This window comes from Scardinius erythrophthalmus, assembly GCF_964197995.2.
Source record: "Scardinius erythrophthalmus genome assembly, chromosome: 1".
Lineage (NCBI taxonomy): Eukaryota > Metazoa > Chordata > Actinopteri > Cypriniformes > Leuciscidae > Scardinius > Scardinius erythrophthalmus.
The window spans coordinates 44,836,527-44,907,442 of NC_138221.1; the positions used below are offsets into that span (position 1 = coordinate 44,836,527).

General features: G+C 37.7%; 6 protein-coding genes and 1 long non-coding RNA gene across 13 annotated transcripts in view; 6 read left to right on the forward strand and 1 right to left on the reverse strand.

Moving 5' to 3' along the window:
• LOC308688756 (uncharacterized protein) overlaps positions 1-1,885 on the forward strand; it is an 8,306-nt gene extending 6,421 nt beyond the window's left edge. Inside the window, exons 7-9 of the mRNA XM_081362089.1 lie at positions 231-551; positions 629-772; positions 889-1,885. Coding sequence (XP_081218215.1) covers positions 231-551; positions 629-772; positions 889-1,202 — 779 coding nt within the window. The 3' untranslated portion in view covers positions 1,203-1,885. The remainder of the gene's footprint in view (positions 1-230; positions 552-628; positions 773-888) is intronic.
• A 2,128-nt stretch (positions 1,886-4,013) lies between these two features.
• On the forward strand, positions 4,014-6,141 carry LOC308689150. The gene is made up of 4 exons (XR_014029960.1): positions 4,014-4,085; positions 4,565-4,605; positions 5,085-5,159; positions 5,250-6,141. It is a non-coding gene; the product is annotated as an uncharacterized lncRNA (long non-coding RNA).
• Positions 6,142-26,691: 20,550 nt separating this feature from the next.
• Positions 26,692-31,205, forward strand: LOC308689066 (uncharacterized protein). 2 transcript variants are annotated; one of them, XM_081362617.1, is made up of 5 exons: positions 26,692-26,962; positions 28,602-28,631; positions 29,289-29,597; positions 29,944-30,072; positions 30,175-31,205. In XM_081362617.1, the coding sequence occupies exons 1-5, from the start codon at positions 26,932-26,934 to the stop codon at positions 30,468-30,470; spliced, it is 795 nt and encodes a 264-aa protein (XP_081218743.1). In that variant the 5' UTR covers positions 26,692-26,931; the 3' UTR covers positions 30,471-31,205. The 2 variants fall into 2 exon arrangements, with proteins under 2 accessions (XP_081218743.1, XP_081218744.1); XM_081362618.1 differs by having other exon boundaries at positions 26,875-26,962; positions 30,181-31,205.
• Positions 31,206-32,474: 1,269 nt separating this feature from the next.
• On the forward strand, positions 32,475-38,478 carry LOC308688835 (uncharacterized protein). Its single transcript, XM_081362236.1, has 8 exons — positions 32,475-32,601; positions 33,533-33,556; positions 33,678-33,995; positions 34,252-34,560; positions 36,499-36,786; positions 37,035-37,355; positions 37,433-37,576; positions 37,678-38,478. The coding sequence occupies exons 1-8, from the start codon at positions 32,571-32,573 to the stop codon at positions 37,941-37,943; spliced, it is 1,701 nt and encodes a 566-aa protein (XP_081218362.1). The 5' UTR covers positions 32,475-32,570; the 3' UTR covers positions 37,944-38,478.
• Positions 38,479-39,034: 556 nt separating this feature from the next.
• On the forward strand, positions 39,035-43,350 carry LOC308688989 (caspase-6-like). 3 transcript variants are annotated; one of them, XM_081362492.1, is made up of 9 exons: positions 39,035-39,175; positions 39,446-39,484; positions 39,863-39,902; positions 39,994-40,143; positions 40,259-40,335; positions 40,844-41,019; positions 41,096-41,243; positions 41,343-41,498; positions 41,748-43,350. In XM_081362492.1, the coding sequence occupies exons 1-9, from the start codon at positions 39,145-39,147 to the stop codon at positions 41,942-41,944; spliced, it is 1,014 nt and encodes a 337-aa protein (XP_081218618.1). In that variant the 5' UTR covers positions 39,035-39,144; the 3' UTR covers positions 41,945-43,350. The 3 variants fall into 3 exon arrangements, with proteins under 3 accessions (XP_081218618.1, XP_081218619.1, XP_081218620.1); XM_081362494.1 differs by having other exon boundaries at positions 39,040-39,175; positions 41,343-41,521; positions 41,763-43,350; XM_081362493.1 differs by lacking the exon at positions 41,748-43,350 and having other exon boundaries at positions 39,038-39,175; positions 41,343-41,688.
• Positions 43,351-45,400: 2,050 nt separating this feature from the next.
• On the reverse strand, positions 45,401-56,786 carry nbr1b (NBR1 autophagy cargo receptor b). 4 transcript variants are annotated; one of them, XM_081362015.1, is made up of 21 exons: positions 56,559-56,756; positions 55,567-55,629; positions 55,393-55,411; positions 55,267-55,289; positions 54,654-54,842; positions 54,215-54,292; positions 53,495-53,691; positions 53,180-53,305; positions 52,887-53,090; positions 52,128-52,287; positions 51,772-52,041; positions 50,644-50,772; positions 50,439-50,514; positions 50,191-50,301; positions 49,931-50,086; positions 49,209-49,412; positions 48,645-49,065; positions 47,769-47,836; positions 47,594-47,663; positions 47,365-47,461; positions 45,401-46,995 (listed from the first exon to the last, which is right to left on the reverse strand). In XM_081362015.1, exons 1-21 carry the CDS (start codon positions 56,658-56,660, stop codon positions 46,822-46,824), a joined length of 2,937 nt encoding a protein of 978 aa, XP_081218141.1. In that variant the 5' UTR covers positions 56,661-56,756; the 3' UTR covers positions 45,401-46,821. The 4 variants fall into 4 exon arrangements, with proteins under 4 accessions (XP_081218141.1, XP_081218140.1, XP_081218143.1 ...); XM_081362014.1 differs by having other exon boundaries at positions 54,612-54,842; XM_081362017.1 differs by lacking the exon at positions 55,393-55,411 and having other exon boundaries at positions 55,553-55,629; positions 56,559-56,786.
• An 11,574-nt stretch (positions 56,787-68,360) lies between these two features.
• aoc2 (amine oxidase copper containing 2) overlaps positions 68,361-70,916 on the forward strand; it is a 5,659-nt gene continuing 3,103 nt past the window's right edge. The window contains exon 1 of the mRNA XM_081362078.1: positions 68,361-70,014. Within this exon, the coding sequence (XP_081218204.1) occupies positions 68,451-70,014 (1,564 nt within the window). The 5' untranslated portion in view covers positions 68,361-68,450. The remainder of the gene's footprint in view (positions 70,015-70,916) is intronic.

Consider the following 70,916-nt stretch of genomic DNA (forward strand, 5'->3'; position numbering starts at 1 on the left):
TAAACGGCGTGCTGAAAACAGAGCTGTTTTTGACCAGGTAAAATGAGTGTTTTCTTACAATACTAATGAGAATTTTTAATTAAAGTATATTACAAACTTTTAATTTAGGCCCTAAAGAATCATATTAGCTTGTACAAAAATGGCATTATATTACTCCTTTAACTCAAAACTGTGTGTCTGTCTCAGTCTCCCTCTGTAACTATATAAATATATTATTTTTTGTTTCCTAGTGCACTTGCAGCAGCCCAGCTTGCCCCGCATTGCTCCTGATGGGCGGTTTGACGTGGGGCCTCAGGGGCCAGTGATCACCTGGGGCCACAGTTTCACTATCATCTGTTCCACTGAATCTCAGCATCCTGGAGGCTCCTTCTACCTGTTTAGGGAATCAGATATGACCAGGAGTCAGTCAGCTGTCAATCTCTCTGCCTCCTTCTCCTTTCCTGAGGCAGATTATTCCCATGAAGGAAACTACAGCTGTGTTTATGAAGTCAGTTTGTCCTCACGCACCTTCCGTTCGTCTGCCTCTGAACTTCTGGTCATCACTATCAAAGGTATTAATGTGTAAGAGCCTAAAAACAGTCTGGACTGCTGGTACTGAAAGTTTAACTCTAAACCGTGTCTGTCTCAGCCTCCCTGCTTCCTGTCATTGGTGCTGCGGTGTCAGCTGTGCTGCTCTTACTGTGCTGTTCTGTCCTCGCAATCATCCTCCTGGTCAAGAGAAGACAAAAGCAAAGGAAAAAGGAAACTCATTTTAAGTGCTCTTTTAAAAAAGGTAGCGTAGCATTTCATAAAAACTATTAGATGTCTTTATTTATTATTTCCATCGACACTGTCTTTATTAGCAATTCCTTTAATAATTATGTCCCTTCATCTCTGCAATGTCTCTAGGTCCAGCTAATACGTATGCAGGTGGATCCCATGACAACAAAAATGAAGATGATGATGATGAGGCTGATTATGAAAATGTACAACTTGATGAAAACATGGATCATGATGATTCTGATCAAGACTATATTAATATAGACACTTATCATTCTGAAGAGGACCATGTCAATGTGGACACGGATGACTCTGAAGAAGACTATGTCAATGTGGACACGGATGACTCTGAAGAAGACTATGTCAACATGAATATAACAGAGAATAAAAGTGTGGTAGACAAATCTGATGATAACATTTATGAAAGCTGTTGTGATGAATAATGAGTAAACCCAAAAATACTATTATTAATGAGGCTCCAAAGAGATTATTTTAATAAAAAAGAGCTTTAGAATGCGATGAACCGAGTGACAACAGATGACTACAATCTTGCAAAGCTTTTGTGCTAAATATGAGTGATGCTAATAGAGTGCATTTATTTTAGGCCTGCTGCACATGATCCAACTTATATATTTTGTTTATTGTATCCAGTAAGGCAAGTGATATCCAAGTGATATCAAACTGTCTCTTGATCACATCTAGTAACAGGTGAAAGGGAGCTTAATGAATAAGGATTGTTTTGAAATTAAAATATTAGCAAAAACTTGCTTACCCTTTTAATTGTAAGCTTAAAATAAGTTTAACATTTACAATTAGAAGATGTAAGGAGTACTGTATTGTGGGTATAGGCAAACAATTTTATGGCATATATCGGTCAAATATTGGAAAAATAAACTCAACAGGGTGTCGTTTAATACTACTAGTAGTAGGAATATTAAGTGCTCTTCAAGTCTTCAGTTTTCAACCTGTACTCAAAACCCCCCAGTGGGTCTAGGAGGTACTGCAGGAGGAGTGTAAATAATGATTTAAAATGATTGTACAGGTTAAAAGTTTAATGTTGAAATATAAAGATCATGATATGGCTACTGTTAAAAAAAAGTGAATAAAACTGCCTTTTTAAAATCTTATTGTGTGTCGTGAATGTAAGGCCTAGTTTAGGTTGTGAGCCTACACTTGTCAAGTCAAGTCACATTTATTTATTTAGCGCTTTTTACAATACAGATTGTTTCAAACTAAAGAAACAATTTAGATTATGGACATATTTTTGAAACTGATGGAAAGTAAAAGTGGATAACTAATTTGTGGAAAACTTAATAATAGCATAAAACATAAAACATATTTTAAAATAATAATAATAAAATCCAGTTCCATTCGTCTCATGGACACGCCCAAACACAGGAATAATGAAATTCATGCATGAACCGACCAGTAAAAATATTTCTCAGAAACGTCTAGGTTACTAATGTAACCCCGTTCCCCGGAGGGAATGGGGATGTTTTGTCAGTGACTGACGAATTGGGATCGTGCCTGAGAGCCCAATCACCTTCAAGTGGTCCAGAACAAGCCAATGGACATTGGTGAGTGAGATTTGCATCCCGAACCACTCCCCTTGCCACGGCTATAAGGAGGCGTGTAGGACTCACTCAAGCCAGTGCTTGGTCACTTAGTGGTGAACACTGGGATTGTGGCGACGGGATGTAACGTCTCCATTCCCTCCTTCAGGTAATGGGGGTTACTTTAGTAACCTAGATGTTCCCTATCAGTCAGTCACGTTCAACGTTACGTCAGTGACTGATGAATTGGGATCCCTAAGAAAAACACCACAATGGCTGCGCCTTCCAGTGCCTCATGTACAGCCAGGTTCAGCCAGAGATGGTGCTCCTGGACCACAAGTGTGGACATCGTTTGCCCAAGTGACAACACAGTGATTTTTGATGCCCAGAGGGTGAGGTCCGTTGCTGGCCCGCGGCCATGCATCAACCCTGGGTCAGAATTACCCTTGTGCAGATCTTTGAGTGACTTGACCTGGACTTGCAGGAGGGCCATGCAGGGCGGATGCAGCCTGTCCAGTGATTAGCCAAATTAGCTCTCCGCTGAGCAGAGGAACTAGATTAGGGGATAGCAGAGGGGACCCCACCTCTTTTAAGGCACTGGAGTCTTGCATCAATGGTCATCTTCCTGCAGTGGTTTCATGACTCATCCACGAATGCTGTCTCAGCGTGCTCACCGCCCGGACACGTGAGACAGTGATCATGACTGTCATCCGGGGCCAGGTAACGACCGCATCCAGAAACACATGGGTGGAATGGCATCTTGAAAAAGATGCAACGTCACACCCACACTGTAAAAACTAAAGGAGCCTCAAGTATCCTGTTGGATCCTCAAGGAACTTCAAAATGTAATTTTGGTGCCTCAAAGCTCTTTTTCCTATAGTAGGGTTACTGGAGGAGCATTGACAATCTTTGAGGTTCTTGCTGGAACTTACGGGATCCTTTAAGCACTTTGTATTTACTTCAGAGGTTCTGGAGTCACCTTTTCATTACCATGAGACCTCGAAGTGCTTTGGGGGAAAATAGAGGAACTTAAATGCGATAAAAGGGTTATTGGAAGATCTTTTAACATTTAAGTGGTTCCTGGAAGATCTCTAATGTTAAAGCCAGCATCTGGAGGAACCCAATGGTTCAGTGAGGCCAGAATTAGATTATTATTCTATTATTATAATTATTATCCTATTATTATTATTATTATTATTATTATTATAGGCTACTTAAGTTTGATTCAGTATACATACCCAGGTGAAAAAGACGTACTATTAAATGTATTAAAAATGTACTTCAGTGTGTTTTTAGTAGACCTACAATACAAATATACTTTAATGCATTTTTATTATTATTATTATAGGCAAGTTTGATTCAGTATACATACCCAGGTGAAAAAGATGTACTATTAAATGTATTAAAAATGTACTTCAGTGTGTTTTTAGTAGACCTACAATACAAATATACTTTAATGCATTTTTGATACATTTAACAGTAACCTAGTCTTTTTCACTTGGGTAGCTTACATATATTTAGTATAGGCCTATTTTATTAAGTAATTTAAACCTTAAACAACAACACTAAATAATAATAATATTATATGAAGAAGAAGAAGCAGGAGGAGAAAGGTGTTATTCTGTCACGAAACTGCTGCTATTCCTCTGCTGTCGTCGCTTCAGTGATGCTCGAGTCGCGCGCAACAAAGCTCAGCTGATCGACGTCATCGGTTTGAAAGTAACGGCTCCTCTCATCAAAGCTTCCGCCGTTTATTCGGCTCTCCATTACAAGGTTTGTAAACTCGCCAAATAAATATAAATACAGAGTCTACTCACTATATATTTAAACACACATATAAATAAACTAAATTTATTATACATTACTACGTTTTTACAGTGTTTACCACTCGTTTATTGCACAGTATATCTGGTATGAAGGTTTTAGCCGCGATGCTAACTACGTTGATCTTATGAACAAATGGAAATGATTGACTTATTGTCTTAGATTGATTTAGTCATTCAATTCAACATATTTTGTACAACTGTGTCTTCAAATTGCTGATATAGCCTAACTAATTTAGAAAATTCTCTGATTCTTGGCGTTTGTTATGAATAACAAAAACAGGTTATAGTTTGCTCTGTTTTTGTTTAGCCTAACTTAACTTTACTTACTACAGGTGCCCTCATTCTCTCAAATACCATTTTAAAGCCATTTACTGGTCAATAAATATTATGTTGTGAATAATCAGCTTTGTTCTTTTGTTTCCCCAGAACAAATAATCTGAACATTTCAGTGGCAACATTGAATTACAGTAAGTTACCTGCACCACATGCAGTACTTTATTACTATGAACTTTCTCTGTGTGAAATTGTATTGTTTGACTGTGTATTTGTGTTTTTTAAATCAGTTATTCTCTGAAAATCTTTTCTCATGATCTCAAATCTCATTCATGTAAAATATCCCAGGTTTGGTTCACAAATAATGCTATGCATTTTTTCTTATATCTTTATCATTTGCATTTGAATATAAGACATTTTAACTCTGAATTATAACTTCAAGTTTAGTCTTTCGACAAAAAAAAAAAGGAAAAAGCTATTAGGCTTCAGAAGACTTACAACACAACCCATAACACATTTGAACTCATTGATTATTTTTAGTATCTTTTCTGGGACATTTTTGGAGCTTAACCATTTTTACATAAATTGTTGCATTGAATTGAACTAGACAAGAGTACATAAAATGGTTTCATGAATGATTTACACATTTGTTTTCTGCTTGTGTTTCATGCAGTGTAAGCGACCGGTGACTGGGGTTGCATTATGACTGAGATCTGCTTTTGGGGTCCACAGACAGAAAGTCAAACAGGTTTGGAACGTCACAAGGCTGAGGAAATTATTTAAGTTTCACAACTATCACTTTAATAACATTACTAACAGTAAATTTTGTACTTTGCAGGGATCTCGGTAAGCTGAAATACAAGTTTGAACAAGAATAAAAATCCTCCTGTAGACCTGAAAATCATTGAAGTGCCTGGACCATCCACCAGAAAAGAGGAAAAACAAACGGAAAACGATGCTGTACCTTTTCACTTTTCTAACTCATTAAGTACCTCACACCAACTTGGTCCCATAGTGACATTTTTGACCACAAACGAAATTGCTGATCGTGAATTCATATTGAAATGACTGAATTCACCAGTGAACATTCACAGAACAACAGATCATTTTACTGCACCTTAATACTGTTTCCAGGTCGAAGCCTCTACTTCCTCTATCTTGTTTCATGAGAATACTCAACAACCATTTATGAACACTGTTGATTCAAGTCACACATTTAAGCTTTTCAAAAGCCACAGTGTACATTACAGTCTCCAGTCTAACGGCATCCCAGACTTAAACATTTTATGATTCAAAATAGCTGAATAACTAACCATCAGAGATTTCAGTATAGAGATTAAGGTTACAGCACAATCAGTGTATATTAGCACTGTTGTTTGTTTTTGGCATCTGATAGAGCTTTTGGACTTGGTAACAGTGATGTCAGACTAACCATCGTACTGAAACACAAATGTTTTAAAGTTAAGTATGATGGACATTTTTTAATTAGTTCAAATGTAATTTTTTTACATTGATTTATTTCATGGAACATATGTGTTTCCATGCATTTTGTTGAGATGTCTTTTCTTGTTTATCTATTGTATATACATGGTTGATTATGTTGCTTATGTATTATACTATTTTTTTGTGTATTCATTGATATTAAGCTATAGTTAGCTTTTTTCCCCATGTGCATGGAAGTGTATGTATAAAAATGAATATCAAATATGTAATAAACAATTCTTATTTTGTATTTGGTTCAATTTGTTTATTATAATAGAAGTCAAAGGTAACCATAGTAACAACATGAAATTAAATATAAAAAAAAATGAAATTTGGTTCCTGGAGGCACCCAAAGTGGTTCCACACAGAGCCTAATATAAGAGTTCCTCAGGAAACCTGTGTGGTTCCTCAGAGAACCGCCCCTTTTTAAAGGGTGCCTAGAGGATCTACAGACGGTTCCGCCGGTGTGGCAAAGTGAAGAACCCCAAAAGGTTCCTCCAGGCACCTTTTATTTTTACAGTGCATGTTTACTTTTTCAGGGAAAAAAGCTATTTTGTGCCGAAGTGCACTGGGAAAGGGTCTCCTGCTCGGTGTGAAAAATGCTCTCTCAGAGGAATCTACAGCATGCAGAGTTCTCCAGGAAGGAGACCACCGCTGACACACCGCCACACTACCATGTGCAGAACTTCTTCCTGGTTCTCTATACCACCACGAAAGATGAAAGCAGAGCAGAAACTTCTCCAGAAACACTTGACTACAAAGCTTAATTAGTGAATCCTGCATGATTCATTATATACCCGTGGCACCGGGAGTGGTTCGTAATGCAAATCTCACATGCCAATGTCCATTGGCATGTTCTGTACCACTCGAAAGTGATTGGGCTCTCAGGCGCAATCCCAATTCATCAGTAACTGACGTAATGTCGAACATGACTGACTGATAGGGAACTGAATTTACACCTGTTAACAACTGTTCAGTGTGTGATGTTGTAAAAATATCTCAGAAATTCATTACTCAGAAAGTCGCGTCATAATCGACAAAACTGGTAAGAATTTATTTGATAATAAGAAAAAGTGAATGATGTTCATGAGAGACCACAGGTTTCATTTCCTTATTTCAGCACATTAAGTAGGTGGTGTTTTTCTAAACATGAAAAACACTGTATTCGTGATTATACACTTGAATATGGTTTACAAAATGATTTGGGCTACTCCTTCTGATTATTTAAATTTAAAATGACCACGCCCGTTCTTACGTTCAAAAGTGAGTGGAAAGAGAAGAAAAATCAAATAATATCATTGGGTCTAGTCTTTGCATCTGTTTGTTTTAGGTTTAATCAGGAGAAGAATTGGCTAGGTGGTGCTATCACAAAAAATAGGCTCATAGAAATGAGGTCTTACTACTAGAACTGCGGTCCTGAAACTGCATCCTCTGGTATTGCAGGAATGTAGTATTGTAATAAACACGTAAGTATTTGACTGCAATTCCAGAACTGTCAACATACTGACTATCTAGTGCTGTGAATGTTTATATCGTTGTCAATTAATTGGACGTGAAATAGAATTTTGGCTTTAATAAGATTTTCCCAATAAATGGGCAAGAATAAACCTGGTATTCTCCATCATTCCTGTTCCTTCCGACAACAAGCACTTGAATGAGACGAGCTCCATCAACACTCGTAATCACAACTTCAGAAGTGGGAAGTAGGAAATTTCCAATAGCACGTGAATGCAGCATGACCAATGGTTTCCACTTTTGATGTAAGTTCTAGCGAGAAATTAGTATTGTAGTAATTAAATATTTGATTAGTTATCACCAAAGCTCTCTCTATTTTGTTGTAGATCATTAAACTATTATGCTGCCTCAGAAGCCTGTCTGAAATCTGTTTTGTGAGGTGTGAGGCATAATGTCAATAACACTACTATAAATGACTTACAGTTTCTTTATAGTTATTGAGGTAAACATGCCTAAAGTACCAAAAAAGGTATCGTTCACTGTTAAAAATTTGCTGTAGTTTTGCAGCTGTTTGCCAGTAACTTACTGTAGATTTAAATTTATGTTATTTACTGGCAACAGTTTGTTCAAAGTTAAATGAACATTAAACATTAACAAGTCTTTGTCTTTAAAGAATAAAATTATAAAATAACAATCTAATGCAAAGCATTCTGGGAACCAGAAATCTTCATCATCCTTTTTCTGTTTTTTTCCTTCAGATTTTGGTTCCCAGAATGCTTTGCATGAGGATGTTATTTTAGTTTTATTCTGTAAAGATAAAGACTTGTTAATGTTTAATGTTCATTTAATTTTGAACAAATTGTTGCCAGTAAATAACATAATTTTAAATCTACAGTAAGTTACTGGCAAGTAGCTGCCAGTAATACTGTAATTTCTACAGATTTTTCTAACAGTGTTGGGTATCGGTACCAGTTAAAATGTGAACAGTACAGTAGGATTGAAAATAATCCAAGATATTTGAAAATGAACAAAGACATTTACTGTTTTCAACTCCCTCTTTCTTACCCCAAGGACCCTTTGGAATTCCTAAAGACAAAGAGGTGTTGATAGTGCTCAAGGCCTGTAGGCCAAGATATGTGGACATTGGGTTTCTTCTAATTGTCACACCTTTAGTACGGTGGGGGGAGTTGTAATTATCTGATTGGTCAGTTTGAAAGTTTCACATATGGGTTTCGGTCACATGGTCAAGGAAGGGATAAAAGAAGATTGTAACGGTCTCTTTTTATTCTCTGGCTCTTCTTTGTGCTGGCTCTTTCTTTGCCTTTTTACTTTCTCTCTTATTCTCTACACTCTCTCTCTCCCTCTCTTTTTATCTATTAGGTAACATTTTACATATATGCTGGGTACAATTGATGGTATAAGTTTTTATCATCTCATTCAACTATTTTCAGTGTAACCATAACTTCAACTTCTTCAACTTCAACTTTTATTTATTTATATATAGGGTTGGGTATTGGTTGGGTTTTATCCGATACCAGTACCTACTCTGTATTTTTCAAACGGTCCCGGTGCTTAAACGGTTCTTGAAACGGTACTTAAGAAAACTAAACCGCACACACTTTATCAAAAAAATAATACCTGTGTGTGTGTGTGTGTGTGTGTGTGTGTGTGTGTGTGTGTGTGTGTGTGTGTGTGTGTGTGTGTGTGTGTGTGTGTGTGTGTGTGTGTGTGTGTGTGTGTGTGTGTGTGTGTGTGTGTGTGTGTGTGTGTGTGTGTGTGTGTGTGTGTGTGTGTGTGATTTTCTGAAAAAGATTTTCTGATTTCTGATTAAACGAAAAATTGTGCCGTTTAAAAGGCTACTGATGTAGCCGAAAACACTTGAGTTAAGATCAAAATTTTGTCTTCTCATATTATGACTTTTACAAAACAGAGACACTGAGCAGAAATATTTAACACACACAGTATAGCCTCATATAAATATACTTGATATTGATATACTTCATACTTGATATGCAAGATTTGCAGTTGGCATTAAAACACTAGACTTACCCGAAGAGGAACACTGGCAGCTGAACTTGAACTTTAGTCAAGCGTGTCAGAGGTTTTGGGTTCTAATCCGCATTCGTAGTTTTTTTTTTTTTTTTCAAAACCGATTATGCTCATCAGTGGTTGTATATCAAGCAGGGACACTTTGTGTCCATTATATTTTGTGATTTCACCAGAATGAATAGATATGAGGCGCCGTCTAGGGCTTAAAGGGATACTCCATTTTAAAATGAAAATTCTGTCATCATATACTCACCCTCATGTTGTTTCAAACCTGTATGAAGTCAATGAGACCAGAAACTGTCTGGTTACTGATATTCTTCTAAATATCTTCCTTTCTGTTCAGCAGAATAAAGAAATTCATAAAGAATTGAAACAACATGAGGGTGAGTATATGATGACAGAATTTTCATTTTAAAGTGGAGTAGGCTATCCCTTTAAATCAAACTTCATTCACGCACATATGAAACCCTTGCATGCACATATACTAAGTAGTCACCCATACATGTATACTGCTGAATGCTCAAACTAATACATATGAAATGCACAACGTCACATCTAAAGTCGCTCACGCACACACACGCAAACTCTACACACACGAGACGCACGGAACTCTCAGACACGAGCACACACACACACACACACACAAAAACTCTCCGCGCACATACTCATCTGAGACGCGAGCACACACACACACAAACTCTACGCGCACATAATCATATAGACGGCGCCTCATAAACAGATCGATCTCCGCAACGTATTGAAGCGCGCGTCCGAGTGAAGACAGTGCGGTGTGCGCGAGCCACAAGAGAAAACGTCTCGGGTTACGACTGTAACCCTTGTTCCCCGAGAAGGGAACGAGACACTGCGTCGTCGTCGTGACGACACTATGGGAACGCCCTCAGCGTTACGCATCTGAAGCATGAATGAAATCTGTCCAATCCTGATTGGTGCTGCGTCATAACGTAGTAGATGACGGCATACCCGGAAGATACAAAGGGACGCCGGCTCAAACACACGTTAGCTACTTTGCGATGAAGCAAGCGCTCTGAACGTGATAGGTGTGGCGGCGAGAGATGCAGTGTCTCGTTCCCTTCTCGGGGAACAAGGGTTACAGTCGTAACCCGAGACGTTCCACTTCGAGGGAACTCGCACTGCGTCGTCGTCGTGACGACACTATGGGAACGCAATGCCCACTATGCCACACCGTAAGCACGCCACCCTAGTGTGAAGCTGGGAGACCAGGCACACTTAGAACGCGATCACTCTGGCGCCAGGCGTCACAGGGAGTTGCAGACTATAAAATCTTATGAAGATGTGCGGAGTGGCCCACCCAGCCGCTTCGCAAATATCTTGAAGCGAGGCTCCAGAAAGGAGGGCTACCGAGGAGGCCATGCTCCTGGTAGAATGAGCCCTCACAGCCATAGGTGAAGGCAGATTGCGCACCTGATAAGCCGTGGCTATAGCCTGAACAAACCAATTACTGATTGTCTGCTTGGATGCAGGCAGCCCTTTCTTGGGTGAACCAAAGCACACCAACAACTGGTCTGACTTCCTCCACTGAGAGGACCTCTCAAGGTACACTCTCAGGGCTCTGACTGGGCAGAGCAGGTGAAGTCTCCCCTCTTCCGCCGTCACGTGAGGTTGAGGATGGAATGCCTGAATAGCCCGGTCTAGGGTGTAAGATGGCCTTAACTCCGCCAGGGGCAAACTCCAGGCAAGTCGGCATTATAGCCAAGGCCTGGAGATCCCCCACGCTCCTCAGAGAGGTGATAGCAAGGAGAAAGGCCACCTTATGGGTCAGGTTCTTTGCCTCAGCCGACTCCAGTGGCTCGAAGGGGGCCTCAGCCAACCCTTCAAGTACCACCGCCAGGTCCCAGGTTGGAACTCTGGAGCGAGCCGCAGGCCTCATCCTCCGAGCCCCACGGAGGAAACGTACAACCAGATGGTGCTTCCCCAAAGGCCTCTCACCTACAGGCGAGTGGAAAGCCGCAATGGCAGCCACATACACCTTAAGTGTGGTTGGGGTTAGACCGGCGGAGAAACGATCTTGGAGGAACTCCAGCACTGAAGCCACTGGGCAGTTAACTGGGTCCACCTCACGCTCTCTACACCAAGTAGAAAACACATTCCACTTCAGGCTGTACAGTCTCCTGGTAGAGGGAGCCCTGGAGCTGAGTAAGGTCTCGACAACATCTGCTGACAGGCCAGCCTCTGGGTACCGAGCCCCCTCAGGGGCCAGACCCAAAGGTTCCACAGCTCTGGCCGGGGGTGAAATATTGTGCCCCCTGCCTGAGACAGCAGATCCCTTCTCAAAGGGACCTGCCACGGGAGGCCGTCTAGCAGAGCTATAATGTCCGAGAACCAAACTCGGGTCGGCCAGCGGGGTGCTACTAAAAGTAGACTGATCCCCTCTCGGCGAACCCGCTCCAAGACTCCCGGGAGCAGAGCGATCGGGGGAAATGCGTACAGACGCAGCCTCGGCCACGTCTGCATCATGGCATCCAGCCCCAGCGGAGCTGGATGCCTGAGAGAGAACCACAGTGGACAGTGGGACGTCTCTTGAGACGCAAAGAGATCCACTTCCACCGGGCCAAATCTCACGCATATGGCTTTCACCACCTCTGGGTGGAGTCGCCACTCCCCGGGCCTCAGCCCCTGCCTCGACAGGACGTCTGCTCCCTGATTTTGGTCCCCGGGGACGTACATCGCTCTGAGAGACGACATTTTCCCCTGGGACCACAGGAGGATCTGGTGTGCCAGTCTGCATAGAGGGCGCGACCTCAGACCCCCCTGGTGATTCAGATACGCGACAACGGAAGTGTTGTATCAGCGTATCAGGACATGGTGGCCGCGGAGGTCTGGGAAAAAGCTCCTCAGAGCTTTGTAGACCGCCAGCATTTCCAGGCAATTGATGTGCCAGGAAGAGTGCCGGGTCTCCAACAGACCTCTCGCAAAGCGGCCATCCATGACCGCGCCCCAACCAGTGAGGGAGGCATCTGTTGAAACGGTTTTCCGGCAACATGATGCTCCCAGTACTGGTCCCTGGGACAGGAACCAAGGTTTCCTCCATATGACGAGAGAACGAAGGCATCTGCGCGTTACTCTGATCATACGGAACGGATTTCCCCTTGGGGAAAACCCCTTGGCTCTCAACCACCACTGTAGGGGTCTCATGTGTAGCAGGCCAAAAGGTATGATGTTGGACGCTGCTGCCATGTGCCCCAGCAGTATTTGAAACTGCTTCACAGTGAGGTTGTGGCCTAGCTTCACTCTGGAGACCAACGCCTCTATGGAACCCACCCGAGCAGGAGACATTTGTGCCCACATCGTCGTGGAGTCCCATACCACTCCCAGGAACGTAGTCCTCTGGGAGGGCGTCAACACGCTTTTCTTCGTGTTGAGTCTCAGCCCCAAGCACCTGATATGAGCGAGAACGACATCTCGATGTCGAACTGCCATATCGTACGACTTGGCTAATATTAGCCAGTCGTCGATGTAATTGAGTACACAAATGCCCTGGAGTCTCAGCGGAGCCAGCGCTGCACTTGGTGAAGGTGCGAGGGGAAAGAGCTAGACCAAAGGGAAGAACCCGATATTGGTACGCTTCGCCCCCAAAAGCGAACCTCAGGAACTTCCTGTGACATGGAAGGATGGAGATATGGAAGTATGCGTCCTTCAGATCTATCGTGACGAACCAGTCCTCGAACTGGATCTGACTCACGATGGCTGGAATTGTGAGCATCTTGAACCTGAATCTCCTCAGAGAACGATTCAAGTGCCTGAGATCTATTATTGGACGCAACCCCCCATCCTTCTTGGGAACTATGAAGTACCGGCTGTAGAACCCGGACTCCCTGTCTGGCAGAGGAACACATTCTATGGCCTCCTTGACCAACAGGGATTGAACTTCCTGTTCCATAACCCGAACCTGCTCTAGGCCGACCACAGTCCAGACCACCCCGTTGAACTTCGGGGGAGGGGAGCCGAACTGCAGTCTGTAACCCAGCTCTACAGTACGCAGGGCCCACGCAGATATATTCGGAAGCATGACCATGCGCCGAGATAATCTACTAAGGGAACCAGCCTCTCAAGGCTGGCCTCGGGTGTCAACCGAGCCTCATTCCCGACCCCCTGAAGCGGCTGACCGGCAGGGAGCAGTCGAGAATGATTTTCGGTGTGCGGACGCGTTCGCTGCCCAGCCGCAGGTCTTTCTAGACGCGGCTGGGGCGGCGTGCGTGCGCGGGAACACAGCACTGATTTCCCGAGAGCTCCGGGGGGAGGCGACCTCGATCGCTCCACCCCGGGGGGGGACAGCTCTGGGTGGTCCGGCCGCAGCTAGGACCGCTTGGCGGAAGCCTTCTTTGCCTGAAGGACAGTCCTCTCGACCTTAGGCTCAGAAGGCTTGCCGCGAGAGCACCGTCTCCTTTGCCAGGTTCCCTCGGGAGGGGCGCGGGAGGCGACACTCTTTTTGCACCTGTCGGTGCGAGGCTCAACATTTTAATTCCTCAAAATTAAATGCAGCCAAAAACACTAGATAAGTAAAACACGGTCTGGATGGTAGGCTGAATTAAAATATCTAACTTCTCAAAGTCAGATAATATTCCATCATTTTAATTCCATAGAATTAAATGCAGCCATAATCACCAGACAATACTGTTTGTTTAGTTTAATATTTATTTAAACGGTTCCGTAATCTACGCGCTGCCTCGGCAAACGCGAGATTCGAGCCGTCGGTCACAATATATCGGCTTTCATCCCTCGAGAAGAAAGTCAAGAGGTGCGAGGTTGAAACATCCGACAGCGCACGGCTTTTTTTCTATGCACGCGCGTCGAGATATTTCTCAATGAACACTGCCAGCCCCCTCAGGAGCTGACTGTGAATGCCTCGCACCCAAACAGTATTCTTTCACAGATCGCGTGTGTCCCTTTTATAGCAGACTCGTAATCTACGCGCTGCCTCGGCAAACGCGAGATTCGAGTCATTCACAATATATTTGGCTTTCATCTCTCGAGAAGAAAGCCAACGGGCGCGAGGCTGAAACACCCGGAACGCACGGCTGTGTGCGTCAAGATATTTCTCAATGAACACACAGCCAGCACCCTCAGGAGCTGACTGTGCATGCCTCGCACCCACACAGAATCTTTATTGCAGAGTAGCCCCGTAATCTACGCGCTGCCTCGGCAAACGCGAGACCCGAGCTACTGTACATTCTGTATTGCAATGCAGACATTAATCTACGCGCTGCCTCGGCAAACGCGAGATTAGTCACAGAATCTTTATTGCAGAGTAGCCGTAATCTACGCGCTGCCTCGGCAAACGCGAGATCCGAGCCACTATAGATTCTGTATTGCAATGCAGACCTTTAAACTACGCGCTGCCTCGGCAAACGCGAGTCACAGAATCTTTATTGCAGAGTAGACCCGCAACCTATACGCGCTGCCTCGGCAAACGCGAGATCCGAGCCACTATAGATTCTGTATTGCAATGCAGACCTTTAAACTACGCGCTGCCTCGGCAAACGCGAGTCACAGAATCTTTATTGCAGAGTAGACCCGCAACCTATACGCGCTGCCTCGGCAAACGCGAGATCCGAGCCACTATAGATTCTGTATTGCAATGCAGACGTTATTTGGGACAATTCTTATAGGAAAAACAACACCAAATAGGACAAACAGTTTCACACAGAGCGCTTTGCTGAAGAGCAAAAACATTTGCCTTACTGTTTTCAACTCCCTCTTTCTTACCCCAAGGACCCTTTGGAATTCCTAAAGACAAAGAGGTGTTGATAGTGCTCAAGGCCTGTAGGCCAAGATATGTGGACATTGGGTTTCTTCTAATTGTCACACCTTTAGTACGGTGGGGGGAGTTATAATTATCTGATTAGTCAGTTTGAAAGTCTGGGTTTCGGTCACATGGTCAAGGAAGGGATAAAAGAAGATTGTAACGGTTGCTCTGTCTCTTTTTATTCTCTGGCTCTTCTTTGTGCTGGCTCTTTCTTTGCCTTTTTACTTTCTCTCTTATTCTCTACACTCTCTCTCTCCCTCTCTTTTTATCTCTTAGGTAACATTTTACATATATGCTGGGTACAATTAATTGTATAAGTTTTCATCATCTCATTCATCTATTTTGTAACTATTTTAAGTGTAACCATAACTTCAACTTCTTCAACTTCAACTTTTATTTATTTACATAACATATTTAATAGCAATGTTGTTGCCCAAAGTGCTTCACAGTTAACTAAAAACAGTAAGACATTCATGTATAAAGACATATATGAAGGTAAGACCACACACTCTTGGACAAACCCCCTCACATAACAGTATAGTGAGGTCAGTGTAGAAATAATTAAAATAATGAAAACTAAAAGAGAGTAAATTATATCTACAATGTACAATGCACTTAACTAAAAGCTAGGTTAAAAAGATACGTTTTTAATTGAGACTTGAAAATTTATATTGTCTGAGCTAGCCGGATATGAGAGGGAAGGCTGTTCCACAGCCACAACTGAGAAAGCTCGGTCACCCTTTGACTTCTTTTTGGAATAGGCTAAGGGACTGTCAACAGAAGTTGGTTCGTTGATGTCCTGCCTGATATGTACGATCCTAAAAGGTCAACAATGTAGTTTGGGGACATGTCATGCATTGCTTTAAAAAACATTAGTAAAATCTTATACTCAATCCTGTAATGAACCGGTAGCCAATGAAGACAGCGTAGTACTGGAGCATAACCATATTGTCATTAAATCCTTTCAATTACATATGATGTGCTAACTAGTTTTGATTTGGTATTGACTTTGAAGTGCTATCTATTGCAATACAATATGGTCACTCTATAGCAACGTTCTCCTAAACTATTATAACTGCGCTTATTTATGTCGTTGGTATACAGTAAGTAGCAGTGGGTCCTGAACCCCTGCAGGAAATCCACCCTTACAGTAGCTAACCCTACTGGTCTGAGACCACTCTCTCCCAACTGGCCCGTGAAAGTTGAGAGGAACAGTTGACGACTGGCCTGACCCCTATGCAGGTCTGCCGTCAGATCCTGCACCCCTCCGTGAGCTTCAATGTTGGCCCACGGGACTGAGATCTCCTCTGGGGATGTGTGGCAGGATTTTGTCTTTGGACAGGAAAGTTCTGCACCTGTACACTAGCAGGATCACCACTCGTGTGTCTAGCCAAAGCAGGTTTCTACAGCCTCTGAGTTTCTCAAGATCTTTGTCTGAGATGGTTTGTGACAAGCCCACTGGACAGCTTCTCTCATTGTAATGAGCACTCACTGTCCAGCACATCCTGAGAATCTGAATGAAAGATGTGACCAGACATTACTGGCAAATTCATTAGTTCACTTCTTATGGCCTCTGGCAAAGAGGTTTGTGGCAGGCATATCAGAAAATGGGACAGGAAGTCGCTCGTGTTATTCGTTGTTGTCGATTCTGAGGATTCTGGTTGGCTTGCATGGCTTCATCCTTCTCCCTACACTGCCGCCCATAGGTTTGGCATAGTTATGATGGCGCTCGAGGGCGTATTTGTGCGGGTTGTTGTAAACTTTTTTGAAAACGATGTTGTGTGCACAATGTTATTCGGGGGGGGGTATTCGTTTCTCTAAATACCCGGCTATGTGTAAATGTGGCCTTTGTCTATGACTGTCAGATCCATATAAATGCTAGATGTCTCGTGCGTGCTGCTGGCCAATGGAGGTCGACGTCAGCACATGGCGGCCATCATGCCACAGGCAGCTCGCTCACTCGTTTAATGGTGCATGTACTTTTAAATAACCATAACTTGCTCAATTTTCTACCGATTTTCAAACGGTTTGGTTTGTTATAAATGTCAGAGATGTAGTTACGACACTGCATACATACACTGCATACATATGAATAATTATAATATACTTGTTCAAGCATTCGGTTTTATAGCCACGTTAATAACGTTTGTAAGAAACCAAACCGTTTGTAAATCCGTCAAGATTTCAGCGAGATAAGAGGATTTGTGTGCGTGCTGATCATTCACTTTACATTAAGCCTGCCTGTGACAAGATGGCCGAACGGTGATGCCGGAAGTGACTGCGCCATAAGACATCTAGCGTTTGTATATGATATCTATGGTCAGATCTGCCAGGTTTCTACACCAGCCGATCACAGCGCACTCCCTCTTCTGAATACTAATCACACTCACCTGCACCTCATCTGCCCTAATCACCTCAGCTATATAAGCACACACTTCACCCCAGTTCATTGTCCGAACTCATTCCTGCACGAAGTGGACACCTTCCTTGTTTTCAGATTCAGATTCAGATTCAGATTCAGATTCAGATTCAGATTCAGATTCAGATTCAGATTCAGATTCAGATTCAGATTCAACTTTATTGTCATTGCACAAGTACAACCTGTACAACGAAATGCAGTTTTACATCTAACCAGTCAATCGATCATTAAAGTGCTTTTTTTATAGCAATGCTTAAAAAAATACATAAAAATACAGAATGCAGTATGATTATTAAAAATGCATTTTGCAAATATGATGTATAGAGTTCTGTAAAAATTCAGAAGGTCCATAGGCCATATAAGTAGAGATTTCATATAGTGCATAGTTGAGAATTGGTAAAGTGCATAGTGATCAGAGGTAGTCAGACAGTCTATAATCTGAGTGCAAGAAAATAAATAAAGGATAGAAATGGCATAGCAGCACAGGGACAGGGGCTAGTGTTGGGGCTTGAGCAGCGTTATGGTGTTGGGAAAAAAGCTGTTTCTGAGCCTGCTGGTGCGACTTCTAAGGCTCCTGTAACGTCTCCCAGACGGGAGGATGGAGAACAGTCCTAGACTGGGGTGTGTGTGGTCCTTGATGATATTGTGAGCACGTCGCAAACACCGTGAGTGATGTAGATCAGTAATGGCTGGGAGTGATGTGCCAATGATTTTTTGTGCAGTTTTCACCACTCGCTGTAGTGCTTTCCTGTCAGCCATTGTGCAGTTCCCATACCACACCGTGATGCAGTTAGTGAGAATGCTCTCAACTGTGCAGCGATAGAAGTTACGGAGTATCTGAGGGGACAGTTCAGCTTTTTTCAGTTTCCTGAGGAATAAGAGGTGTTGTTGAGCTTTCTTGATCATAATGGAGTTATTGAGTGACCAGGAGAGGTCTTGTGAAATCGTCCCCTTGGAATTATAAGGTTCTATCTGCGTTCTGAGCAGTTTTGAGATATTGAGCTTCAAAGTTTTTGCATTACATATAGGAAAATGTATATGGGGAACAAGTTTCTTTCAAACATGAAAATAACAGGGACCCTAAATGTATTCTAAATATACAATATCAAAATCCTCTCAAATTTGTAAATGGGGATTTTTGGAATGGGTCAAATGCAGATAGAACCTTCTAATTCTAAAAAAACACTTTTCGCTTAGAATTATAAGGTTCTATCTGCCAAAACATTATTTGAACACTAAATATAAAATTATTAATGTTGTAACAATGTCTCAACATGTGTTAGAAAGTAAAATTTGATCTTTTCTATGACATTTATTTCATATTTTTAGCACTTCCATGTATTTAGGACATTTCAAATTAAGCAAGGTAGGTCTAAATATTTTGTCCAGTGCAGATGTTAATTTTTGGTACCAATTTGGTGGGTAATTAAACACATTATTGCAGAAATTGTTACTTTAATCTTTCTTTTGTTTAGACAAAAAGCAGCTACTGTAATAAATCTGAGCAGGACTTTATTCCACCTACAGTGGGCCAGGTAAAATGGCTTTCCAGACATCAGTATGGCTGAAATAACATGCTAATGTTTATTGTTGTAATTAAGACCCCATCAATTAAATTGACTATTTCACCTTTAAGGCTTAATATTGTAAAAATTAAGACATTTTAAGACTTTAAAAACTGCAAGAAAACAGACATGCATCAGCAAATTAATTCATAAAGTTTAATAATCATTGAAAAATGATTCACTGACTATATAATCACAAAAAAGGTCAAATTTTTTCATTTTTTCAAGGTCTCAAAAACTCATTTTTTAAAACACAGAACTATAATACTCTCTGTGACTCGTTTTTTAAAACACAGACTTATACTCTATATGACTCATTTTTTGATTGGTCCTCTTCTGTCCATTCGAAGTGCTGATTGGCTCACGCAGATAGAACCTTATAGAGCCAAGTTAGAGTTCGACTTTGTAGATAGAACCTTTTTGTTTTTTCAATAAAAAGTCCCAAAATGTACACAACTTAAAAAAAAAACATCAGATAATGTAAATAAGTTATCACAGAATAAGAATATGTGAATAACTCAATTTTGACAAAAATGTCAGATAGAACCTTATAATTCCAAGGGGACGAAATGTGGACACCCAGGAGCTAGTGACCCGCTCTACTTCAGCCACATTGATGTAAATGGGTGTTTGGGTGCTTGCCTTTGCTTTCCGGAAATCAACAATGAGCTCTTTGGTTTTGGAGGTGTTGAGCGCAAGATTATTATTTTCACACCATGCAGCCAGACGCTGCACTTCCTCCCTGTTGGCTGACTCATCATTGTCCCTGATCAAGCCAAGCACCGTTGTATCGTCTGCAAATTTGATGATGGAGTTAGTGTTGTGAATGGGAGAGCAGTCATGGGTGAAGAGGGTGTACAGTAATGGGCTGAGCACACACCCTTGTGGCACACCAGTGTTTAGAGGAAGTGTAGTGGAGACAAGGTTATTTAACCTTACCATCTGCGGGGTCTGTTGATCAGAAAGTCCAATATCCAGTTGCAGATGGATATGCTGATGCCAAGCCTGTATAATTTCATGATCAGATCAGATGGTATGACTGTATTAAAAGCTGAACTGAAATCGATAAATAGCATCCTTGCATATGAATTGCTATTATCTAGATGGGTAAGGGTAGAGTGGAGGACTGTGGATATGGCATCCTCAGTCGATCTGTTGGCACGATATGCATACTGGTGGGGGTCTAGTGCAGGAGGAAAACTGGGCTTGAGGTGAGCTAGGATTAGCTTCTCAAGACATTTGGCGATGAAGGGGGTCAGTGCTACCGGTCAATAGTCATTCAGGCACTCTGGATTTGATCGCTTGGGCACAGGGACGATGATGGTTTTCTCCAGCAATTCTCCATTCCCACCTGTATGTCCATTGAGGTGTGTGCATTCAGCCCATCATCCATCTCTCCATCCACCATTCATCACTCCTGTAAGAAGAGGTATTCCATTCACCGCCAGTATCCCGCTCTCAGATTATCCATTGCACTATTCACTTAACTGCTATAGTTCATATGTTGTCAATAAACAGCCTGTTCACTTTCATCCACCTTGTCTGAGTCTGCTTCCGTAACAATGACATAAAACAGCCGAAGACATAGCCTCCCCCACATCGTGTGTCAATTGTCATTGGGCTGCCAAAGCAGAATCAACAAGCACTTACTGTTTCCCATAGGGCTGCTAAGAGGATAGCCAAAGTGTTGCTTGTACGATCTGTGTGTGTAACGGAATTAAAGGATTGCCAGTTTTTGCACACTCCTTCCTGGGTCAAGAAACATTTGATGTTAGTGCGCGTGCACATGAAGGGGGGTGTGGGGAGGGGAGGAGAGAGAAGCATGAAGAGGGAAGTTTACCTCCTGTTCATAGTTCAGTTGAAACCATGCCCTCTCTGGCTTGCTGTTAATGCTTTGAAATTGAATGTACGAGGCAAACTGCTTAAATAACAACACTACAATAAGAATGTGCTGTTTATCTTTCGATCAGTTTATCAGTTACGACTAGTCACAGAACACGTTTTTGCACAGCAGGTCAGTGCAGGTCTTTTTAGAACACCGCACCATGCGAGACGCTGCAAATGTATGGATGCGAGATACGAGACGATCAAACGATCAAACGTTTTTACATTGAAAAACAATAGAAAAGTAGCTCAATGGAATGGAAAAACATGTTCACGCTTATTAGGTAGAGTATTTTTGACTAAGATGGAAAGCATTTCAAGATTAATCTATCCTGCATACACAATAGCTATTTCAAATAGAGATATTAAAAAAATCAATCAGGTTAACTTTGGTTACATATGGAGAAAGAAAACACGTTACATTAGAAGAGTAGAGATGACAAAAGATTTTAAAGACGGAGGGTTACAAGCCATTGATTTTGATTCTATAAATGGAACCCTGAAAATTAATTGGATGAAATCCTTTTTAAACCACAATAATTTTTGGTTTCATATTCCCAGAGAATTGTTTAAGAAATTAGGAGGAATAGACATTTTTCTTGTTGTGATTTCACCGTTCAACGTCTGCCAATTAAATTATCCCAATTTCATCAACAGGTCTTGTTATACTGGAAGATTTTATATAATCATAATTTTACACCGCACAAAACACCATTATGGAATAACAGATATATTACGGTTAGAAACAAGTCACTGAATGACAAGAACTGGATGGAGAAAGGTATTTGGTCAGTGTCCCATTTAATCGATAAATAGTGAAGTTATATCATATAAAACAAATTGTGTTAAATATAATCTCATTTGCAATCGGGCCAGATTTGAATCTACTAAAGCCATCCCTAGTTCTGTTGTATGTCTAATTAAAGAAATTATCTCTTATTCTGTCTCCATTATGCCACATCTCCCCGCACTTTCATTTGAAGGCCGTGATTTTAAAGGAAGCCAACTTTCTAATAAAACTGTTAGAAACAGATTCAACAACATTTCCTATCCTAAAGTATCTTATAGAAACTTAATTTCTCAGAAGATACCATTCACATACTTAGAATAAAATATTTAAAATTCCCTCTACCTCCCAAAGTTAAAGAAATTCATTTAAAAAATTTAAATGGGATATATCCATAGAGTGAATATTTACGACTTAGATTTGGATTTGACTCCAATAAATGTTTATTTTGTGATGATATTGAAACCACAGAGCATCTGTTTTTCACTGTATGTATGTGGAGGCCTTATGGTCTGATATTTATGACTGGTTTTACTCAAAGATACCTCACCTCGAAGACTTCACTGCAAAGGACATTATCTATTGACTTATAATAAACAATAACAAAGATAACTTCCTGGTTAACAATATCCTCATGCTTGGAAAATTGTATGTACACAAATCTAAGTACCTGAAGGTGAAGCCAATTTTCTGTGCATTTCATGGTGAATTTGTTTCATTCATATACAAAAGCCCTTATAGCCCTTAAGTTATAAAAAAGAAAAACGCAATCTATCTTTTTTACATCATAGAAGAATATGATCTACAAGAAAAACCCTAGCCCCTTTAAAAATATATATATATTTTTTTATTATTAAAAAAAACGTTTATTATGTGATTTCCTGTTGTATTTGTATTTCTTCAATGCACCTGTTCTGTATGTTCTAATGTAGAATAAAAATTTACTAAAATTGCCATATTATTTGTACATGAATAATTGTTCAATAAAAAATAAAAAACAAATATCGGAGTTATCATCTGCGTCACCAATATGTGCCGCTTATAAAACATTCTGCATGAATGGTTCCCAATAGAATTATGTACATTGTACCTTATAACTCAGAACACAAATAAAAAATAATACGTTTTGATGGAGTTCATTAGGCTACATTTAGTACTTTTTTTGAACCAGCTACATGTGCATTTGGCAAATATTGCATTTATTTCACTTCAGCTGTGGAAAAGTATGCAAACACAGCGCGAGCGTCACTACAATCAGAGCCCGTCTTCCTATTGGACATTCTCTGCTACAATGTCCGACTTCACGTCTCCGTTTTCAGCTCATCCCCGCCTGCACGCGGTCACGTGAATGCTTCACTCTTGAGTGTCAGAATTTTTTAACCCAGACTACTCTAAAATGATTTATGGTTCAAGTCCATTTACTAAATATATATAAAAGCCTATAGCCTATATTACATTATATTATCATATATTCTGCCATATAAACAGTAGGCAAACCAGAAAATAAAGCACCATACTTGCATCAAACAACTCTGTTGGAATTATTATAATTTTACATTTGATTAATGTTAAATTTTATTTATTGCCACACTTTAATAAGTGAATTATCAGAAAACTGAACATTTAGCGTTGTCAGGCTTTTATTTGTGCTTTTTGATAAAACAATGGAGCTGTGCTCTCGGCTGCTCAGTTTATGGCTGCTATAAATTTTACCTGCCACAAGATGGCACTGTTTTTCATTCTTGATGCTTCGAATCTTTTCTCGAAACAATCAGAGAAAACCAGTAGAGGTTCAAAGATTTAAGAGGCTTAATTTCTCTATCCCTAGTCACAGGGACCATTGGTCATCCAACAAAGGATAAAAAAAAATGAGGGAAAAAATTATAACAAATGGGGGAAAAAAACAGTAAAGATGACACTTAAAGAAAAGCTTAAAGACTTAAAGAAAAGCAAAACGTTGGCCACACAGGCCCAACAGACACCCTCCTTCTTTTACTAAACATCTGGGTTGCATCAGAAATCGCATACTGTCCTACACTGTAAAAAAATTGCTGTAGTTTTGCAGCTGTTTGCCAGTAACTTACTGTAGATTTAAATTTATGTTATTTACTGGCAACAGTTTGTTCAAAGTTAAATGAATATTAAACATTATCAAGTCTTTGTCTTTAAACAATAAAATTATAAAATAACAATCTAATGCAAAGCATTCTGGGAACCAGAAATCTTCATCAACCTTTTTCTGTTTTTTTCCTTCAGATTTTGGTTCCCAGAATGCTTTGCATGAGGATGTTATTTTAGTTTTATTCTGTAAAGATAAAGACTTGTTAATGTTTAATGTTCATTTAATTTTGAACAAATTGTTGCCAGTAAATAACATCAATTTAAATCTACAGTAAGTTGCTGGCAAGTAGCTGCCAGTAATACTGTAATTTCTACAGATTTTTCTAACAGTGTAGTAGACGAAAAACAGTATGTGACAAAGAATTATGTCCGAATTCACAGTAGGTCTACTCATAAAACAGTAGGCAAAAAGATGACCTACTACTTCAGGCGAGATTCTGAAGTGTGCATTAGGGTATTAGATGAACCTTTTACTATCCCATGAGGTCACAGGAAAGGATTTATGAATGAAGGGGAAGCGACACAACTGACGCTGGTAGCCTACAGGTCATATGACGATATGGTGGATGTACATCCAGATTTTATTCATACTACATAAATATTATGTAAAATATACCTTTTTAACGCTCGCAAAGTAATTATTTAATACGTATTGTAAGAAAAAATTATGTGGACGTTGAAGATCTCAAAAATTAAGTTTATTACAGCATACATAGCAGTGGCAAGGTACACGAAGCAGCTTGGGTTCACCGGCGTCAGAATGAACCCATCCGAATCTTAAACCTTTTATCCTGTTCTTAATGTAAATGAAGTTGCTCTTGTTGTGCAACAGCTGTGCTCTGTATGTTAATGAAGTTGTGACACCCCATTTTCTGAGATGGTTCTCTGTGTCCCACTCCCATTCCCATTCTACAATTGACTACCATTTGTTCAGGATGTGATCAAACCAAATGGTGAAGAAACCATATAACTTGACTTTCTTTCATCTTTATGATAATTAAGCCATTTTGGGGATGAGCTCATTCTAAAATATATTTTGGAGTGGAATCTGGGTTGAGGCAGACTATAATTTCTTACGGTATCTACTCAAGAGAGTAGGCTATGCGATTTCGGACGCAGCCCGGATTCTCTTTATGGATGAGGCTCCTCCCCCACATTCAAACAGTCCAATGACAACCATCAGTCAATTACAAACGGGATATTCTAACATTTACACTTTATTATACAAATATCAGTCATAGCATCTTCTTTAACATGCTCTATTTTAACTACAAAAAAACCCACAAGCATTTAAACACATGCATTCAATGCAAACACATTCTCAATTCAACTCCTCCCCCACAGGACGATATATATCTGGCTTCCTGTTTGCAGGCCCCTCTTATTAGAAAGCTCAAATGAGAAAGTAAGATGAAGAAAATCATTATTATTAAAAAAAGCATCTTCCATTTCATGATTTCTTGTTTACAAAAACACAGATATAGACAATATAAAACATTAATCAGAGTGAAATGTGTACCTTCCATGTGTCCCCGATCCATGGAAAAACATTAGTGAAAAAACTTATATTGTACAAAACAGTGTTGTGTAGTTCTTTAAATGTGTGTTTGAGACACAAATCATTCGATTTATCACACTAGTTTACAACAGCTCTGCATCACGTCTATTAAGCCTGTCGCATGAACCTTTGGCCATTGTAGTGGGCTGAAACTATTTCCTCCTTAACATGTTCATCTGAGAGTGTGGTGTGAACGGTTTCACTGCAACTATGCACACAACATGCACAGAGCTCGAGTCTATTCACAAGCCTCCTCTAGGTGCACAGTCCTGTCCGTTTCATTTGGTTCTGCTGAAAAGCTTTGATTCCTGTCAGCTTGTTTAAAGAAAAATCCTAAAATTCTAATACATTCATATATATTCAACAATACTGTATATAATTTCCCCATACGTTTTAAATACTTTTAATACAAGTACATTTTTCTATGCAAATAATGTTTTGTGCTCTGCTATAAGACATCCAGTGGTGGTACAACAGTAATGAGGCCTATATCCTAAAAACAGCATGTGCCCATACAGCATTCTTATCATTGACCTCAGATAATGGTTAAGGTTGATGAAATAGGCTTAGGGCTGTTTAGCACTATATTGGGTCACTCTCAATAGTTGTGATATCAGACTTCTCTTTATAATCCTACCCTTCAACATCTGCTCTGCTGGAAGAAGTTCATGGCGATGCAATACCATAGTGGCAGATAGTCGTGAGTAACATCAGGGCATTTGCCCTGCCTCTCTCTCATATCAGGTTTTTATATGACAGCCTTCTTTACAACAGTTTTCTGATAGCTCCTCCATGTTGGTGTGGCTTAATGGTTACATATCTGACTTACAAGTAGGCGGAATTGGACTGATAATACAGTTCTGCTGAACATAAAGGGTATGGCTGTATTCAGTGGCTAGTGTGGTGTGTCTTTAAATACTACACACATTTAACCACAAGTATTAGACCCTAAATGTGTGAAAAATGTGCTGATGTCAAAATGCTGCAGCACATTAAGAGCATAAGCCCTAAAAGAGATATTCACACATTTGAAGAAAAGTTGTTCTCGTTATAAATAACAATTATTTGCAAAAAAAAAAAAAAAGAAATGCAAGTGCACACTGACTAGCATGCTAATGTTCACGTCAGTGGGCAGAATGCTGAAAAGTTGAAGTGAAAACAAGTGTTGCACATTTAGTGCAGGAGAGTATCATGTATTTCAGCTCTCAATGGTTACAGAGGATCATTTCTGAATAAACAGTTATACTGTATAAACAGTACAGTTATAAGCCATTTCTTCTGATTTACTTTCTCAGAAGCTGAAGTGTTGTAACTGTAAAAACGGAACTAGTGTCTGTGTGACTCACAGGGTTTTATTTAGACGTGAAGAGCAGCGGACATAGACATCACACACATCAATCGATGAAAGAACCGAAATGCTGAGACCGCTTCTTGATTTCACACTAGGTAAACACTTTTCAAATTTATACCATCAATATATTCATTGTAATGGTCTCACTTTACAATAAGTTTTCATTTATTAGCATTAGTAAATGTATTACCTAATGGGAACTAGCCATGAGCAATACATTTGTTACAGTATTTGTTCATCTTTGTTACAGTATTTGTTAATCTTCGTTAATGTTAGTGAATAAAAATGCAACTGCTCATTATTTGTTCTTGTTAGTTTACAGTGTATTAACTAATGTTAACAAATACAACTTTAGATTTTAATAATGTATTAGTAAATGCTGAAATTAACTTTAACAAAGATTAATAAGTACTGTAAAAGTGCAGTTCATTATTAGTTCATGTTAACCAATGTAGTTAACTAATGAAACCTTATAGTAAGGTGTTACCATTATGATATAAAATATTAGTGCTGTTGAAAATGATTAAATTATCATTAATAATAGTTAGACGGGTTCCCGTTTTGACTTTTCACAATACGTGAACTCTATATCTGGGACATTGGTAGTGTGGTCAGAAATAAAAAGCAATTTTTATTTAGGTTATCGAGGAAAATGTAAGATGCCACTGTTAGGGATTTTACAGTCAAAGACCCAGAACCAGACATGATGAATGAAGACCCGGAGTCAGAATTATAATAAATTGAAGAAAAGTTTTACTGAAGATAGTTTGCAGTTTCAAGACTCACACAGGAGTTAGGCTGCCCCGCTTACAGTTACAAAGATCACAGCAGTTATACCCTTCACCAAGGTCTAAGCTACATCCTTGCTTCAGGTTGAATGATTCTCATTGGCTAAGAAAAAGATAAACATAGTCATTTTCCACACATATACAGATAGATTGAAGTAACGATTATGCAGCTGACACTCAGACCCTGAAGTTAGGCACGTCGTGACCTTCCTGGTCGCAAATTTGGGTTACTGGGCGCCAGCCTATCTCGAACATCTCAGTCAATCTCCAATAATGCCAGAGGTTCCTTAACCGGTAACCTAGAAGACTAACACACACACCGACACACAGCTTCCTAAAGGTTGGATTTGGCCAGGCTCTTACCAGGCCAGGCCAGGCCAGGCGAGGCGAGAGTTTTCTCAAAACATCAAGATAATGTGTTCTTTCTCTCAAGGAGAGCTACACTTTAGTCTAACTGGAAAGTAAGGCTTTATCAAAGAGATGGTCGCTTAAACTATAGACTTCATTGACCCCTGTGACCATAGTTGTCAGAGTACCCTAGAAAAACAGATGTATGAATTGACACATGTTGAAGACCTTTCTCAAACAAAACATCTTTCCATATTTCATTTCTGGAAGCCGGGCTAAATGAGCAAGCACTGTTACTGCATTCATGTCAAATACAGACATTAGAGAATACATGAAAATAACATTTCTGTAATCACACTGGTAACTTCTATAACAAAGTAAAATCTGACAAGCCTAGAGAAATCATTCAACTCATGTGATATTTCGAGAAAAATTATTGATGAATTCCTTGATTATAAAAACTTATTACATATACATTGAAACATCAGTTTATTCCAAAATCCACACCCTTCACTACTAAACCACTTGTTTTATTATTTACATAAAATCGTTGTGATAAATTCTAATAAAACAACTCCCTATGTTTTCTCTTTGACAGCTGTGGTTTTAAACGATTACCTGTTTACTGGTAAGTGATCCTCTCAGCATGGCAAAAGCTTTGATAAACATGACTATTTCTACTCTTTTGTTGTTAAAGGAATAGTTCACTCGTAGTAATTAAACATGTTCTAAACCTAAATTATTTCTTCTGTGAAATACAAAAGAAGAAATTTTGAAGTCTGTGCTGGTTGCTTTTTTACATGCAATTTCACTGGAAGGGGAATGAAGTTTTCAAGCTTAAAAATGCAAAAATATCTTAATAGAATAGTCCATAAACTTGTGTGCTGTAGTCCAAGTCTGAAATACGATACCTTTGTGTGTGGAACATACTGAAATTTCAGTCATTATCCACTGATAACATTGACCTCCGCTGTTAACTGCTGTCAGAACTTGAGAACTGGGTCAGTCAGATTCATGAATGAATCATTCAAACTGGTTTTGTGAATTAATTGATTTATTGAAAAGATCAGACTCAAAATATATACATATCATGAACTCTCATGAAACCTTTTTTAATGACTTCAGAAGACTTGGAATATGGCGCTCAAGACATATTAGCTTTTATGACCTTTGGTGCTTGACAGCCTGTCTTCATTTACTTCTTAATTTTTCACAATTGCCAGGAGATTTTTATTTTTGTGTTTGTGTATTTACACGTGAGTTGAAAATTTCCTTTGATTTTCAGGATGTCAAAAGATCAGACTGGTCAATGGTTTAGACAGGTGCTTTGGGACAGTTGAGGTCTTGATTAATAACACGTGGGGAACAGTGTGTGATGACCTCTGGGACATTAATGATGCTGTTGTGGTGTGCAGACAGCTGGAATGTGGAAGAGCTATTAGTGCACACAGTCAGGCTTTTTTTGGGGTAGGAAGTGGCCAATCCTGGATGAAATTGGTCAGTTGTTTGGGCAACGAGTCATTCATCTCAAATTGCTCTCACGAGATTGGACCTGATTGTGATCACAGTAAAGATGCTGGAGTCGTGTGTTCAGGTATGAGAATTTCAGTTTTACCTTGATCAAAGTGTTTATTTGAAAGTATGCACTGGGATTTTTCACTGTTTGTATCAATCTGCTTGTCTGTGTTTGCACGTTTCAATTTGTGTGATCGACTTGAACACGAGCAAAATCAGCTGCAATTTTTGCGCCATCACACTAAACTCCTATTATTATTGAAATGTATGATTTCACAGTCACAATTTCCGATCAATGATAAATATGACCACACCTTGATTTATGAGAGAGTTGAATCATTCATTCAACAAATTTGTTCAAAAACACTGATCTTTCAGCAGAAACGTAATAGTAAGCCATTTAATTACTAAAATCTCTCTTCCAGCTTCTTCAGTCGTTATCACTGGTGCTGTGGTAACAGCTGTACTGCTCATTTTGTCTGCACTGCTGATTATCTTCCTGGTAAAGAGGAGAAAAAGACAAAAGAAAATCCAAATATGCTCCTGTTCAAAAGGTGAGAACGATTTACATGATGTCCTTTACCTTTATTTTGGGAGCCTGCAAAAATGATAATATAATACCTAATACCTGGATATAATGTTCTTTGTATCCCAAGATGCAGTTGATATGCAAGATATGCTCCATAGAGACCAACATGAAGAGAATGCTGATGATGACTATGAAATTGTAGATATGGATGAAGAGAATGCTGATGATGACTATGAAACTGTAGATATGGATGATGGAGATCATGAAGATGTCAACTCTGACTCTGATCAAGACTATGTAAATGTAGATCAGGATGACTCTGAAGCGGACTATGTCAATGTAGAAACAGACGATTCAGAACAGGACTATGTCAATATTACAGAAGAGAGAAGTATGCTGGACAATAACTATGAAGACTTATAAAAGTTATTTGTTGAAAGTTATTTGATTTTAAATTTTCTACAAAAAAAGGAAACAGGACCTATACTTATTTACACTTCTGAATGACAACAGCACTGAACACCTTACAACATGCCCGATGAAAAATGGAGCCAGAAGTCGCCACACAAGAAACAAACACAGCTATCAGTGAATTAATTCATTATATCTTACAAACAATGTCCCAGTATAAATTATTCTTTGTAAATGAATTAAGAGAACAACGACTCAGTGGACATTATTAACCACTAATATTTAAGATTTAAATTGTAACCTTAATATTAAAATACTGCAGACTTGTCTTTAGCCATATTTGTTATTTGTGATTTACAGAGAATTACAAATCTCTGGAATTGTGTGAGTGCAGACACGCTATTCCTAGCAAAGCATCTGTTTGTCTGCTTTACTGAAAATGGTGCATCTAGCAATTTAGCAGTTGTGAATGGAGCAAACAACAAGTCTAAGAAATTTGTTAAAAAATTATATAAAGCTTTTTGACAGCTTCTCATGATGTGTTCTCTTAAGAAGCAACCAATAAGGAACCTCAGAGAGAGAGAGAGAGCAGCTGTATCCATTTCGTGGACACATTTACCCACTTCCGCTCTGCTGTGTGTCTTCCTCCCTCAGTTGTTGCTTGTGTGTCAAACACCCGCTAATGAGTTACTGCTACTTCCTCTTATCATGATGCCCACTGGTTAAATAAATAATTCATTTTAATTCAAATACAGTTTAATGCTTGTACTCTGCACAATGACCATTTAGGTTTCCTCTGAAGTTCAGTTTTTAGTTCCAAGGAAATGCTGAACTGACACCATGTTTAACACTCGCTGACTGTGCTCTGTGTCTAAAAGGACACTTCCTCTAATTCGCTTCACAGATTTAGCAGTGTTAAATTGTTTTTCTGAGAACAGAGCTCTTCTCTGGATCCTGCAAAATCATAGGGATTTGGATATCCCACCGAATGCTATTGAAGTCAGAGTACTGCATATCTGACATGCATGGTTTCTCTATTCCCCGGAGCAATTCTCACATGTAGCCTAAACAGTTCATTAACTTCTTTGCAGAGATCATTTGAAATGCAGTCATGCCATTTCTCTTTATCTTATATATTTTAAAGAAACATATAAACACTAAGATTTTTGCATAAAACTTTGGCTTTATTGCATTTGCTGTCAATGAAAAAACATGCATGTCACTATCATCAGCATCTACCAGCAGGGGCTTCATGCCAACCAACCAATTCCTGACCCTCATGAAATCAGCGAGAGTCAGACGATCGTTTAAAAAAACAAATATTACTCACAATTTTGTGCTCTGATCATATATATCACAAAATGTGCTTTTATACAGACTGTTTAATGGATAGTATTCAAGAGTTCAGTAGAATAAGACTTATTAACTGTTAAATAATATATAGTCTTATACTGAACTGTGGAATAATGTCCATTAAACAGTGTATAAAAGCACCTTTTGTGATATATATGATAATGTAATTTCTATTGACAGCTATATCAACACAGTTGTGCCCACAAAAATATTATCAGTTAAAAAAAGTCATAAACACTGTTTTATTGACACACTCAACAACTTGCTTAGTTTAGGGGTACAATCTTCAGTTCAGTGAAAAACAGATCTTAACAGAGATTGATGAGGCTCATAATAACTATAATTGTAACTCATAATAATAATAACTTGAGATCTCATGAGCCAGGAAGTTGCCTCTTAAATGCATATGTGAATGCTTTGTCTTCCTTGTCATTTTTATTTTGCACGGCTTTAAAACCAGAAAATAGTCTGATTAACAGCTTTTTTATAGTGAATGATGAATGAGTTCAAGGTAATTAGGTACTGCTCAGCATGTCATTGTGAATATCTGTCTGGAATGCAATTCCTGTCTTAAAAGAAAATTTGATGAACAGACATTTTCGGAAAAGGCTGGGTTAAACGTTTTTTTTCTTTCTCTTTATGGTTAAAAGGAGAAGTGACTACAGTTTTGGTTTTGTTTGTATTGAAGGAAGCAGAGATATACATTCACATCTTAGGTGTGAATACGCTTTTTCACACGCTTATTGAAACAACACAAGGATGACGAGACCTCTTCTCACTTTGATATTGGGTAAATTCAATTTTCAATCTTTGCATTTCCCATTTTTTACTAAAGATGGAGATTGCAGTTTCATGATGGAACATTCATGTATGTTACGATATTAATATACAAATATTAAAATTATTATTCAAATTAAACAGTTTAGTTCAAGTTTATTAACTTTGTAAGATGTTGTATCTTTCCTACACATTTGAATGAAGTATGTTTATCAGTGCCTTTACCACTTGTTCTTTCTGAAACTGAACTGAAACTAGTGGCTTATGCGCTTTTTTTTTTTTTTTTTTTTGAAGTTGTAAATAAAACAAAGATTATTGGGGTACGTTTTACAAGAAAAAAACTATTTCAGTCTTTGTACTTTAAATTTTCATGTTTGATTTAACTTGCTGTGTCTTTATTATTTTTTTGATTAGACATTTGATTGATTGATTTTAAAATTCACCATCTCTGACTGCTCATGAAAATAACCTGTTCAATGGCCTAAAATGATACAACAGGGATCAGACAGAAAATATATTTCTTTCATTTGTATGTGAATGCAGTCATTATTTTAACACACCATAGCTTTTTTTAAGGATCCCTTAAATGGATAATTAAGAGGAAGAACTACATCTGGCCATAGAGTCATAATAGCCCTTTCCTGCCAGTCACAGCAGTTCTGCTATGGCACACATGAAACTAATTCAGTGTTTACTGTATATTTACATAGACAGCATTCTAATTTATCAGTTGATATGCAACAAATATATATATATTTTTTAAACGTTTTATGTAAATTATTATCTATCATTATATACGGGTGAATTCAGGTTAATTGGGACACTTTTGGCAATTGAGATGACTTGGAAAAGGTGTCCTAATTAACCTAAATTTGCCTATAAATCATACAATTTTGTTGTAAGTCTACAATGTTTTTAAATGTCGCTGTTTTTCATCTCAACAGCCAGTGCTCTAATTTCTGTCGCTGGTAAGTAACAGTCACTTTTTAAAAATTCAGATCTCAGTTACATCACTTGAGACATGACTGTTTTGGCTAATCTGCAAGTCTAGCATGTTAAAAGATGTTTGTATCATAATGGATTTTTTAGGTGGATTTAGTGTCAGGCTTGTGAATGGTAATAATGACTGCTCTGGCAGAGTTGAGATCCTTTATAATGGCCGGTGGGGAACAGTGTGCGATGATTCCTGGGACATTGAAGATGCTGCTGTGGTGTGCAGACAGTTGGGATGTGGAGGAGCTGTTAGTGCAAACTCCAGCGCTTCTTTTGGCCAGGGAAGTGATCCGATCTGGTTGGATAATGTGAATTGTTTAGGAAGTGAATCATCCCTCACACAGTGCTCACACAATGGCTTTGGAAAACATGACTGCGGTCATTCAGAAGATGCAGGTGTCGTCTGCTTACTGGGTAAAAGTATATATGTTTTACCCAGATCTAAAATGGCATTGTATATTTGCTGTTTTGCTTGTGATGAAAAAAGCACCAAAGAGATTAAAAACAACATAAACTTATAGTGTTTGGCCCCAAATAATAATTGTATAAAAAAATGAGAGAAAGCCAAGAGGCTACACACGTTTGGTGCTTGGCTCAAAACAATACAAAACACATAGTATACAAATACTTACAACATAGTTTTTAATCACATTGTTCTTACATTTTTAAGACATAAGATTGGTCAGCGGGTCTGATTCATGCTGTGGAAGAGTGGAGATGCAGTATAATGGCCAGTGGGGAACCGTGTGTGATGATGACTGGGACATGAATGATGCTGCTGTGGTGTGCAGACAGTTACAGTGTGGCTCAGCCATCAGCGCTCCTCAAAATGCCGCCTTTGGTCAAGGCCCAGGATTGATCTTGCTGGATGATGTTGGATGTTCGGGAGGTGAAGGAAACCTCATACAATGTTCACACGGAGGACTAGGAGTTAACGACTGTAATCATGGGGAAGATGCTGGTGTTGTTTGTTCAGGAGGTAAGTCAAATCTTTTGCAGTGTCAGTGTCAAGTTTTCCAGAATTTTGTTTCAGCTTTGCCCAAACTTGAGATGGCATTCAGCTTTACTGTTATTTATTTACTCAATACTGTTTTTATTTACTTCTGTTTGCAGAGGTATTGGCAGAAGCAATAGTAGAAGCAGTAGCTTCAGTAGGTTGATAATCTTTAAAGGTCCCATTTTTTGTGTGTTTTTGAAGCTTTGATTGTGTTTACAGTGTGCAATATAACATGTGTTCATGTTTTGCGTGTAAAAAAACACAGTATTTTTCACACAATTTACTTATCTGTACACCGCTGTTTTCACTGTCCGAAAAACGGGCTGATGACTTCCTTGTTCTATGAAGTCCCTCCTTCAGAAATACGTAACGAGTTCTGTTTGTGCCAGCGGTTCCTGTGTTGTGATTCGACAGCAGCTTAGCGCACGTTGAAAACACACTCTACAAACGCAACTCTTCCTCTTCTCCGTGGGAGCGCAACAAGACCACGCCCCCTTTTTTGTGTGTTCCTGTGGGTGGAGGTTAGTCAAGAAACTGTTCTAGTGACGTCATTAAAGAAGGAAGTAGAGGGATGTAGTCCAAACGGGCCGTTCACTGTAGGCGTCTTCTGTTAAATAAAATATCTCGCTTGGCATTGAACTTTGAGCTTTATAATTTTACAGATATTATTTATACTCTAACAACAACATTACACACTAACTAAAGTTTGAAACATGGGATCACGAAGAACGGGACCTTTAAAAGATAGATTGAAATAAAAAAAATATACATTAATATAAATAAAGATATTATTTAAACTAACATTTAACATCTCATTCACCATCACCATATTAACTAATCAACTAAATCAAATGCATTGACAATAAGTTCTAAATGTTAACAAACTTAAAACACACCTTCAAACTCAAATAATTGGTCAACACAAATCATACAAAGCTTAGCATCAATCAGTACTGTAAAAAAATCCATCAAATAAGCTGAAACACAATACTGACTTTTTTTGGTCATATTTGACATAAACATAATAGTTCACTTTGAAATTAAATTTTGGTATGTTTTAGCTTACCTCAAGGGCATCCAAGATGTAGGTGTCTTTGTTTCCGCATTAGTTTCAATTTTGATATTTTTAGGTCAAACCGCTCTTGTCTGTCAGTCATTTCATGCAGGTCTATGGTCACGCGTACACGTCAAACACCAGGATGCGCGCGCGCCCTCAGATCACTTGGACGTGGCTGTGTATAAGAGCTAAAAACTATATAAATACTGTTCGTTTTCTCACACAAGCCGCTCGTTTCGTGTCTTAGGCCATCAATGTGTACTTACGATGGGGAATTGTTTAATTTGGACGATGGGGAATTGTTTTAATTTGGACTCTGTGCATGCTCTTTGAGACAGTGAGTGACCATAGACCTGCATTATATGACTGGCAGACAAGAACGGTTTGACCTAAAAAATATCAAAATTTAAACTACTGCAGAAAAAAAGACACCTACATCTTGGATGCCCTTGAGGTAAGCTGAAACATACCAACATTTAATTTCAAAGTGAACTATCCCTTTAATGTTCATACCAGTTGCGTCTTCAAGTTTGAATTTGAGCTGAATGTGTGAAAGTCCTGGTTAGTCAATCAAGAGATCTTCTGCTAACTTTTTCACCTGCATTTGCTCTCAGAGGTGCACCACTATATTGTTCCCCCCTGGAAACACAACTTATCAGGTTCCAGCTCAGCCACCACACTGCACTGCCCTCTTCAGGAATTTCTTTACATGAAGGAACTTGAAGTGAATACTGTTTTCTTGACGAAACATGCCTCTTAACTTATATTTATGGGAGAAATGAGCAATAGAAATCACATTAAGCTTCATGTATTTCATCACATCTTTACAAGTAATTTTAAATGGATGTATATTTCTTTTGCAGGTGACCTGGAGAAGCCCACTCTTTCCCTGATCTCCACACATGCAGTTGTTTCTCCTGGAGAAAACATTCAGTTCAGATGCACAACACCTAAATCAAGATGCAATGCTAATGCTGAATTCCACCTCTTCAGAAATGGATCATCTGTGTCCTCTGAGAAACATGTATCTAGTGTGACTTTCAGCCTTGTTAATGTAGGCGTCTCACATCAGGGTATCTACAGCTGTAATTACTCCTACCAAAACACCACTATAAAGTCGCCTTTGAGTAACACTGTTCAAATCACTGTAGGTGAGTGTTTAATCTTGTCTCATTGCCTATTACTGTATATAAATGCATTAGTTGCATGAAAGTGAATTAATTCTGTATTGATGTCTTTTTCTTTTTTACTTTATTCTGCTGATTTGTAAAATGTGTGTGAATTACATTTGGATCCCAACAAGATTTAATTCAATTATTGAAGCCATTTTTTATTTAAATCCATTTGAATTTAATGCTCGAGGCTCTGTTACCATATAACTATTCTTTTTGTTTCCTAGTGCACTTGCAGCAGCCCAGCTTGCCCCGCATTGCTCCTGATGGGCGGTTTGACGTGGGGCCTCAGGGGCCAGTGATCGCCTGGGGCCACAGTTTCACTATCATCTGTTCCACTGAATCTCAGCATCCTGGAGGCTCCTTCTACCTGTTTAGGGAATCAGATATGACCAGGAGTCAGTCAGCTGTCAATCTCTCTGCCTCCTTCTCCTTTCCTGAGGCAGATTATTCCCATGAAGGAAACTACAGCTGTGTTTATGAAGTCAGTTTGTCCTCACGCACCTTCCGTTCGTCTGCCTCTGAACTGCTGGTCATCATTATTAAAGGTATTAATGTGTAAGAGCCTAAAAACAGTCTGGACTGCTGGTACTGAAAGTTTAACTCTAAACCGTGTCTGTCTCAGCCTCCCTGCTTCCTGTCATTGGTGCTGCGGTGTCAGCTGTGCTGCTCTTACTGTGCTGTTCTGTCCTCGCAATCATCCTCCTGGTCAAGAGAAGACAAAAGCAAAGGAAAAAGGAAACTCATTTTAAGTGCTCTTTTAAAAGAGGTAGCATTTCATAAAAAACATCTGGCTGTTTCCATTGACACTGCTTTTATTATCAATTCCTTTAATAATTATGTCTCTTCATCTCTATGCAATGTTTCTAGGTCAAGCTAATATGTATGCAGGTACATCCTATGAGCAAAAAAATGAAGATGATGATGAGAATGATTATGAAAATGTTCAACTTAATGATAAAAACATGGATCATGATGACTCTGATGAGGACTATGTCAAAGTGGACACGGATGACTCTGAGGAGGACTATGTCAATGTGGACACGGATGACTCTGAAGAGGACTATGTCAATATGAATGTTAATAAAAGTGTGGTAGACAAATCTAATGATAACATTTATGAAATCTATGAATAGAACTTCTGAGTGAACCTAAAATGCTAATTAATGAGGCTCCAAACTGATGAAATTTGGCAGCCAAGTCCAGTTGACAGTGAATGATATAACAGAGAATACAAACAAATCTTTGTTTGTTTGTGTGGTCCCACTGACTTTTTACTAGTGAGGACTGTTTTCAGATAATACAATAAAGATATACACTATTTTATGATACATATGAGTAATGAGTCGAATGTTAAAAAAAATTAACAAACTCAACAGGGTGTTGTATTACTAGAGGGTCTCGTAGGAATTTAAGCGCTCTTTCATTTTCAGTTTTGTTGCCAGTTTTCAGCCTGTGCTCAAACCAAAGGCTGGAGTGATTAAATTATTTGTCAGAGCTAAATAGCGTAATATGTTCAATTATTAGGATCTTTAGCAAATGCAAAATAGTTCATGAAGTTGCCATTTTAAATGTAGCTGTGTGTCTTGCATGTTGTAAATTAATTCAATGAAAATGGTTACCTGGCTTTCTTTGAAGCCTTTCAAATAATAAAATAATTTGAAAATAGTTCAAATTCTCAATAATTTTATTTTTTATTCCCTTAATTCTTTGAAAAAAAATTATTGATTTAATCAAAAAAGGATAATTACACAAAAAGAGAGGTTTAGTAATAATATGATAATAAATCGTTAATAATATATATTTTTTAATTAAAAGAGTTCTTTTTGTATTATTTTTACTAGCCTATACTTTATTATACGGCTCTCTGAAATACTCTCTTGATGAACCTGTCAGTGTTGATAAACTCACTATACATAACTATTACATTACATTGCAAAGAAAGAAAGAAAGAAAGAAAGAAAGAAAGAAAGAAAGAAAGAAAGAAAGAAAGAAAGAAAGAAAGAAAGAAAGAAAGAAAGAAAGAAAGAAAGAAAGAAAGAAAGAAAGAAAGAAAGAAAGAAAGAAAGAAAGAAAAGCGGAAGTTGTAAAGCCAACCAGTCCGACCAAAGGTTCGACCGCAGCAGACCGCCTGTGATTGGTTAACATTTTAGCGACCTATGATTGGCTAACATTGTAATCGCCTGTGATTGGTTAACATTTTAGTGCCCCCAGTGATAGGTTAACTGTTGGGTTTGGTGACTCACTAGTCAGTCACTCAGGGTCTGCTCTTGCTGTCGTTAGTTTCAAGTTAAAACTCTCCTCAATTTCACACAAATTCGCTCCGCAGAATCAACGATGGCAAGTCAAGTCAAGAGCGATGAATCCGGTAAGGTTTCTAACTGGTTACTCTGGATAAAAAAAATAACTTAAATATTTGTAACTTACAGAGTGAATGTTGTTTATGAGGAAGTTTCATTTCCTTATTCTAACACCTGAAGTAGGTAGTGTTTGTCTCAACATGCATCACAAGGTTTCACTATCATTCACATAAAATATGATTTTCAACCGGACTACTATCGCTGAATAGCCACCCTGAATTCATACTTATACCCCGTTTAAGCCCCAGTGCTTACAAATGTTTCTTTGTTGTTGTTAGGAGCTGTGGAGATGGACAGCGCTTTAGCGGGACTCACAGGTAGAACTGAATCTAGTTTATAACTCGTATATATGACTCGAGTAGTAGAATGGGGGAGAGAGAAGGATTTGTATAGAGTAGATATCGCATTTGCTTATGTTAACTCTGCTATGCTAGACAACCTGTTTGTAAAGCCATTGAAATCTAGCCTGACCAGGTGCTAAATACACAACACAGGAGGCATGACCTCCGTGTAAGTTCACTGAACTTTAGATCTTCATTCTAGAATACAACCATTAGACCACAGTTAGTCCAATATCTTTGTCTTAGTGGTTTAAATCTTTGTGGCATGAATACATCCTCTGAACCTTTTCATATGCTTGCTTTGCAAACCAAATTAATTCTTAGTGTTGATTTTGATTTTGTCTTTTATTTCAGTCAGAGATAACATAACAGAGACCGATGGCTTTCATCAAAGGTAACACCTTAATAAAGATACATTGTAACCAACTCTCATTTATTTATATATTTCATTTTAAATGTATATAATTTTGTATGTCATTTGTCAGTGTATATAGTCTGGATCCTAACGAGGAGTATAAGATGAATCACAAGAAGCGAGGAATGGCTCTGATCTTTAACCACGAACGTTTCTACTGGAAGCTCATGTTGGGTAACCGTTCTGGCACAGAAGCAGACAGGCAGAACCTTGCTAGAAGGTATTTGGCAAAACAAGATAATGTTGATTGATGAAGAAAGTCATTTTCTTGTCTTGGATTAAAGTAACAGAACAATGATTAACATCCTTAGTCCATTTTCTTTCATATCTGTCAGATTTCAAGAGCTGGATTTTGAAGTGAAGGCTTATAATGATTATAAACGGGATGAAGTTTTAGACAAAATCAAAGAAGGTAACACATTATTTTATCTTTCAAACATGATTTTAGAAATGCGAGCCAAACTTTCCAGGTTCAATACAGAAATTAATCAGCAGCATCTTTGGCATTCCGTTGATTAAAGATGGTTGATAATATTTACACTTTACTACTTAAATTCACCTTTTAAATACATATTTATAATTATTGTAGTAGTATAATTTAATTCATAATCTAATTTAGTTACAAATGTGCAAAAATAAAACGACGATCAGTTCTGCATATCAGTAGTCAGACACACAAACAATTATTATAAGTTGTAAAAAGAAAAAATCAATACTGGTCGAGCTCTACTCTTTCACTAGCCGTAGTTATTGCTGACTAGTTGCTATAATCGCTCAGCCTGGTCATTCATGTAAGTTCATCAAATTTGTTTTTATAACCCGGGCCGAGGGAAAGTCAAAAGGTTTTTCTGTGAAAGTCGGCAGTATGTCACAGCTTGCTCCGAATGGAGTTTAGGTTTATTATTTTCCTTTGATTTCAGCTGCTGCTGCTAACCATGCGGATGCAGACTGTTTCGTTTGCGTCTTTTTAAGTCACGGGGAAAATGGCCACATCTATGCCAATGATGGGAAGATTGAAATTGAAGAAGTCACTGATTTGTTCAAGGGGAATAAGTGCCATAGCCTTGTAGGGAAACCCAAGATCTTCATCTTGCAGGTAATTTAGCCTTTATACACAAAAGGTATTTTGCAATGTACTTGCAGTAATGCAGTAAAACTTCTTTAAACACAAGGCTTGTCGTGGTGACAAGCATGATGATCCTGTGACACCAATGGATGTGGTGGACAGTCAAGCGGTCAATGAAGTGGTGGTAGATGCGGGGGTGCTCTACTCCCTTCCAGCAGGAGCAGACTTCCTTATGTGCTACTCAGTGGCTGAGGGTCAGTTTGAAGATTTGCTAAATTTGCAATTCACATCCTTGTTTTCACAGTAGTGACACTTTAAACAGTCATTGACATCGTTTCCTTCTTCTTTTAAAGGATATTACTCTCACCGTGAGACTGTAAATGGCTCGTGGTACGTCCAGGATCTGTGTGAAATCCTGAGGCGTTATGGTTCCACACTGGAGTTCACTGAGATCCTGACGCTTGTCAACAGGAAAGTTTCCTTGCGCAGTGTTGAAAACTGCAAAGATCGCTCGGCTATAGGCAAAAAACAGGTGCCTTGTTTTGCGTCCATGCTCACTAAGAAGCTGTTTTTCAGGCCTAAGAAGGAGTATTAGTGTGGAGAAAAAATCTCTGGTAGCCGAGGCACTCCTTAGTTAAAATGTCTTTATTAAAGAAATGACATGTCCTAAACGGACAACTTTAAAATGCCCACGCGTAGGACACAGAAGGTGTCTTAGGACATGTCATTTCTTTAATAAAGACATTTTAACTAAGGAGTGCCTCGGCTACCAGAGATTTTTTCTCCACACTGCACCTTAGATGTTCTACCTTGGACCGAAGAGCACCCAAATCAAACTCAAAAGGAATTGAGCACGCCATCCATCCTGAATCAAGGAGTATTAGTGTTTGGGCCTATTGCAGTTACAAAATCAGGGATTACATTATTTTACATAATTTTCAAAATGGGAATTTAAGCAGGTTTGCATATTTTAGCCTTGAGGTTTGACAGTTTGTCGTACAAAGTGCAAATATTAGCTTTCTTATTAGTAAATTTAATAATTTAAATTGAAATTAATTTTTTTACACATATTTGTATCAAACCTGTTCACTACATGAAACATCATGATCTGTCATTAATAGAACATTCAACTACAACTACAACATAATAATCTCTTCCATCAGTTATTTAAGTCTGAAAGGGGGAACAGAACAAGACACTCCAGTTATACAGCTAAAAAAAAACTTGAAAATCATCTTAGAACACATTCCTACTTACCAACCAGCTTTGCGATGCAAAATACTTTTGGGGGATAATGGATCTCAATGGGGGATTGTGTTTTGTTGTTAACACTGTTGTGTCTTAATGTTGAAAAGAGTGACTTTTAGAGGTCCGGCCACAAAGATACACTACACGATTTTATGTGTCTGTCTTATAACATGTTGCCGTTTTGTGTTGAGTTTTGTCACATGTGGCACTTGTTTCGTAAAGAATTAAAGCAAAATATATAAGAGGAGCAATTCTAGTAGGATCCTCACACCGTTGGTGCTCCTGTCATAATGACATGAACTGAATGTCTTTATTCATTCTTTGCTCAGTTCTATAAACATGGGATGGAATTTATACTTTTAATGTCTGAACAAGCTTTTCATTGTGAATCATGTCCTCTTTGTAAAGACATTTGTTTGGTATGAGGTCTTCAATTTCCTAGTAATGTGACTGTTTTCTGAGCTGATGACACGTGTATTTGTGGGACGTTGGGTGTTCTGCAACATAATGGATAATAATTTTGAGTATGTGAGCAATCTTAACTGCGTATGATTCTGCTGGATGTGCAGGTGCAGGTTTTCCCCAACTGTTGAATTGAACATTGTTTTAAGCATTTGCATGAAACAGGGATTGGGACTTAAAATGTTTTCCAGTAATAAATGAATAATTTTTTCAAGAAATGATTTAAGATCACAGGGGATAAATAATGTACTGTATATTCTAATAGGGGTTCAACTGATTAAAAATTTAGGAACTCGAGTATTAGTACATTTTTATCCTTTGCTAATTATCATTGTCTTGATTATGTTGCTGAATGTAAATTGATTTTATTTTAAAATTTCTACTGTATCGTTGACTGCATGTAGTTCTATTAAAATAAATGGGAATATAGAATTAAATGGGGATTATAGTTTTTAGTTTTTTTTCCTCTCTTACATGCTTTGGCTGAAATGTTGAAAAGATTGACTTTTAGAGATCCTGCCACAAAGATACACTACACTTCTTTAATGTATCAAATATTTTGTTTACAGTCTTTTGACCTGTTGCCTTATTGTCTTGAGTTTTGCTACTTGTGGCACTTGTTCCATAAAGAATAAAAGTAATTATACTACGAGACTGTTGAAATCTTGATTCTGATTGGATGAGAAACGTTCTAAGGTGTGCAATTATTTTCAAGCACTTCTAAAGTAGTTCCAGGCAGGTCTTGACCGCATTACATTTCCATATCACTACGCCAAATGATTTCAGTTTTTTCAAAGCGCATGCTTACATAGAAAAACAATGGAAAAGTAGTGCAGAGGAATCAAAAAAGTGTTTGTGTGAATAGCCCCTGGGTCTTTGTTATTAAAATGACATTTTGAAATTAGCAACAGAGGCTTGGGATGAGATGCGTGTGAATGTAGTGCTACAAACAATAGTGTTTTAAGGTCAAAAACCTGACAAATGTCTTGAAATAAAACAATGTCTTGAGGTTTGGTAAGCAAAGTATAAGCGTAATAATTGACTCTGGCTGTTACGCCTCAGGTGTGCATCATTTTCAAAATGTGAATTTAAGCAGGTTTGCATATTTTAGCCTTGAGGTTTGACGGTTGGTCGTACAAAGTGCAAATATTAGCTTTTAGATTTAGTTTCATTTTTAACTCAGTAGTACCAGAATGTATCAGTAGCAATGCAAAGTGCTTTAGTGAGGCCATTCCCAGTTATTTGTGGTAAAGAAAGCTCTGTGCTCTTGCAAAAATAACATAATTTAGAAGAGGCCTATGAAAAATTAAATGTTTCAAACCTGTTCACTACATTCAATCATGATCTGTCATTAATATAACTAAAGTGTGATCTCTTCCATCTGTTATTTTAGTCTGAAAGGGGGAACAAAACAAGACACTCATCTTAGATCACACACCTACCTACCAACCAGCTTTGCGATTTGCGATACAAAATAGTGTAGAGGTCCGGCCACAAAGATACACTACACTATTTTATGTGTCTGTCTTATAACATGTTGCTGGTTGGTGTTGAGTTTTGTCACATATGGCACTTGTTTCAAAAAGAATAAAAGCAATTTTATACAAATTGAGCAATTCTAGTAGGATCCTCACACCGTTGGTGCTCCTGTCATAATGACATGAACTGAATGTCTTTATTCATTCTTTGCTCAGTTCTGTAAACATGGGATGGAATTTATACTTTTAATGTCTGAACAAGCTTTTCATTGTGAATCATGTCCTCTTTGTAAAGAAAGACATTTGTTTGGTATGATACATTTTCCAAGTGACTTTTCTGAGCTGTTGGCACATGTATTTTTAGCAACTAAAGTGTTCTGTAACATAAATGTGTATAATAATTTTGAGTATGTGAGCAATCTTTAACGCGTATGATTCATTTGCTCCAAATGTCTGCATGAATAGGCTTGCCAATATATTGAAACAACATTACATCTGCATTCAATAACACATATGGCCAGCAAGTATCCATAGTGCAGGTTTTCCCAAAACAGTTGAAGTGTATATACAGTATATATATATATGTGTATGTATAATATGTAATGTTTTAGTTGTTTTAAGCATAAACCTCACTATTTCAAACTGGGTTTCAAACAGGGGCAGTGACTTAGAACTGTTTTCCAGTAATTACTAGATGTTTTTATTTTAAAGAAATCATTTAAGACCAAGGGGGTGTATAATGCACTGCATATTCTTATGGGGGTTAAACTGACAAAAAGTATTTTTTGCTGAATCTTTTTCCATGCACTCCTATCAAAATAAAAAGATACACAGATTAACCTAAAAATTAACTTTTACTGTTTTTCTGTCTGTTATTAAACAATTTTTTACTTAATTTGTGGCAATGGATGAAAAAAAAGATCCCCTACTTTTTGTAAACTGCAAATCAAATCAACTGCAATCCAATGATTGATAGAAAATCCTCCAAAAAATGCAGATGATTTTAGTGTGGCGTGGCGTGCTTAACTTCCAGCACACAAAACCTGTGAAATTTTACTTTCTGCACTTTTTTATGTCTAACTTACCACCCTGGTAAGAAAAAGACACATGTCAGTGTCTATATTTACATTAGGTGTGGTGTGTTTAATATAGTTTTACCCAGATAAAACAAGTTATACCATGGCATTTGTGGTGCACTGTTATGGAAGAAAGTGAGCAAAAGTAAGACTTATTAGGATATTTATTACAGACAGATGTGTACATTAAATGCAGAGACACTATGATTACTCCATTCAGGCATCAAACACAGAGTGAAGCGCATCTGTCTCCACTGATTATGCTTAACAATGACATGATCCAAACAATTTCATCCAGAGCCTCCACTGATCGCTGCAAGCACCAAGACCAACTACAGCTTTCCTAAGGAATGTGCTAAAACATATAAATAAACCCAAGCTCTAGAAAAACAAGTAGGTGATTGTTCAGTTCAATTATGGATGTACCACTTGTGAGAGCATATCAGGAGATGCTCGATGATTTATAGGGAATGCTTTCCACTCTCTTGATGGTAGGTAGCTTCAAAATCTCCCATTGAAGAAAAGTGCCGAGATACATTCTTCATCACTAAATACAAGCTTTTAATTATCAAAATATATAATTTGCATGATTCGATTTTGTTTTGGAATGAATAGTAAGCTGTTTTTTGTCTCACACTATAGTGGGTCTCAACATTTAAAATTGGAGTTAAATGTCATGATTGCCATTGCGGTCTTTAACCATTTAAAGCATAAATGAAAACACTCTACACTGCCCATTTCAATCCATTTAACTATTCAAATGCATTGCTACTTCAAGCCATGATGTTTATCAGATATTTAAATGGCAATGCATTCACAAAGTGCAGTATGTGCCCTATTTTGTGGACCTTTTTGAAATAAATCAATGGTCTTCAAAATAATAATAATAATTTTCACATGTATTACAAGCAACAACAGCTTAAAATTACTGAGAAAAAAAAACAAAAACACATTCACACACTAAACTTAACCTTGACTTCTCCAGTAAGGAATAATTTGTCATCTTGTGTCTATGCTAAGATGATTAATTACTTTAAACTCTAAAGAAGCCTCAAAGTTTCTCTATTTGGTCTTGGCTGATGATTAAGACAGTCCACACAAAGCCAGATCTATTGCACTTTTCCAAAAACCTGGGAACACAAAACTCTTTAAATATGGAAAATATCCAGTCACACTGCAGAAATTTTCATTTTTACCTATTAGAATAATTTGTGGTTAAATACACTGTTCTTTCAAATCAAGTGTTCATTAAAAGCATGACATATTTCTTGGATAGTTTTGGAATAATAATTACCTATTAGTGTTCATTAGCTACCCATGATCATCTCTGTGAAAACATTAATGCCCACTAACAACAAACTTTAACAAGCACAGTTATTATGGTGATGAACTGCTTCTCTAATGATTATCCATTACACTTAGGAGCAGACAGATTCACACACACTATCTTTACAACCCAAATGGAACGTAAGAGTCTGTATCATGGAATGAGCTGCTGATTGCACAGAGAAAGAGAAACCAAAAAAAAAAAAACAGATATAAGAGAAACAAAATAGTCGACCAGCATCTTAGTAGCGTGTCGTGTACCAGTCATTGTCGGTCATCTGCACCAGTTCGTTTACCACATCCAGCAGGTTTCGGTTGTGTTTCTGCAGCAGACGTTGATTTAGTGGTCGGTCACCAAAGCCCATCTCCACCAGCACAGCCATCATGGCGTCATGAGAAGCTGCATCTTCTGGAAGCTGCACAGACAAAAAAACACATGACTTGAGTACCAAATGTGAGTCTGACTTTGGATTATCACTGATAAATGGTGTTTTTGAATTTTCACTTTTATGTGAAATAAAATGTGCTGCTTTCTTTGTGCTTCATTACTTTTGTTTATCATAGTTTGATCAAAATTAGTCCTGCAGAACATGCTTATTCATAAACTTTATCTTTAGATATTAAAACTAAAACCATTTTAAATATGAAAGTACTGAAATATAAAATCGTAATATTTTTATTTCCTTTTAATGGAGGACAGAAGAGATTTTTCAGCATCTGTTATCATAAGAATGCTGTGTGATGTTAAAAGAAGTTCAACTTGTTGAAAGGCCCATCAAACTCACCTTCTCAGACCCAGTCTGACCAGTGAAAAGAGCTTTATAGGCAGATGCTGCCACGGACAGGGCACCCTTCACCAATCCACCTGTGATGCTATTGGCCCTGAGGAAAGACATGAATGAGATCGTGAGAATGCGAGTGATAGAAAGAAAAGCACACAAAGCAATGATTGACCTGGGTGCACTTCCGTGGTCTTGCGAGACCGAACGAGTGTGTGCTTGCTGTGTGACTCACCTGAGCTCTTCTGTTTCAGACTTGGCAGATGCTATTGAGTTCTCAGGGTCAGGTTGATTAGGCTCAGAATCTATTTATATAAATAAAAATATGCACATATATAATCATAGAAAAATGCACTAATTCATGGGCTGTGGTGGATTATTACTTTAATATCCCAAGATGTTTCACTCACCTTTCTCCTTTGGATCACTCCCCTCCTGCTCCTCTGCTCCATTATCTGTCTGCTCTTGTGTCTCTGTGCTGAAGTCATTTCAAAATAATAAAGCTACATTTTACACATCAATGACATTAAGCTATGAACTATCAAATGTGGTGTAAGAAATCTGGACAGAAATAAATAAGAGAAGGATTTTGTGCATATAGAGTTCAAGGGCAGGATATTGTGAGGGAACAAGCAACATCTGTGTGCTTCAAATGGAAACAAAAACTTGATCACATATACAATGTCACAAATTTAATAGATGCAGAATCTTAATAGTGTTCATTTCACGTCATAACATTTCTTTGTTGAAAATCCCCCAAAAAATGATTTCCAGGTTTAATTAGTGAAGCACAGAAATTAATGTTTTATAGAAACACCAAAACTGAAATTAAAACTTACATCTTGCCGAAAAACGGAACTGAAAATAAAGTTTTCAGTAACTAAACACGTTTTCATAGTGTCGTTCTTAGGTTAAATTAAACTAGTCAAAGTAAAGTTCTTCGCAATGAGCTGCCCTCTATGTTTCAGCCGAACAAATTGTGCATATTGCTACGTTAACATGCTTTTTGGACACAGTGATGTGTGTCCACACTGCTTGTGTATACCCGTTGTAGCTTATTCACGTTGTGAGCACAAAATAGAAGCTGACATGGTCAAAATGCATTATCGGAGAAGTGCTAATTGAACATCAGTGTTTCAGGCCATGTTTACAACCCTTCAGACCTATTTTTACCAATTTTTTGCTGTTTCTGTCAAATATTTTCCATACATTTGCCAAATTTCAGTGCATCACTAGTTTAGTTTAAATGATCTCTGACTGCACACATGCTCCCTGTGTAAACTCACCAGGATTTGACTGAGGGCCGGGGTGCCACTACGATCACAGGGGTGAGCGGCACAGCATCCAGAGTCTGGGAGGCACAGAGCATGTCATTAGCATCCACGCTAACAGCAGCAGCAACGGACCTCTGAAGCTCTGCGGTCTCCACTGATTCTAGCTTGTCTCCCTCTGCAGGCTCTTCTCCAGGCTGCGACAGGGCTGAGCTGTACATGGACTCTCCTAGTGGACGGCTGGTGTCAAAGCAATCAGGGAGGATGATGATGTAGTCTTCTGAAGATGCAGATGATGTTCTGCTGCGAGTTTCCTTTGCTGCTTCTGTCGCCTTAACTTGCTCTTTCTTATCCACTTCCTCCTCTCCCTCCTCTACCAGATCTCCACCTGCAGGATCCACCAGGATCTGCTCGATGTCAGACTCGTGACCCTCATCTGAACATAAGAAAAAGCACTTTAATGACTAGACAATTTACTGTGATTGGTAAGAAGTTGACTACTTGTAATCATCTGATGATTACAAATACAATATCTGACTATAAAGTGGAGGGAAATAAGTATTCTCAATGCCCTGTTACCTGTGCTAATGAGTTCTGTTGGAAGCGTCAGCAGGGGAGCAGCCATCTCAGCGGTCTCTGTCTGTGGCGAAGAAGAGCTGGAGATTCGTGTCGTCTCTACTTTCAGTGGGGCTGGAGCAGATATTAACAGGTTTCCTGTTTCTGGAACTTTTTCTGATTTCCTCTCACAAAGTGACATTGAACCTTGGGGGGCTGGGCGCACCACTTAAAATGGCACAAATCAAATGTAAATAAATCATTAAAAATGGAAAGGTAAATAATCTTACAAAACCTATTAAACAAACGTCTTGTGCTCACCAAAGCTTCATATATTTGATCAAAAATACAGTAAAAACAGTAATATTTTGAAATATTATTACTATTTAACTGTTTTCTATATTAATATATTTTAAAATGTTATTTATTCCTTTGATGGCAAAGCTGAATTTTCAGCATCATTACAGTCTTAAGTGTCGCATGATCCTTAAGAAATCATTTTAATATGCTAATTTGGTATAATAGATGTAGAAAATGCCTACTAGACATATTAAAAGTACTTAGCCAGGTCAAAGCTAAAATAAAAGCTAAAATAAAAAAGTAACAATTTATATTTTCTACATTATTGGTTGTACAGAGTAACAAGTAAATGTGATGTAATCACAGTATGACTTCAAGTGAGCCACGCAGAAACTGACTGGTTTGCACCTTTTATGAAAAGTACTGTAAATATTCCCCCCACAAACCTTTAGCTGGGAATCTCCCACACAGGGTCCCATGCTCTGCCACTTCAAGGGTGAGAGAGCGGATAACAGATGGACTGACAAACTGAGGCCCAATGATGCTCTCCTGTCCTTTCTCTTGTGCTGGGACTCCCTCTAACTCTGTCCCCTGAGCCACATCTGTGAATAAGACATCAGAGACAGTACAGAAATATAAACAGCTACGTAATCATCGACAGTAATATACAGACAAAAGTGAAGAAATGTTCTGCTGTAAAATTTACCCAGGATGCTGCTGACTCCTTGGGCTTCTGTTTCTTCTTGGATCAGCCCCAATGTTGGCTTCTCCTGAAGAGGTCCATCATGGGGCAAAGGCGATATGCATGGAGTAATGTCTTTATACATTTACAGACAAAAAGAAAGAAAATAATAAAAAGTTTTTATGTAATCTTTACTGTTCTACATACATAAGCATAACCATTAAAAGCAATCCAAGAAACACATTAGGTACTTATTCCAGTTTTAAAGTGACCTGCAGGAGTGTTGTTGGGCACGCTCTCCAGCTCCTGCACGATGTTGATGTCCAGCAGTTCAAAAGACAGTAAGTCCTAAGTAAAAGGCAAAAGAGAGTATGTGAAATTGACAAAGGAGTCAAAAGTTTCTTCATGAAACATAATGAGAGAATGAGAAGCACAACAAATGTGATGGAATTACTGAATCATGCCGATTGCTCATACCTGAGCTGTGAGTAAATCCACAGATGGAATATAAAATTCCTGATCACAGTCCTGGTTCACGGACAAAACTAGTTGGTCCCTTGAGGCCCGGCATTTCTCCTCCCTCTCAAGAGTGCGGGAAGACTTCTCCTGAAAGGACCAAAGCGGGTGAAAATGGCTAGTTCTAGGTTCAGTTTTTTAGTTGTTATTATTTTAGTTTTAGTAATTTAATAATTTCGGGGCTGCCAAAGGTTTCAAGTTGTATGTAGTGGTATAACATATCATGTATAAAAAACAAACTAAAAATAATTTTTCCCAATTAAATGCATGAAAATGCATTTGTGCAGTTTTTGTTTATTTTTATTTTGTTTTTAATTTCAGTAAACAAAAATGTTTTCATTTAGTTTTTGCAAACAATAATAACACTGATATGACCAATTTACATACTCCTTTGTACATTAGAATAGCTGCACATTAGGCTTGCTACAATAGTCGGTGTTGACGGTGTTACCAGTGTTCAGAAGCAACACCGGTTACATCACTTGCCCACCGCGGCACCGCCCCCACCATCGATTTGTTTGTTTTTCTTAAATAAAATAATTTAGTTCAGTTAGAGAACCAACACTACAGTTCAAAACTGAATGTTTCTGCTTAATAAATCGTGAGCTGAACGAGAGTCGCAGCACAGATCAGCAGCAGGAGTCAGATTTCATTTATCATGAGAGCGAGGTGCTTCCTGACAAGATGATGGAGCAATATTTGGTGTCAAATCAAAATGTAGAAGCGCCTATTTAAGCGAATTTGTCATTGTGCTGTTTTGTTGTTGTGTTTTTCATTTAGAATAATAGGCTAATGAACTCCCCATTCAGGCAATCTGCCCCCCAATTGGCACTAATTTGAAAAAGAAACTAAAATGCGCACCGCCACACGTCCCCACGGGCGCAGAGCGAGCATAATCTGCTCCGCACCATTATGAATGCCCAAGCGGACGTGTGAGTTTTACTTTAGCCTTCAAATTAGTGATTTAAAATGTAAATGTAAATGTCACACGTCGATTAACTGGTGGTAAAATATCCTCATCGCCACATCCCTACTGCACATTTAAAGATTTCTGGGGTGGCTGGGGTGTTTTCGAACCGTTAGTCTTACCTGAGGGGTGACACAGGGAGACACCAGCAGCCCGTCAGCACAGATGGCTGTAGGTGCATGTGGATCCACAACGATGCTGCACCAAACACGCGGCCCAAACTGCTCTCCTCTGTGTGCCAGGCGCCAATGGGACGTGTAGGTGCCCTCCAATGTCGGAGCACAAAGAGCCACGTTGACCACACCCACCTGACCTGGCTGTAGAGTGGGTACTGCGACCTCCCGCCATCTTTCGCCAGAGCCCACTGCCAGGTTTCCCCACATGAACTTCAACTAAGGTCGAAATGGGACACAATTAAAAAATTTTTTTTATGTTCATATTTTCTATTGTGTGTGTCTGTTGAGGAGTCAGAATGTACCTTGGTCTCAGAGTCCCAGCACACTCTGCCACTGTTCTTCATTTTCCAGTATTTAATGAACTTGGTCCCAGGACGCAGACGTGATCCATCAGGCAGGTTTTCATCCAGGAGCAGAGCTGTCATAGCTGGCACAGCCAGCGGGCATGGACGTTTAGGACGACTGCAACCAAGACAGTATAAATTAAATGCCATCTTATCATCACTAACTGCATTTTAAACTGATCTGATCAGTTCAGCCAATTAATATGGTGCGCTGTTATTTCTTTGTGGGACTGACATAGTGGAACAGACATTTCAAAAGAACATTTACTTGAAATTTTTATATTGTAAATACCTTTACTGTCACTTTTGATCAATTAGATATATATTCTTGCTAAATAAAAGTACTATTTTCTTTCCAAACTACTGACCCCAAACAAATAAAATAAAAACAGTTTTAAATGTTTATATTATTTATTAATAAATGATTAAATGTAGTTAATTATTAAAAAAAAAAACATTTTGATATCAGTACAATAGATACTATTTTTCTCAAACACCAGAAAATTATGTTATGCAGTCGATATTTTAACATAAGTCTAAAAATGGCCAACGCTGCCAAAACAGCATCAGTTCTCACATTTCATGGCAGAAATTATTCTTCCAAAAAAAGTATAAAAAAATTGTGTTCCACAGAAAAAAATAACAGTATAGGATTTCTAGGTGAACTAGGTCTTCAATATGCTCTTCCTCAGGTGGTAATGGGGTGCAAGCTCTTACTCTGGGCTGTTTGCCTGTGTGGCACGTGGCTGCAGCAGGACGGGTGAAGAGCTCCCTTCTCCAGCAGTGCTCCACTGCAGCCCTCTCCTCTCCATCCTCAGCTGCTTCCTGATCTCCTTCACCTCCGCCTTGAGCTGACGCTTCTCCGCTTTAAGGCGCTGCTTCTCGGCCTTGCGAAAGCTCCGGTCACCCCTTCTGTAGAACCTTCAGAGAGAGAGCAACATATGTTCAGCTTAGCCTTTTTCTGAACTTTAACAGCAAGACATCCCAAACAGCAGAGGACAAAGGCCCACCTGCTGTGGTCTGGCGCTGGGGAGCCGTGCTCAGGGATAGACAGGGGAGTTCTGGCTCTCACAAGGTTGTGGCTTGGATCATGTGAGAAGCTACAAGGCTCACACAGAGTGCAGGAGGTACACACACTGTGCAGAAAGAAACCAAACACAATGAAACATACAAGGGGAAACAACTAAATGAAAGGCACCCATTAAACCAGGCATCCAGTTATAAATAATATCTCTCATACAATCATAATATGTGTGTTTGCCTTTGAAATGCACCACAGGAGCAAATATTTATCCAGACATCCACCTCACAGAGATCTCTCTAACCTGCATTGGTATCCGCCGCCTGCGGTCTGGCCCCGGCAGCTGCTGCAGGCTGGAGCTGAACTTGGGGCCCCAGGCAGAGTGGATGAGGTGACCTCAGGAACCTGAACTTCTGGTCCCACTGGCTTATGGATGCAGCATTGTCCAGAGAACTCCCTACAAATCTTCTCTACTGCCTCCCTAACCACCTGGTCCTTAAACTGTGGCAGTTATTGTATTTTTGTAGAAAGAAAAATAGAGAGACAAAAGTTTCCTTAGCAATATTAGAGTTTGCCTCCACTGCTAAAACGAACAGAATGAAACTTAAATACTATGGCACAGGACAACATTTGTCAGTTCTTACAGTTACAATGAAACGAAAGTAGCAATCTTTTCTTCTGTATTGCGACGTACATCTGAGTGAAACATATTACTGAGAAATAAAAAAAAAGTATGGCGGGGACTTGGTTCTGTCTATTGGCTGTTGATTGGAGAGAGGCCGATTGAAATATGAGTTTGCAGTTGATTGTAAGAAAAGGGGCAGCATTTATGTGGACAAAATGACTGGAGAAGTCCAGCATACGTCACTAGACATAAGTATGACTTTCAACAGAAGATGAAGAGTTATGTCAATTGAAAATTGAAAAAAATGATAAGATGCATTGATGAATCATTAACAATAACACCAATAGACAACAGCTGAATTTTCATTTCATGCCTACTTCAAAGTCTTGTTTCTCATACCTTTTCCATGTATGAAGTGAACCAAGCTGGAGGTGTCTTATCCTCTGCTTTCCCACCTTTGAGTTCATTTACAATTACCTTTAAAACAACGGCAGGATATTAAATTAGAATATGTGGCATACAAGTAATTAACTTACAATAGTGGAAATTGTGGCGATCATCAATCTGGAGACCGTTAACAGATGCATATCACATTTCATGCAAACCACACAAAAAATCAATACAATAGAATTCAGTTACATTATTTGGTTTTAGCATCATAACATGATTTTTTTATAATATAGATTATTTATAATATTATTATGCACCATTCTTAATAAACTGCAGTGTAGAATTTGATACAACAACAGTGGCTATGTCTGTGATTGTGCAAAACCATTGGGTTATAAAATCTTACCAATCCTTCCTCTGGGACTGCTGCCTGAACTTTGCGACTCACCACTTGTGCCAAAGTAGGGCAGTGCTGAGGAGGCCTGAATCCCTTCTTGGGTTCTCCAACAGTACCAGGTTTCACCTGGCCCAAGCCCACCCCTGACCCTGGTGGGGGGCCCGGCCCTGGAACTGTGGCTCTACTGCCCCTCGTCTCATACACATTCATTTGTAATCTGTTCCCCTGTCGTGCTGCACTCTACAATTGCAAACAACAACAACAACACAGTGTAACAATGTGGTGTATTTCCCTTTGGACATTTGTTGACTGCAAAACAATGAGTTTAATACACTCTACAATAACACTCTAAACACCCTATGGTACCTCTGGTACTTCTATTGTAATCAAACTAAACTCAAAATTTAATTTCAGTTTAATGTTGTACTATACATCTTATTTATTTTAGTGTATTTAAGCATTTTAATTAGGTTTGTTTTCATCAAAATTTAAATAATTTTAAATCTTATTGGGGTCCCTCAGGAAGGTTGCAGAGGGCCCTGGTCGAGGACAGCTGCTCTAAATAAGTTATATGCACACACACACACACACACACACACACACACACACACACACACACACACACACAAAATAATAATAACTTGAAGAATCATCATTTATTTACCTTCAGGGCTTCTTCATATTCCACTGAAAAGAGATAAATAGTTCCAGTCAGTGTCTGTGTATGTACCTCTTCTCTGTACTTTAAATATAATGTATAATTATACACAGATTAAGATCATTTACTTACATTGGCTGTTGATTGATACCTGAAATAAAGTCACATACACAATTATGATAGAAATATGAACTAATAATATAATCAATTCATTATGATGTGTGTCAAATATTTTCTTTGACAAAAGTAAAGTTATTAACATTGACATGCATGCAATATCCCAAATATGTACTTCTTCACTCTCACCTCTTCATTTTCCTCATCGAAATAAGTCAGTTGTAAATTACACAGGCCAAAGGACCTCTTCACCTGAAAAGGGAAAGATATCAAGTCAAATAATTGCAAATAGAGTATAGGTCGTGTTTGATTAGATTTATATAAGCTATAGGACTCTGACTGGCCAATCATAACATTCTGCGGGGAAATATTTTTGAACACCGACCGTTACCCACGACAAGACTACATAACCGAACTCTCATCCGGGAACCCTGGCTTTTTTTCCACATAGCAAGCTAGTTTTCCTGTCTCTTCGCGATCTCCACACAAGTAAGCTAATTATTCAATTTCAACTCAAATCAGTATTTAATTATACTAATGTACTTAGCAGCCTTGTAATAAGGGGTAACGCATATACCCCGAATGCCCTGTCGAGGCGGAGGGCTGACCATAGCTACATCACGCGAGACTGACAGGATTAAACAGTGCTTTCAAATAGACAAGCAAATAAAATTAGCTTGAAACAGACAGCAGTCAATATCTGTTTCAAAACCTACTGAGCAACATATCTGGACAGAATTCAGGGTATCTACGCGGCTATCATGCTGTCTAGTAAGGGAGCTGAGTAGGTTTTGAGACAGTCAGTGAGTCAACAACATTACCCAAGAGATTAGTGATGGGATATACAGACGTGACATGTGTTACATTTCCTCACGGTGTGGTAACCCCTTTTGTAATTATGGTCTAATTGATGTAAGATCTGCGCACGTCAGATATAATGTACTTTATTACATATAAATATGGTTGCTGTAATTCGTGGGCTTTCGGCAAAATGGTCGCTTGGCCCATTCTTTCTAGATGATTATGCGCTTGTCGAAGCAGCAAACAAACGGAGTAACGAATGTCACGACAGATGTCAACTCTAATCGCGTGAGCCAGGCATCGGATGACGTCGGGGTGAGAGGCTTTGCGGCATCAAGGTGAGCGATCAGACTGACATCTCATCATCCTCCTCTGCTTACCATGGCCTCCATAGACTCCCAACTCTTCGTCTCTGAGCCAGACAGCAAGAAACTCTTCGCATTCCCTCGGAAATTCACCTTCAGATTGATATAGAAGTCCATGGCGCAAGTACTATTTAAGGCGTTGCATAGGTGAAATCAGGAAAGCTTTGATGAGTTACTGTGCCCTGGCTTCTAGATTTCTCTGATCAAAATGGTCCTTTCTGTTTACATCAGCGACGTAAACACGCCCACTGCATCAGCTGACAGGAAAATAGGAAAATCAAAGCTGACGTCATTCAAAGCGAAACAATGTAATGGGCAAGACGTTTAATGTGCAGTTCAAAGGGTGAACTTGTGTTAATATTTAAACAAAAAAAAAGTCTTCGCATGTTGTTATTAGCAATTTCACCATAAATGCGATTAATTAAATAAAATTTAGTAATCTCAACATAAATGTATTTAAATACTTTTTTTTTTCACTTTAAGACCGGGGTAAAGCAAGGAAAGCTACAATTTACCTCAACAAGGTGACATAATGAACAACACTTGTCTCATTCGTGGAGGTGGAAAAACAAGTTCTTAGTGATATGCAAGATTTATTGTATTCAAATTTAAATGAAAAAGAAAAGGCATGAGAGTCAGCTGTTTTTGTCAATTTTAAGTTTTAATTTAAAATGTTTGCGATTTAATATAAAGTACATGGTTAAATATTTGCCCACTTGCTTGAGCAACTTAATATAAGTAAAAGTAATCCATTGAATAATAGGCTGACGTTGTTTAAATTGTGTATAAACGTGCGTCTGTCATGTATATGCGTACAAAGACAATCGGAATGCTGAGACGTTAAGACCGGGGTAAATCAAGGGAAAATACCATTTACTTCAATAAGACAACATAATGAACAACACTCGTCTCATTCGTGGAGGTGGAAAAACAAGTTATTAGTGACATGCAAGATTTATTGTATAAAGATTTAAATTATGCAAAAGAAAGGCAAGGGTATGAGTCTGCTGTTTTTGTCAATTTTAAGTTTTAATTTAAAATGTAGGCTATGCGATTTTAATAGTATAGCCTACATGGTAAAACATTTTTACCACTTGCTTGAGCAACTTAATATATAATTATATAGAAGTAATGCTTTTAATAATATGTTGTTTAAATTGTGTTTAAACGTGAATACGTCTATTAAACAGTGTATATGTGTACAAAGAGAATCGCAATGCTGACAAAGAAAACTTTTTTTAAATAAAAGTTGCTGATAACTTCTGGATTTGAAATACAAATAGTGAGTATGTATTCGTGGTATAACAGCAGCGAATCAGTTACGCACTGCAAACGCAGCATATGTGAAAGCACTATTGCGCCTGCTGCTCCTGCACTGCATACGCACTGCAACACGCACCGCATATGCACTGCACACGGAGTATGTGTGAAACGGGCGTAAGGTCTGAACGGAGTTGTTTATTTTAAAACGGATAGTTCGGTTCTGGCTTCTGATTGGCCAGTACAAAGTGATAGTAACAGCTGTGACGTGAACATATCAGATTTTTTGTTTTTGTTGCATAGCAACGTACGTTCTGTTACGTCAGGGAATAGAATGCCTTTTGATGGATTTGCTTAGGCTAGTACCAGTCTATGGCTAGTACATGCTATCTTGTATGGTAATGTTTCTCCTTTTGAAGTAATATTTTCTTGTAGGCCTGTTGAAACGTTGAAATACGCTTTTTTTTAATAATGAAAAAGGCAAAAAATATTTGCTCAGTACAATTTTGATTTAAAATATATGTTCTTAATATTATTTTATATTGTTGTATAGGCTATACAATAAAAATCTATTCGTATTGTCAACATATTATAGGTGCTTCTGTCCTGTATTAGCGCAACACTTTAAACTGAAGTACCAAAGAATTGTCAAATTTGCTCAAAATAATTCTAAGAGTTGATCTAGTTGTTTTTAGTTTATTTTATTCACGTAAATTGCTCTTATCGAAGCATGGCTTTTCTTATGCCTTCTTCATTTGGATAGGTGTTTTTACTTTTGAAAGAAATTTACAAATGTGGCAAATGGAAAATAGCTTGCTCTTTTTTTCTTTTCTTTTTTTGTTGTAGGCTATACCGACGTTTTTCCGTCGCTCTTTGTTAGCAAGAATATTATGCAAGAGGTTAATTATGTGATCCATCCAGTTTCTCTACGCCTTAGTAAAACATCTGTCTGTTTTTATTACTTTGTTGATCACTCATCAATTCAGTGATTCATTCATCTAATCAATTTAAGTACATTTAGTATATCTCTGTGTGTCTGTATGCTTATTTTCCATTTGTTCCCATTTTAGACTTTCCTGAGAAAAAAAAATCAGAATTTTTTCCAAGTAAATTCCATGGCAGAAAATTATCTGACCTGCAGGGGTCACCATTTCCATTCTGTAAATTTTTGCACTGATATTTTTCTGTACTTTTTATCTTGAGCTGGATTTTTTGATACACTTAGGACATCAAGGAATTAGATATTTTACATAACAAGACCCTGTGATGGAGGAAACAACACAGCCCATTGACAAATAGAGTTCACATGAGAGAAGTTTAAAAATTAATATTAAACGATTGTGATGCAATCAGACAGACAAGACCTAGTGCTTCTCAGGACAGGTCACTCTGCGGTTGGCACACAGAACAACAGTTCAGAACTGCAGCACAGATTTGTGAGGGCTTGTGAGTTAAACCTTAAGTCTGCTCTGCAAGTGGGCAGTAATAGGCCTTCATAAAAAAGCATTTTTGTAGAAAGTCCTGAGGCATTAGAGCATGGAGTAATTTAATATGCAAACAAAAGGCAGATTCAGGAAGAGGAACTTTTTCTTGCTGGCAATAAACAAGGAATTTTAAGGTCAGTGTTGACCACTAATCATTTAATAATGAAAAGCATATTCCAATTTAAACAGTCCCTATATCTTGACTAAGTATGATTAAAAAAAAAGTTTCCTGATTTATAATCTTAATAAAGAAGAAATTTGTATAAATCTATTAGAAAACTTTCAGAGTATTTTATCTTAAAAGGTTCTTCAATTTCTTGTTTTAGAAATATTTTGAGAAGGTGTAAGAACTCTGATGACAGATATCATAAATCCAAAATACTATAGTAACTGACTATACCTTTTTCAGAATATTGTCTTGAGTGTTGTATTGTATTGTATTGTATTGTATTGTATTGTATTATACAGTTATGTATACTGTATTATTGCCTTCAAGTGAATAAGGCAAACTATGGAATGATCTACACAAAGGCATTTCCTGTTTTCTGTTTTCCATCAGTTCAAATGTGTTTCTAAGAACTAGGCCAAATCATAGCAATTATTGTATACAAAAAGGGAGGGAGGGGGCTTCTGGCTTTGGCCAGACGCTTTTATCCAAAGCTATACTTACAAATGAGGAGAGCAATAGAAGCAATCAAATTAAAAATAGGGCAGCAATATACAAGTGCTCTGACCAGTCCCAGTTATAGCACAGTACACAGTTATTTATATATTTTGCTGTAGTGTGTCAGTAGGAAATATCAGTTTACATTTCCAAACATTCTTTTTGCCATTAATTGTAATAATCCAGTGAGATTTCTGTATGCACAAGGAGTCTGACAACAGCCGTTATGATCTGATCTCACCATCATCGAGTCCGTCTGTGATTACATGAAGAAACAGAAAAAAACTGAGACTAAATCCAGAAGAACTGCGGGAACGTCTCCGAGATGCTTGAAGAAACCTTCCTACAAAGCTACAGTACTGTGAAAAGTACTGGCACTTGTGTTAAAATGCTGTAAAGTGAGAATGCTTTCATAAATTGAATTTATTTATGATTTAACTTCTATTAACTAATTCAAATCAATATTTGGTGTAACGACCCTTTGCGTTTAAAACGGCTTTTGTCCAGGTACACTTGCGCATAGTTTTTCAGGTAGCTTTGCAGGAAGGTTTCTTCAAGCATCTTGGAGACGTTCCTGCAGTTCTTCTGGATTTAGTTTGTCTCAGCTTCTTCTGTTTCTTCATGTAATCACAGACGGACTCGATGATGGTGAGATCAGATCATACCGGCTGCTGTCAGACTCCTTGTGCATACACAAATCTCACTGGATTATTACAATTAATGGCAAAAAGAATGTTTGGAAATGTAAACTGATATTTCCTACTGACACACTACAGCAAAAAATATAAATAACTGACTTAAAACCATTTTTTTTTTTGTGGGGGGGGGGGATATTAACATGCCTAAGACTTTTGCACAGTACTGTATAGAAAATTAACTGTTAGTATTAATGTGTCAAGTGTTGACAAAAGAGATGCGCCTTCTTGAAAATGGCTAAAGATTCAGCAGCTCGAGCTGAGTTCCACCAGCAGGGAACCGTCCAAGTGAAGGTCTGTGAAAGGGTTTTTGTATAGTACATCTTTGAGATGGCACCACAGGTGCCGTTCAATGGCAGAATGCAAGCTTCTGAAGGGCACAGGTCTGAAGTAGTGATCTAGGTATAAGGTTGCAGAGCCAGTGGTTGTTTTGTAGGCAAACATCAGTGCCTTTAATTTGATGTGAGCAGCGATTGGCAACCAGTGCAAGTTTATGAGGAGAGGTGTGACGTGCACTCTTTTCGGCTCATTAAAGACCACTCTTGCAGCAGCATTCTGGATCAGTTGCAGAGGTATGACAGTATATGCTGGAAGGCCTGCCAAGAGAGCATTATGCTAGTCCAGTCTGTATAGAACAAGAGCTTGGACAAGGAGTTGTGTAGCATGCTCCAATAGGAAGGGCCTAATCCTCCTAGTGTTGTAGAGCAAAACTGCAGAACCGGGCAGTTCTAGCAATTGTGGTCTGTGAAGTTCAACTGACAATCACAACTCCAAGGTTCCTGCTGACCTGGATGGAGTTGTGGTTGACGAACCTTGCTGGATGGAGAAGTTGTGATGGAGAAGTTATGACGGCACCCTGAAGAACCTACCTGAGAGGTAAGACTTGAACCATTGGAGTGCGGTTCCTGAGATGCCCTTTGTCTTGAGGGTTGACAGGAGGATCTGGTGGTTAACTGTGTCAAAAGCAACAGACAGATCCAGCAGGATGAGAACTGAGGATTTGGAAGCTGCTCTTGCCAGTCTCAGAGCTTCAATAACCGAGAGCAGGGCAGTCTCAGTTGATTGTCCGCTTTTGAAACCAGACTGGTTGTTGTCCAGGAGGTTGTTCTGTCTGTGGGCAAGTGTGTTCACGACAAGTTGAGGTTTTCGCGGGCCAATGTGTTTACATCCAGATTTAAAATTCAAAGAGTCAAGATAGTCTATACGCGACTTTCACGTTTCCATGGTAATCATGTCACTCGTGCATCACGCCACGCCCACGCTCGCACCCGCGCTGTAACCTATCCATCATTTTCATAGAGGTCGCAATGAGTTCAAAACGGCAAAAAACTCATTTTTCACAAACTTCACTCCTTTTCCCCGAAAAAGTCAAGCACTGTAAGTTGTCATATGGTATCCGAATTGTGTTGCATATGGGGCGCCGTTTGTAAAGCGGCTCACGCTGAAAATAACAGCAACATTTTGTCACATTTAGCTTCAAACAATGTTTAAAAAACTGGTATGAATTTTTGACGGTCACTTTTTACCACATTTACAACAATATTTGTCAACTTAGAGATATTTTAAATAGTTAAATCTAAATATTAAATGTTACACCTAAATGTTAAATGTTAAATCTAAATGCTAAATCTAAATCTAAATGTTAAATCTAAATCTAAATGTTAAATATAAATCTAAATGTTAAATATAAATCTAAATGTTAAATCTAAATATTAAATCTAAATCTAAATGTTAAATCTAAATCTAAATGTTGAATCTAAATCTAAATGTCAAATCTAAATGTTAAATCTAAATCTAAATGTTAAATCTAAATCTAAATGTTAAATCTAAATGTTAAATCTAAATCTAAATGTTAAATCTAAATGTTAAATCTAAATCTAAATGTTGAATCTAAATAAATGTTAAATCTAAATGTTAAATCTAAATCTAAATGTTGAATCTAAATCTAAATGTTAAATCTAAATCTAAATGTTAAATCTAAATCTAAATGTTGAATCTAAATCTTAATGTTAAATCTAAATGTTAAATCTAAATCTAAATCTAAATGTTGAATCTAAATCTAAATGTTGAATCTAAATAAATGTTAAATCTAAATGTTAAATCTAAATCTAAATGTTGAATCTAAATCTAAATGTTAAATCTAAATGTTAAATCTAAATCTAAATCTAAATGTTAAATCTAAATCTTAATGTTGAATCTAAATAAATGTTAAATCTAAATGTTAAATCTAAATCTAAATGTTGAATCTAAATCTAAATGTTAAATCTAAATGTTAAATCTAAATCTAAATGTTGAATCTAAATCTAAATCTAAATGTTGAATCTAAATAAATGTTAAATCTAAATGTTAAATCTAAATCTAAATGTTAAATCTAAATCTAAATGTTGAATCTAAATAAATGTTAAATCTAAATGTTAAATCTAAATCTAAATGTTGAATCTAAATCTAAATGTTAAATCTAAATCTAAATGTTAAATCTAAATCTAAATGTTAAATCTAAATCTAAATGTTAAATCTAAATCTAAATCTAAATGTTGAATCTAAATCTAAATGTTAAATCTAAATGTTAAATCTAAATCTAAATGTTGAATCTATCTAAATCTAAATGTTAAATCTAAATGTTAAATCTAAATCTAAATGTTGAATCTAAATCTTAATGTTAAATCTAAATGTTAAATCTAAATGTTGAATCTAAATCTAAATGTTAAATCTAAATCTAAATGTTGAATCTAAATGTTAAATCTAAATCTAAATGTTAAATATAAATATTAAATCTAAATCTAAATGTTAAATCTAAATGTTAAATGTTAAATCTAAATCTAAATGTTAAATCTAAATATTAAATCTAAATCTAAATGTTAAATCTAAATGTTAAATGTTAAATCAAAATCTAAATGTTAAATCTAAATATTAAATCTAAATCTAAATGTTAAATCTAAATCTAAATGTTAAATCTAAATCTAAATGTTGAATCTAAATGTTTGGGTTGAAACTAAATATTTAACTAATATGCAAATTCAAAATGCCGGTAACAGGAAGTGCCAAAATAAAAGCTCGAGGTGGTCAGTGTGTGTTTATAGCATGGTTTATAGTGTCAAATAACGAATAAAAACCATCTCATCCGAGGAAATGGACTCTTGGACATAGATTATCGTGATAATAACTACCTAAAATAATAAACACGTTTGGAGAAACTGTATTTGAAGAGTAGGCTAGTGTCACTTTTATGAAAAGTGCGGGACTTATGACCTGTAGCCATAATAGTCAGCCACTAGGGGGCTCACTTTGACTGAATGTCATGTCATTACTCTGTCATCACGATACTCTACAGTTTCTCCAAACGTGTTTATTATTTTAGGTAGTTATTATCGTTATATTATAGTTATTATTATGAGATGGTTTTTATTCATTATTTGACACTATAAACCATGCTATAAACACACACTGACCACCTCGAGCTTTTATTTTGGCACTTCCGGCATTTTGAATTTGCATATTAGTTAAATATTTAGTTTCACCCAAAACATTTAGATTCAACATTTAGATTTAGATTCAACATTTAGATTTAGATTTAGATTTAACATTTAGATTTAACATTTAGATTTAGATTTAACATTTAGATTTAACATTTAGATTTAGATTTAATATTTAGATTTAACATTTAGATTTAGATTTAACATTTAACATTTAGATTTAACATTTAGATTTAGATTTAATATTTAGATTTAACATTTAGATTTAGATTTAACATTTAGATTTAACATTTAGATTTAGATTTAATATTTAGATTTAACATTTAGATTTAGATTTAACATTTAACATTTAGATTTAACATTTAGATTTAGATTTAACATTTAGATTTAGATTTAACATTTAGGTGTAACATTTAATATTTAGATTTAACTATTTAAAATATCTCTAAGTTGACAAATATTGTTGTAAATGTGGTCAAAAGTGACCGTCAAAAATTCATACCAGTTTTTTTAACATTGTTTGAAGTTAAATGTGACAAAATGTTGCTGTTATTTTCAGCGTGAGCCGCTTTACAAACGGCGCCCCATAGTTGCACAATGATGAATAACACTGCCTATTTCTCGAGTTGAATAATTATTGCTGGAAATTGAAAATATTCACTACCCGCACAAACGTGCGCTTATTTTCAGTCTTTTTTTATTCGTAATGTCTTTTATTTTCACAGATATGTAATCAAACCCCTTCAAATTAGAATAAAGATGGTGATTGTTACTGCTGAATTTGGATTTTCATGCATTAACAGCCACTATATCTGCTTGAATCATGCAACGTTGTAATCATGCAGCCTACATGATGTTTACCATATATAATTCGGTAACACTTTACAATTAGATAAAAAAGTTTGTAGACAAACTTTAAGTTGTCTTGAAAAAGCCTAACCAGAAAGTTTGAAGTAGTTTTAAAAGCTTGAAGTTTAACGTAGCCTACACAAAAAACCATTTGAAATATGTAAACAATATAGTACAATATACAATAGCTATGTGCAATATAAAGTAGGGGAGAGCGGGGCACAAAGTAACGCTTTTTGACTTTCTCAGTTTGTGTAAATCTACTTATGGTTCAGAGTATTTATTTTTTCCCACATTCATTTCCCACATGTCTAGTACAATTATGTGTTTTTGTTTTATCAATACAGTATATACTTTTTTCTTGATATACCCCGAAAGAATGGAAGTGAAATGTGACAACATGCCCCATAGGTGGGGTACATTGTAACATGTGCAGGGGCACATTGTAACATGACCATATGACAGCTTAAAATGTTATCTGATCTAATAAAAAAAAAATACAAAACAAACTAAAATATTTTCTAAATAAAATACAATTAAAAAACTTTTTCATATAAAATAATGGCAATTTTTAATAATTAAATAGAAACTCATTTTTGAGTTTTGACTATACGAACACATGAAAACACAGCTATACAACATAGTTCAAAACAAATAAATAATTAGTAATTTCTGAACGTTGACTCTCAGTCTTTATTCACCTTTTTCTCACGTTTTCTCAATAAAATTAATAAAAGTATAGAATATAATAGCATATTTCTAATAGGGGCACATTGTAATGCAGTGTTAGCCTACAACATGCCCCGCCTGCACAACTGGGGTTTAAACCCTGCTAGTGTCTTCTGCTAGTTAGCGAAGCATTAAAGAACTATCTCAACTGTTAAATAACATCTTGGAGATTAAAATAATATCAGATTTGTCTTATTTTAAATAAACACAAAAAATAGAGATGAAAAATTAACTTAAGTAAGAAATTTACTTTTGCTATGGTTTAATAAATGTCTATGGATATCTTCAAAAAAAATAAATAATTTTGGCGGATTTTTTTTCTATATAGTGTTGATATGGCAACTAGTAAATACACAAAGTTTCGTCATCCAAGCATGTGCGGAAGTATTTAAAACAAGCGTGTTACAACTAACCCCGCGTTAGGTTGTGCCCCGCGCGCCCCTATAGTGCATTTCTTTCTTTCTTTCTTTCTTTCTTTCTTTCTTTCTTTCTTTCTTTCTTTCTTTCTTTCTTTCTTTCTTTCTTTCTTTCTTTCTTTCTTTCTTTCTTTCTGTTTTATTGTTTTAAACATAAATAGCATATTAAGCCAATTAAAAAACCTGTCAACAAAGGTCTGCAAAAAAAAAAAAAACTGGTATAACGCTTGGCATTCTGTCCCCCTCACTTTTGAAATGATGGCTACGCCCCTGGTTCTGTGTAAGAAAGGTAGAGGCTTGGTTGAAGATGTCTCATTCAAGTGTTTTAGCAATGAATGGAAGAAGGGATACCGGCGGTCTGTAATTTTCTTGATGTGCTGAATTTAGAGTGGGTTTCTTAAGCAGTGGGGTTACCCGAGCCTGCTTAAAGGCTGTGGGGGAAAAAGCATTAGGCTACTCACACCTTATCATGTTGGAAATTGAAGTATTGAAGTACATTTCCTGAAGTACAAATGCAGTATGTCCAAATAAACCTCAGAACTGTTTGTCCTCCCCTCCTCTCACTTATAACTGATGTCTGGAATGCTATACAGGCTCCACAAATATTTTAAGTGTTCAATTGGCATTGCTTGTTGAGTTTTTGCACACTTAGGGGTGGTTTCCCCAATGAAAGAGGTTGCGTATAAAACGTGGAATGGACCAAAAAAAATTACTGAACAGGAGAAAACTCTTTTAAAGCATATAGCAAATAAAAACTGCTCACATCAGCTGTGGAATCTATGAAGCCCCTAAAGGACATAGTGAAGGAAAAAATTATATGGGAGAAAAAAATATTCTCAATGCTTTTGTGTTCTCTGACAAAAGTTTAGCATTCCCCCGAGAAACTTTACAAAAATATTGTGAGCGCACGCAGTTTCCTAATAGCCACTCCGAGCAGGATTCAAACCAGGGTCTCCAGCATGGAAGGCAGACATGCTAACAAAAACACTAGACCCTAGGGTCAGTTGCTAATGCGCCTCTTGAAGCCAGGAAAGTGAAGTTTACACGCACAAATCTTACTAGCTTGCCTCTGTTACATACTACATACATACACACATATACATTACATACATATACATATGTGTGTCTGTGTGTATATATACTGTATATATATACATGTATATATGTCCAGTAAGCTTTGGCATCAGGAAAATGTGAGCATAGTATGAAGTAATCCAGTGACTCCAGTGGTTAACCTCCATTTTATGAAGTGGTGCGAGTGCTTTGTTTGTGCAAAAACAATTTGACGTAAAAGAGCAGACGTTGTTATGTGAACGCGCATCAGAGATTCCTACTTTGAAAGTTGTAGTAAATTATGTAAGCACTCGATTTTATGAAGCGTCGGTTCATGCTGGATTACTTTATTGCTGTCTTTATGGGGTTTGAAAGTTGTAATTGCATAGGCTGCCAATTGAGGGACAGTAAGCTCAGATTTCATCAAAAAGATCTTCATTTGTGTTCTGAAGATTAACGAAAGTCTTAAAATTAAAATTTTTGGATGAACAGAAGATAAGCTCAAACAACAGAATGTGTGGCATAATGTTGATTATAACATTTTAGTTTTAATCCTTTACTTTTAAAAAATCTGGGTTACCGTGAGTTTCAACAGGAGTGTAACTGATTTTATTTTATTTTATTTTTGGTACCAAAATGCCACAAAATCTGTGTTTGACCTTAATTTCTAAGTTAATGTTCTACTCAGAATATGACTTAAATTTGCTTTTAAAAAACATTTTAGTTATTTTGTGATAGGCCTACTATGAAATTTTTACAAGATTTTAACAGTTGAAAGACTGGAAATGTTATTTTACCAGTAAAAGCCTTGCATGCCTTGCTGACAGTTTTAATAAATATTTACTTGCAACACCATTGACTATGGTTTTATTCATTTTTAAATATATATATGCAGATAGTTCACCCTAATCAGTGTATAGCCTAACAGTTTACTGTTAAAATGATTCTTTACAGCATTCTTAAACTTTAACAACATAATCTTGGATTTTGGGGTATTTATAGGATTTTATTGCCAACTTTAGTTGCCAGATAAATACTGTAGGTGAAATTACAAAAAAAAAAAAAAGTAAAGTTAGCCTACAGGATTTGATTGGCAACTTTTGAATGAACAAACATAGGCTATTAGCATTTTAACACAGGCTCGTGTGTGAACTTTTGGGGAGCACTCAGGGGGGTGTGGTTATAACACTTACTACCAGTATAGTATGAGATCCATGCCGTACTCTCACTTTCGAGACACGAGCGTTGCCCTCAAACGCTAGGGAGACACTGGTCGCTACAATAATGAATTCTCTGTTGAAATACTTATTGATACTTGTGGGACTTATCTCAGTGATCATCAACATTGTGTTGATATGCTTAAATTCGAATAGGCTTCCAAAATGTTCTATGTCCTGGCCGCAAGAATCCCTACAAGTCAAACATTCAGATAAAAGTCTGGTTTTTGCGGACCTGACAGCAGAGGAGTACAACTCTGTTCGCGACTACATGTGGGCTCAAAAAGATTTAAAAATCTCCCGTTCGTTCACAGCAAAGCCCTCGGAAAATTTTATATTTTTAATTGACCTCTCGCTCCCAAGGAAGGCTGATGTGCTAGGCTTCTTGGATGCCAACGGACAGAAGCCCACACGCGAAGCGATCGTCGTGGTGTTCAGTGGCGAAGGAGGTTACCTAAAGGAATATTTGGTGGGACCGTTACATGGTCCAATGCAGCATCAAGATGTTACTCAGAAGAAATACAATACGCCGACGTTGCCCTTCACAGCCCGAACAGTGACAATTGGGGAGTATGTGGAGCTCTTCAAACTGCTTGATAAAGTTTTCCAAAAACTTGAAAAACCTTTAAGTGAAAGTTTTGGTTATATCCGCAGAAAACGTGAACTGCTGCCGTTTGAGGGTATGCCGAGGGGCATTAAAAGTGGTGACCGCAAGACCTGGATCTCTTTTTTCCGCGATTTCAATGGCATGTACATTCATCCTGTGGGCTTCGAGATGCTGATCAATCACGAAAGCGTGAACACATCACACTGGACGATTGACAAGTTGCTGTACAACGGCCAATATTTCGAAAGCATTGACAAATTTATTGTAGATTACCAAGCGGGTAGTATAAAAAAGATAGTCAACAATAATCTCCCAAACTACGCCTCGCTGAAGCCAAGGGGAAAACCTACTGGTTTAGGACCACAACAGTATTATCTTCAAGGTAAACGTTACAGCGTTAAAAACAACCAGGTGATTTATCTGGACTGGAGCTTTGCGTTTGGTTTGAGCTCTCAGACTGGGATGAGGGTGTTTGATATTCGTTTTAAAGGAGACAGGATTGCGTACGAACTCAGCGTGCAGGAGGCGATGTCTGTCTACGGTTCTGTAACCCCTGGGATGATGCTCACGAAGTTCCTCGACTCAAGTATCGGAATCGGTCGCTTCGCTCACGAGCTCGTGCGTGGGATCGACTGTCCGTACGCTGCCACCTATGTAGACACGTACCGCTATATTGACACAAACGCCACGCAGCGTTTCAGAAACTCTATCTGTGTTTTTGAGCATGACATTGGGCGACCTCTGCGACGACACTTCTCAGATTTCTTTCATAATGGTTACGGTGGGATGGCAAACAGCGCTCTGGTGATCCGCACAATTACTGCTATAGGGAACTACGACTACATATGGGACTTCATTTTCTATCAAAGCGGCTCCGTGGAGGCGAAAGTTCACGCCACGGGCTACATATCATCCTCCTATAAGGTTGATGGAAGTCTGAAGTACGGGCACCAGGTTGCAGAGAATGTTCTTGGAAATATCCATACACATTTTATTAACTTTAAAGTCGACCTGGATATCTTAGGTATGTGCCATAAAATGATCAAGCACATTTAACCTGATAGAATTGAAATAACTTAGTCAGAATCATATTTGGTAACACTTTATTTTACAATGTCCTTGTTTCATGTTACATGTAGGCTACTTACCATAGTAAGAACAGTAAATTATTCATAATAACATACAACTAACCCTCAACCAAATCTTAATCCTTCCCTAACACTAGTACATGTATAATCTACTTAATATTAGGCTTAGGCGACTTAATATAATAACTCTGTAACAATGACACCTTAAAATAAAGTGTAACCTCATATTTAATTACACACATTGATTACGTTTAAAAGTGGATAGGCCCACTACAAAAAGCTATTGAACATTGAGGGAAAAAAAGAAGAAATATTGTTTAATACATGTTGAAATTGTTTGACAACATGCCCCAATAGCGGGATATATTGTCACATTATAGCAATTGAAGCTTTAGGCACTAACACAGTTCATTAAAATATCTAAATGTAACGTTATATGACATAGCCTATATACATACAAAACATATATATATATATATATATATATATATATATATATATATATATATATATATATATATATATATATATATATATATATATATACATAAAGACCTCTGATGCAAAAGCCTCTAAAAGCCACCTCATCAAAAATGAAATAATAATATTGAGTGAATGCTCTCCGCACATACTATACGTTCATAGAAACCTATACATAGGATGATAAAAGCCTGATAAAAATGTCAATATTAAACAAAAAATTTAGACGGACTTAGAGGCTTTTGCATCTGTCTTCATACAGTATATATATATATATATATATATATATATGAAGAGTTCAGATGTATATTTAAGTTAAGTAATTTCACTTAAATGACAATTAATAGGTAATTTGCAT

Bases quoted from the DNA above. Each gene is read 5' to 3' on its own strand.
- LOC308689066 (XM_081362617.1), top strand. From the start codon at position 26,932: ATGCTGAGACCGCTTCTTGATTTCACACTAG. The intron at 26,963-28,601 runs GTAAACACTTTT...TCTCTTTGACAG, and splicing joins GCTTCTTGATTTCACACTAG to CTGTGGTTTTAAACGATTAC. The intron at 29,598-29,943 runs GTATGAGAATTT...TCTCTCTTCCAG, and splicing joins TGCTGGAGTCGTGTGTTCAG to CTTCTTCAGTCGTTATCACT.
- LOC308688835 (XM_081362236.1), top strand. From the start codon at position 32,571: ATGACGAGACCTCTTCTCACTTTGATATTGG. The intron at 33,996-34,251 runs GTAAAAGTATAT...TACATTTTTAAG, and splicing joins AGGTGTCGTCTGCTTACTGG to ACATAAGATTGGTCAGCGGG. The intron at 36,787-37,034 runs GTGAGTGTTTAA...TTTGTTTCCTAG, and splicing joins CACTGTTCAAATCACTGTAG to TGCACTTGCAGCAGCCCAGC.
- LOC308688989 (XM_081362492.1), top strand. From the start codon at position 39,145: ATGGCAAGTCAAGTCAAGAGCGATGAATCCG. The intron at 40,144-40,258 runs GTATTTGGCAAA...CATATCTGTCAG, and splicing joins AGGCAGAACCTTGCTAGAAG to ATTTCAAGAGCTGGATTTTG. The intron at 41,244-41,342 runs GTCAGTTTGAAG...CTTCTTTTAAAG, and splicing joins GTGCTACTCAGTGGCTGAGG to GATATTACTCTCACCGTGAG.
- nbr1b (XM_081362014.1), bottom strand. From the start codon at position 56,660: ATGGACTTCTATATCAATCTGAAGGTGAATTTCCGAGGGAATGCGAAG. The intron at 52,042-52,127 runs GTACATTCTGAC...TTTCGACCTTAG, and splicing joins GCTGGGACTCTGAGACCAAG to TTGAAGTTCATGTGGGGAAA. The intron at 47,837-48,644 runs GTGAGTTTACAC...AAATGACTTCAG, and splicing joins CGGCCCTCAGTCAAATCCTG to CACAGAGACACAAGAGCAGA.